The 72,089-nt window shown below is 36.4% G+C and overlaps 1 protein-coding gene across 2 annotated transcripts; it reads left to right on the plus strand.

The window, feature by feature from the left end:
• Positions 1-38,419: 38,419 nt before the first annotated feature.
• On the plus strand, positions 38,420-57,999 carry LOC143593115 (protein trichome birefringence-like 39). Of its 2 annotated transcripts, XM_077072843.1 has the most exons (5): positions 38,420-38,702; positions 38,935-39,109; positions 57,158-57,333; positions 57,450-57,608; positions 57,685-57,999. In XM_077072843.1, the coding sequence occupies exons 1-5, from the start codon at positions 38,440-38,442 to the stop codon at positions 57,695-57,697; spliced, it is 786 nt and encodes a 261-aa protein (XP_076928958.1). In that variant the 5' UTR covers positions 38,420-38,439; the 3' UTR covers positions 57,698-57,999. The 2 variants fall into 2 exon arrangements, with proteins under 2 accessions (XP_076928958.1, XP_076928957.1); XM_077072842.1 differs by lacking the exon at positions 57,685-57,999 and having other exon boundaries at positions 57,450-57,678.
• Positions 58,000-72,089: the final 14,090 nt, after the last annotated feature.

A 72,089-nucleotide genomic window follows, 5' to 3' on the forward strand; every position in this document is an offset into this window, starting at 1 on the left:
CCCTAACTATTTAGCTTAATTGCTAGTAGCATAGGGCAACTATTATCCAAGTACATTTGGTTGTTACCATATAGAAAGGTGTCTCAAACTATTTACTATGTGCATATCTAAATTGTTGCTATTATTTATTGTTCCATATACGAGTTGTGGATTTCATCTATTATTTACTTATTGTTCAAAACTATGAAAATTGCTCACCAACATTCGTGTTGACAAAGCTTATTTTATGCAATGTTACAGGTTTGATAATTGCTTGAACGAAGAATTGAGGAACGTAGCTTGTTTTGAGACCAATAAGAAATTAGTCGAATAAACAATATATATTTGTTTACTTGTATTCAATTTGTTTTGTACGAAGAAGATGTGTTATTTATTGATTCATGAAATTAATGAGTTGATTAAATATTGTCACTTAATAGTGTCATAGTGTTCTTGAGCAATCCGTTGTATCCCGGCATGTTCCGCCGCCTTTGGTTGGGGTCTGACAATTAGGGTTTGGGACGGGTTTGGGACGGGTTTGGGATTAACTTTGAAAATTTTCTTTGGTTTGGGACGGGTTTTGGGATTTGTAATATACCCGACTACTCGATAACATTAACCCATTTACCCGATTATATACCCAATATACCCAACATAACATTTTTTATGTTTATATATAGTATACTCTAAATATTTTAAATATATCATATGTTGAAAGTTGTTTATAACAATAATTTGAGACATTTTATTTTTATGGTAATCATTATTTGTGATCGATTAGTTATATTTTGTCAAAACCTGATAGAAACCCGATGGGTTTTTGGCCGAGTATACCCAACGGGTCTTTTGACAAAACCCGATGGGAAAACCCGAAACCCGACGGTTTGGGACGGACTTTCATAACAGGGTATGGGTTTGGGAATACCTAAACCTGACCCATTGCCATCCCTATTAATGGTCATAATTTTACCTCCTCCTCCTTCTTTATTATTATTATTATTATCAATTTTCTTTCATTTGTACTAAATGCTAAACTATTATAATATATTATTTTATATTTTATTTGTTTTACTGTTATGTAAGTTTGGATAGAAGCTAGGAGTCTTGCTAGAAACATGCTTTCTATTCTCAGGAGTAGAGTAAGATTTGCCTACATCACACTCTCTCAAATTTTTGTTATGTGGAATCTACTGTGTTTGGTTGTTCTTCTCGTTATATATATATATATATATATATATATATATATATATATATATATATATATATATATATATATAAAGCATGTTTAATATATTAATTATTCATAAATATTATATGAGCTTCTAACTTCTAAAATCAAACTCACATTATAATCGTAACATAGGATAAATGAAATGTCGAAGGAGGTACAACTGTATGTAAATACATATAATTACATCAAATGATTAAGAAGATTAATTAGACAGAAAGTGCAAGGATATAAACATCTACATATACTAATAAAAGAAAATAATTCTAAACGCATAATATTCTAAGAGTAATTCTCACTATTAAATTCACACTAAAATCACTTCTTTTCTATTGATAGAAAAGAAAAAAAAATCTTGGATCTAAATATATTATTAATTATAAATTCAACATAACGTATTAATTGGGAAATCTCCATTGATTGAATTATTAGTGCTATTAATTATATTCTAAACATACTTATTATAAAAAAATATTAATAATGACATGTCATAAATATATTTTCTTTAAATTGAAATGTATATATAAAAGAGTTTATGTTTAAAGAGTACATTAACATTCAATTTTTCGAGACATCTTCATATTGAAGAAGAACTATAATAATTTTTTTTTTTACAAATATTCAGTCTTAAAAATCATAGACAAATTTTTCATTTTTATATTTATTATAAGAATATTGTGATAGTTGAACAACAGTGTGTTTATATGGACAAAATGAAAGTTGTTCAAAAAGGAAAATCTAGTATCTCTTTTTTCTGTGGAGTGTTGAGTCAAGATTTGACCCAAAACTGACTACAAGGAAGATTGGAATCTTCTCAACCTCCTCAGATATTGATAAGTATGGAGTCGGGCACACCTAAGACATCCGAGCAAGGTTTTACTCAGCCGGGCATGATATTTTTGCCTATCGGGCAAGGTTATCTTCTTGAAATCTTCTTTAAAGGTTATCCGGGCAGGGTTCACACTTTAGTGTTTAACTAGGCAGGGTTCACTAGTTAGTGTATACTCGGTTAAGGTTCTCTATATCAAGCAAGTTTTTTCTTCATAGCCGAGTAATGTTTACTTCAGAGTAAGCTCTTGGCTAACCAAGCTCTTGAAGCCAAGTGATTGGAAGATCGGGCAAGGTATTCTTTAATAATATAGTGGTCTAGGTAAGCTTGATGTTTAATGAAATATCTCAAGTAACATCGGGCAGAGTTCAACTCAAGCAAGGTACAGTGATCCCAAGCACGCTTTGCTAATAAGCTTATTCCAAGCAAGGAGTTGATAGGACCAATGAAGAACAAGGTTGCTAGTAAGGTTATGTAGGGCAAAGTTTGATATAATCAATAAGATTGAGGTCTGCTTGGTGAGTATTTTCCTTTGGAAAGTAAAGCATACCCGGAAAACTGTTCCCGGGCACACTTCAAGGTTACCAAGTCTAACAAGGAAGGCAAAGCACAAAGTCTACTCGGAGAAGTTTACTTCTACAAAGCCTACCAGGAAAACTTGTTTTACACTTAGGATTATTTTGAATATGTAATTTGAATATGTACGATATATTTAGGGTTTCTAGAAGGAATGACAGATGTCCAGAGGTGTTAGGCCTATAAAAGGAATATTTAGGGCACACCTCTGGAGAGGACGGCTGAATACGATAATAGAAAGAATATTTGTCAAGTGACGCTCGTTCTTAGAATCGTACGGACAAACTTTCTCATCAAGAAACACTAGATAGATTATCATTTGTATGATTAACTTAATATAAATGGAAATCTTTTGAGTGAATCTTGTGTGCTAGTTAACCTTGTTTGATTACTCAGCGACCAAATCGTTTGTTATTGATTCCACATTTATCAAACGGTTTTCTTTCTAAATATAGCAACCCGTCATTAACTCTCTTGTCAACACATTGTTGTGTGAGTTATGACTTAATTTGTTAACGATCAACCTACAATCGGGGACCTGACAAGTGGTATCAGAGCTGGTCACTTCTATTTTAGTAAGAAATTATTGCTGATTGAAGATTTGAAGAACAATGACGTAAGCAAAGCACTGTTCCATTAAAGAGTGACGTCAGCTGCTCTGTTCTTCATTCAGTCCAGATCTACATCTTTCCGGTGTTTTCTCTTCCTTATTTCAATTAAAGTTTAAATCTTTACCTCTGATTCTTGTTGTATTCGCACCAGATTCATCAGATCTGAACACCTGTTTTCAGATCTGATTGTTTTTAAAACTTGTCTTTTACAAATCAACTGATTTTGATTTTCAAAATGTCTGGTTATGAAGAACAAGAAGTGTCTACTAATAAGATTCCTAGACTCTATGGATAGGAAAACTTCACAAAATGGAAGGTCTTATTTGAAGCAGCCGTTTGCTATAATGATGTGGATATGTGGAACTCAATCAAGATTGGTCTTCAAAACACTAATGATGGTGCTAATACTGCTACTGTAAGAGACAGAATGAGGAAAGTGGATGACAGGGCCTTAGCCATGATAAAACTAGGTCTGTCATGGGAAATATTGACCAAGGTTGCACATCACACCACAGCTAAGGCTATGTATGATGCAATCCTTGAAATGTTTGAGGGGAACACTGAACTGAAGAACATCAAAAAGCAGAGGCTCAAACAACAGTTAGAGAGATTTAAATACAAAGATGGAGAGAGATTGAAGTAAATTCTGGAAAGATTCTTAGCAATTGTGAATGAGCTAAGAACCACTAACTATGTCATGACTGATTTTGACTTGAATACCAAGCTGCTTAACTCAATGCCCAAGGAATGGTACACTGCTTGCAAGTTCATCCTACAAAAGCCCAACTTCAATGACTTAAAGGTGGATGATGTAGTGTGCTTCCTTCAGGCTGCAGAAATAGAAATGATTGAGAATGAAATGATAAAAGAAGAGAAGTCATGTTTCCAGGTCACTAATGCTCTCATTGCACCAACGGAAAACTTGACAACCAAAAATCAACAACAGATTCCTATCATTGAAGAACCAGTTGAGCATGGTGAGAATACACCTAAATCTTTTTTTGGTGGTAGTACAAGTCATCATGGAAACCAGCAAAGGTTCAATGTCCAACTTATGGATGATACTGATTATGCCTCAATGGCAAGTGGACATGTACCTTACACTGGTGGAGGAAGTGGCCAAGGAAGTGAAACACAGGCTTTGTTCTCTATGTTTACAGAATCATACAATGCTTTTGTAGCAAAAAATCTGATTCATACAAGTGTCATCCAGGATGACCTTGAACAGATAGATGCTGATGATTTGGAAGATATGAATTTGAAATGGCAAGCAGCCATGTTGGCTCTTAGAAGCAAAAGGCTACACAACAGGACTGGTAGATCACTCCTATCAGGGCCAAATGAAAGAATTGGATTTAACAAGTCAAAAGCCATTTGCTATAACTGTCAACAGCCTGGTCATTTTGCCAGAGAATGTAACATGCCAAGAAACTTCCAGATGAATCAATACCAAAACCAGTCAAGAAATCAGCAGCACCAATATCAACACAATCAGCAGAGAAACAACAATTCCAACAACTTCAATAACTACAATTCCAACTTCAACAACTTTCAACAGCCTGAAATGAATAATAATCATCAAATTGTGCCTCAGAATCAAAACTTTCATAGAAACAACAATCAACACCTTCAAACTTCAAACAACTCAGTCCCAACTAATCAAAACCAACCAGAAATCAAGGGAATGTGGCTGTCACCACACAGCATGAGGGTAGTTTTGACTGGAGCAATCATGAAGAAGACATTGTTTAGGATATCAAGAGGGCAAATGTGGCATTTATGGCATTGAATGAGAAAGAAGCTGGATCATCATCTCAGGTACACTCTGCTCCTACTATTGATTTGAATGAAATAATAAATGAATTGAAAACAAAAGTAGACAAGCTGGAAAGTGAGTGTTTTAGGAAACAAAGTATCATCAATGGATATGAGGCAAGTGAGTTGATAAGTGAAGAAAAGATTAAAAGTTTAGAAGAAGACTTCATAAGAGTTACAGAGCTCAGAAAAGATACACCACTGAGATTGATGGATTGAAGAAGATGATTGTTGAAGAAAAGGTGCATAACACAAAATTGCAAGTTGAGAATGAATTCTTGAAGAACTTGGTTTCCACTAGAAACATCTGTGGTATTCTAAACCAAGTAGATGAGAAAGACAAATACAAGGCAGTACCACCTCCATTCAACAACTTTATGCCAAAAGTTGATAAAGAGAAAAGAGATGCATATTTGCAACAATTCAGAGATGTTTTTCATGACAAAGAAGAATTTGTTGATTTGTACAAAAATGTTGAGGTGAATGCAGAAGGTGAGTTTGTGGTTAAGGAAGAAGTGAAAGAAGAAAAATCAGTTGGTGTGCAAGTCTCTGAAGATGACTTTGATTCTGATAATCTTAATCAAGATGATCTGAGTGAATTGAGTGATCAAATAACTGAAGAAGAGATCTAGGCTGCTGATTGAGGAAGAAGAGTGAAGAAACCTGAATCAATTGACAAACTTCCATTGTATCCACCAGTCACACCAGGAATGAAAAAGCAAAATGAGAGAATGAAAAGAGAACATGTGTCTTTTGACATTTGTGAAAGGAAGAAGATAAGTTACAATACAGTGAGGCCTCCAAGCAAAGCTGTGTTGGAAGGGATAAAGCAAAACAAGAAAAAGGTGAAAGAAACTATAGAAGTTGAAAACTTTATCCCTGTTTATCCAGTCTTTTATAGTCATGAGGTGCTTGATGTTGGAGAAATGGAAACCATGGAAGAGTATGAGAAAAGGAAGTCAAGATATAGAGAAAGTCAAAGATAAGGAGACTATGATTATGGAAAAGATTGTCTTTGTCAAAAGTAAACTTGAAAGACAAGACATCAAGATTGAGGAATTTGTTCCTTTTTCAATTGATTATGATAGTCTGAAGACTCAAAAGACACTTGGAGTCAAAGCACCCAAACCAAGTGAAAGATTCAAGAAACCAAATGAACATGAAAGATACAAGGGAAAGGTTTGGTGCAAGAAGTGTGATGAGTATGGTCATCACACAGACTCATGTAATGAGAGATTCAACTTCAAACCTTTTCATGTCCCAGATGAAACAAAGTATGGACAAGACTTTGTTTTATACAAGCAAAGGTATGATGCATACCTGGGTAAGGGGAAGGTGTGTGAAAAGGAAACAATGAGTGCAGATGAATTGAAATCAGCAAAGGAGACAAGGAAAGTAAATAAAAATGAGGTCAAGTCAAAGAAACTTGTAACTAAATCAGCAATAAAGAAGTGTCTCTCCTAAGAAGCCAGAAAAAGATATGAAAAAGAGTTTTCAACACTTCAGAAGTATTCCCAACAAAGACAAACAATCTATGAAGTCTGATGATTCTCAAGGATCATCAGGAAGTGACAAGACAAAGAATAGAGGTATCTTTCCTAGAAAGAAACCAACTGAACTCTCTGGTGATGAAAAGTATCTCTTAAAACATGGTTGTGAACCACAAGATTTTCTTTGGAAACCCAAGGTTGAAACCAAAGTGATAAAGACTGTTGATGTGAGAGATTTCTCAAATGAAAAAAATTATGTTGTGCAAGAAGCTAACAATGTATCTAATGAATTCAAGAATACAACTTCCTTTGTGAAAACTCCAAGAGAGTGTGATTATGAAACTGACAACTCAGAAAATATTGAAGTCACTCATGAAGATCCTGAGCCAACAACACTCACTTTCACTGTTGCCACTGAAATTGAAACTGATGAGCTGCAAGTTCAAATAGCTTGCACTTCATCACTCAACTAATCAAACTCTTTCTTTTGTACAGGAACAGTCCACTCCACTTAATGACATATGATACATGGACAGTGGATGTTCTAGGCACATGACTTGTGACAAGTGGTCACTTGTTAATTATGAAGAAAAGTTTGAAGGTCCTATGGCATTTGGAAGTGATGAAAATAGAGGAAAGATTGTTGGAAAGGGAATCTTAACAAATGGAAAGGTTTCATTTGATAATGTGTTTCATGTTGAAGGTCTACAGTACAATCTGCTAAGCATATCACAAATGTGTGATAAGGGATACAAAGTTGGTTTTGATGACTCACACTATTTCATCTTAAAACCTGAATTTGTGATCCCACTTGAAATGATTATGATGATGGCCCCAAGAAATGGCAACTTATATGAGTTAAATATGAAAGAAGCTATTTCAAGAGGAGGTACATGTTTTGTTTCCAAAGCCACTGAAAATGAGTCAAAATTGTGGCACAGGAAACTATGTCATGTGAATCTGAAGAACATGAACAGACTTGTCAAGAGTGAGCATATCATTGGCTTACCTACAAGAGAGTTCAAACTGGATGATCATTGCAGTTCATGCCAGAAAGGCAAGCAGCACAAATCCTCTCATAAGACAAAGATCATCAATTCAATTGATCAAGTACTTGACTTGCTTCACATGGATCTATTTGGTCCTGTGAGTGTGCCAAGCTGATGTGTGTGTGCGCGTGCGGTTAAAATATAAAAGGTTGGATATTTAGCTTTTGCACAAGATCGTGTTTTAAATTTATAAAAGTGATTTCTACAAAGACTAAACACACACAAAATAGGCAAGTGTACCTATCGTATATGTAGAATAGTATTAGTAAGAACCAAGTATCGATCCGTGGATACAAAGGTTTCTAATAACAAATCGTTGTTTTACTTCAATCGGAGGTTTTAATCATTTTGGGGTTGATTTTTAAATTTTTTTTATAAAATATAAATACTTATATATATAATATATAGGTGACCGAGAAAAGAGATTCAAAACGAGTTGTTCAATTATGGGAAGGTTACCATCTAAGATCAAGAATCCACTCCATTTTAACATTGATAATTAATATGTAGACATGTGATAAACTTGTCGTAGCAATATATGATAGATAGCTCCTTAAACCTTAAGTGAGCATCTTCGGCACTAAGGAGATGGTATACGCATTTTAAAGTCCACCCTTTCCTAATGTCATACCATCTCAATGATGTCGATTTGAGTTGACAAGTAGTTTCGTAAAGTAGAAAGATTAGGATTGACTTCGATTTCTCAAATACCAATTCTAACAACTTCGGGTGGTTGTAGTTCATCACACAACCTCCCCTTGGTTGATTTATATAGGTTATAATTACACATTCCGTTAACATATGGTTTCTTTAACTAATTTGATATCCTAAGCAAAGCCATTTTCGGATTACCAAGGTTTAGAAAAATACACCATAACTTATATCTCATCATTTCTAAGTACAATATAAGGATCCATGTTTCGATAATATATCAAAGTATTTCTATCTTTCAAGAACATGAATCGATCATGAACGATTGCCAAAGATATTGACAACCACCAACTTTGATTTAGTAATTTAAGATGGAGAAACATTTCTCATCAAAAGATAATTGTAATATAACCATGTACTTTACTAGACTACATCACATGTCTTGATTAATTATCAAGTAAAACAAAGCTTCTTCATAGATTTTAGATGGTAAAAGGAGTTTAGCTCATAATGAGCATAATGATAATCATTAATATGATTGATAATAACAAATACATGATTAAACTTGGAACAATTTAACCAATTGTAGATGAATCCTTCTTCTTAATGACGGTAATGATGGTTGATGATGATGATTAGTGGTGATGACCTCCAAACCTTCAAACTCTCCACTAGATCTTCAAAATGAGTGTTAATGTGTGTTTTTATAAGTGAAAACCGAAGAAAATTCTTTTCAAGGCACACTCTTCAAATGGCACAAGAGCCACTATTTATAGGCAATCTGGAGAGTGAGGCACGGCCCCGTGCTTGATGAGCACGCCCCCGTGCATTTTTATGACATGTGCCAGATTTGTTTTGTCTTTTCTGTGACGTGGCCACGGCCCCGTGGTTGGTAGGCACGGCCCCGTGATTTTTAGTGAAATGTGCTAAATTCTTCTTTGTCTTTTCTGTGTTCCCGTCCACGGCCCCGTGCATGATGAGCACGGCCCCGTGCATTTGCTTCCAGATTTTGTCTTTTCTTGTGTCAGAAGCATGGGGCGTGTTTCTTGAGGCATGGGGGCGTGTTTCTTTGTTTTCTTGTGTTTTCTTCTGTTTTTCTTCGTCGTTTTGCTTGTTTCTTCGTTTGAGGCTTGGTTTCACCTGAAATTATGTTTTATTATGATAAATAGTCTTTTATGCTATGTTATTGGATAGAAATTGCAGTTTTTAGAGATTATTTAATGCCGAAAATGTATTTATATGTACATCAAACATCCCCACACTTGAACATTGATTGTCCTCAAGCAATCCTCTTATAAATATCCTCAAAAAACAGCAAATTTAGATCATAGCTACCTCTTAAGTGAGCTTCAAGAAGACGAAACAAATTAACCAATCTTTATGTTAGTGATGAAAGAGAGAACTTTTGTTTTTATAAGTTTCCGTTTATGCAAAACGTCACGTTCTCACAATGTTCACTCACACTCGGTTTTATATCTGATCATACCTGTGATGTAAGTATGTGAACACTCTTAGCCAAAATGCAACCTGTTATAAATAAACATGTAACAAGTTCAAATCTCTACCTTTTCAAAGGGTTGCATAGATCAGAAGGTAAAAAGGGGTTTTGGTTTAGTGTGAGTCGGAATTGGTATTTTGTGGTGGTTCAAGGGTTAATGGTAAATACAACTTCCACTGTTTGTTGGGAGTTTTGAGATGTCTTCGATGGCTAGCTCCTTTTTTCTCCGAGAGTTTTTTTTTTAGATACCTAATGACTCTTTTAAGGTCAGATCGTCAAGACCAGTTTTATCGAGGATGTGGATCAATTCTTCCCCAATCCTGTTCTGAATATAACTTCCAACTCTAATGGATCGTTCTGCTTTGAGCCTAATAGCCCCCACCCTCATTAGTTCGGTATATTCATGCTGAGACTGAGTTTGACTTTTTCTACATCTTCCTTCGTGGGACCAGTTTCCGCAACCTAAACATCGTTCATATCTTTTTGCTCTTCTCTTCATTGCGTTTTTGGAAATTCCACAGAATGGTGGCCTTTATTCGTTTTGGCACCACTTTTTCCTCACCTCATTGCTAAAGAGAAAGATTCTCTCCCTAAGTTCTGGAGGCAACCTAGGTTTTGTGAAGTGTATGTAGCAAAGGAAATTGAAATCAAAAGAATGCATTTCCAGTTCTTTAGGGTCTGCCGGTAAAAGACCAGTGTTGTATTTTACCGGTGAAAATGGATAAAGTGATCGGTTTTTTTAGGTTTTGTAATTTTTTGTAATGGGTTTGATGGAATTGTGTAAATATTACCTTCTTCCTTATACAACTCTTCGTTCGGTCTTGAAATGAATGATTGCGACAAGTTCTAAATCACATGAAACATATGACTCACTCAAAGCTTCCGAAAAAAATATTTATACGGCATGAGGTTTATCTCACAGTAACGGAGGAATTGGGTATTAACGCCATATTTTGCATAAATTTATTCTCAATATTACAAAACTTTTTCTTACTTTTTCACTTTTAAATGATTGGTTATTTGCAAAAAAATTTCTTGAATTTCTTTTTAGGTTTAGAATAATCTTTGTCTGCTGAAAAGATATTTGTTTTAGAGAATTTTTATAATTAGTTGGACAAACAATTGGTCAAGTAATTCCCCTCCCCACAGTTGAATCTCACATTGTCCTCAATGTGACAAGATTCATGAAAATATAAAAATTCTAATTTATGGGTAAAAATGGAGAGTTACTTCCCACGGGTTAACGACAGAGCGTCCCCTGTTTTTCGTCTGTTTCCCTGTTTTTGTACCTGTATAAAATAAAACTGCAAACATCCACAAACAACCAAGCATAAACTACTGAAAATTGGGTATGGAATCATCCATCCCTTGCCCTTTCGGGCTAAATTAGTACCTAACATAATGTCTTTGGCACTCATGGCCATAATAGTATCCAAACCAACACAAACACAAATAAACAAGTACGACGAAAAGTAAATTGTTCAAACATAAATAATAATAAGTTCATAAAGTACTACCATCCCATACCCGTGCCCATGCCCACCTACCTGTGCCGTCAGTCATCAGTTACCCGTGTCTGGCTCAAACGGTCCCCACTGCCTGTCCATGCGATAGCCCAATCGTTCAATCTCTCGCCTCGTTGCTTCATACTCGGCTGCTCGTTGTGCATAGAAGGCAGCCATTTTCTCGTTGATCCTGTTAAATGAGGCGGTAGTGTTAGTTGAGAATTGATCGATTAGTCCATATATACCCTCCAAAGAGTATCGGCTATCATGTGATAAACTGGGGCCGGCCCCTGATGAAGATGGGCCTCCTGTCTGATGGTAGGTTCGGCGGCGGTGTTATCTGGGCGGTGATTGTCGTCTCTCATGCACATCCTGTATCATCATCTCTGACGGGTCTTCTGGGTCCCAAACCTGATTGTACTTGTCACAAAATCTCCACACCTGGGCAGATTTGTTGAACCATCTGCATGCTCTCACAGTAATCAAGGTTGTGAGCTATCGAGTCTGGGCTCGGGGTTCCTTCTATGTATGCACCATAGGCCCTATAGATGTTGTAGATCCAGGGACCACCAAAGATCGGGGTATTTCCTCGAGCAGTGGCATTTGACATGAAAAGCTTGCAGAATAGCATAGTGATATTGCATGGTATTTCATTTTTTATGCAATATAATGCCCAAAGGTCCTTTAGGTTAACAACCCCTTCGCTCTGTCCTCGAGCTGTGACGGTATGACTCAGCAAACGGTGGATGTACCTCATGAGCGGGTCACGCAGTGCTGTGCTTTTCGAAACGCTTGGTCTATACTTTGCTGTTCCATAACTTAATTGTTCCCAAGCATCGTCCCTTATGGCACCTGCTTCAGCTTCATCATCGTCATCCTAATCTATAAAAGTCGTTTTGGCCTCGAATCCCCTGTCTTGTTAAAAACTCGTCTCCACGGCCCTGTGACGATGTTTTGATAGTGCTCCCATTGGTTAACTAGTCTGAGGGTTTCTCCGCATGCATGGAAGTGAGCTTCAGGATATCTGTTATTGAGATAGTTTAATCTTTCATTTGCCAATCGGTCCTTAGTCTTCCGGTTTCCGAAGACTAGGAATGCATGAAACTCTTCCCCATACTCGGCCATCTGCAATTTAAAATTAAATTAGTCAAAACTCATAAAAAAAATTCCAATTTGCTGAAACAGAGAGCAAAGCACGGTGGCGTGATTTCAGAAGCACGGCCCCGTGCTGCTGCTTCTGGTTCAGTTTTCTTTGAAGTGTGCTTTTTGTTGACCACGACTCGTGTTGTTTTTGTGCACGGCTCATGTTTTTAATACTGATTTCTAACTTACTTAGACTCGAACCCTCGTTTATAACCGGTTATATCAATTGGGTTTAATGGTTTGTCGGGTATTTATCCTAACACCCAAAACCCGAATTGTTTGTTTCAATTAATCCCTAACCATCAAACAATCTACAATCTATTCATCATAATCAAGCATAATAACCGATACCCTTTTCAGGTTTTGACCCGATTTGGTCGATTTGAACAATTTTAGGGTTAATCTAAACCTAGAATGACGAATATGAGTAATGCAATTGTTAAATTAACATACCTAAGGTTTAGGATTGAAGATTAGATAAAGAAATTAGCAAAATAGTTGAAGGTCGGCGGTTTCTTGGTTCAGAACACAGTTAAAAATAGGGTTGGTGGTTGGAGAAAGTTATTTTGTTAAGTTAAAACTCGTAACTTGTAACACCCCGTAACCGCAGCGGAAACGTAAATGGGATGCAACAGACACGTCTGATATCAACAGCATTGCTTATAAAGAAAACACCACTACATTAATTTACATCATATTACATTGTTCCAAGTTTAGTTCCCGTCTAGGCGATAGCACATAAGTTTTACCAACATTACATTATCATATTTAATACAAAATGATCACTAAACTTCCACAAATAGCACGCATCATCAAGCATGTAGCACTTATTCCAGTTTGGGAGTACCTAGAAAGCATGTAAAGAAAACGGGTCAACTACGAATAGTTGGTGAGTTTCACTAATTTAAATAGACATTGACAATCATTATGATAAATCATATATTAGCGTTGTAATTATGCTGAGCCCACAAGCGAAACCTCTGTCTGGGGACACTGTTAACCCAGTACAGTACCCATTCTGGGGGCAATGTTAACCCAGAAACACGTCTAGGGACATCTGGGGACACTGTTAACCCAGTATAATACTCATTCCGGGGGCAATGTTAACCCAGAAACACTTCTAGGGACACCTGGGGACACTGTTAACCCAGTACTGTACTCATTCCGTACGATTCCCATACAATCAGATATTCATAAATACACGCAAATCCATGTGTTCAGTATGTATTTAAACATTTCAATAATAACATGCTTTCCGCCCCGGGAAAATATTAAAAAACAATTCAGAAAAAAGGGGCTCGTGAAACTCACCTTATCGTAGGCAATTGGGTATCACAGTACGTGAGCTATTAATCCGGATCTGTAATACGATCCCTAAATTCGTTACTATACATTCACTATTTATATAATTTTAATCGTGTTAACCGGTACATCTGGGAACACTGTTAACCCAGTACTGTACCCGTTCCGGGGGCAATGTTAACCCAGAAACACTTCTCAGGACTCAGATTGTGATATCGTTTAGAGTTCACTAGTCAAAATTACTACTAGTCGTTTTTCCGTTTTGCGTGCCTAGCACGGTTATCCGTTTTTACGTTTCAAAAATGAGTTTGGTCACACACAACCCGAAAATAGTTGTTGTCTGATAATTTAAGTAAAGTTGTGAATTTAGAGCTCGGTTTAGTCGCCCCGGTTGGCCGCGGGACCCGTTTCCGTCTTTAGCGTACCGGAAACTGTTAAAATTACTCAAATCATCCGAATTATTTTCGGATGATTTATTTTTACTTGTTTAACTTAGTTATATGAAAATAATCCATTCTTAGGGTTTTTATACACCAGTCAGCTCGCTTATGCAAACTTTACCGGTCTACGCGTTTTAAGCTTTAAAAGTTTGTTTTTATCTTCTTTTTAGCACAAATAAATATCCGTTTAATCTCGGATCTTGAAATTTTGAACAAATCACTTTTTGACAGTGGGGATTTTTATATTTAAAATTTATTTATCTATTTTTAAACACCATTTAAACACTAAATATGTCGTAAATACCAAACGATCTTAGAAAAATCCCAAATTTTTCCTGAATGACCCCTGCCATCCACATAGTCCCCTGTAATTTTTCCAGAATCAAAATCTCATTTTACATGCCATTTTCACTAAAACCGAGCTAGAAAACTCTAGAACTCGTTTAACCGAAAAGCCTACTTAGACTTTTCCAACTGACCTCAAATTTTGTGTGTGACTTATACATGTTATAAAAAGCTTATCTGAAATTTTCCAGAATTTTTTTGCATGATATTTAACTATTTTTCACCATTTTTGGCCAAAACCGAGCATTAAATTCACCAAATATTCATCCTTTGTCCAAAAATTACCAAAAATTCACAGAACTCATATTTTCATATATCTAACACCTCTGTAAAATTTCATGACCTAACTCTAAACGAGTCACAATCTGTCCAAAACTTAATCATCACACAAAAACCGAACTACCTTGTGTTTCTAGCTTCAAATCGCAAGGATCTCGCTTCTAGCCTTTGCTATCAACTAGATACAACACCTACAAGCACAATAACACCACACCAAGCAAGTTACACCCACAATCAAGCCATTTCTTTCATGGTTTCGGTTATGATATAAAAACAAAGATTTAACCGTAAAAATTCGTTTTTGGTTCGTTTAACCCCTTTCTTGGACCAAGATCCCTTGTATAACTCGTATACATCACTTGATCAAGCAAGAATCGGTTCCATCTCGGGTTTTCACCCTTTTTCACTTGGAAACCTCATTTTCTTGCAAGAACACTCAAGAAACGAAGATAACACGTACATAACACGATCTTTACCTCGATGTTCTTGCTACAAAACTCGGTTTTTAGTTTATGATCTTGAGAGAGGATGAAGATTTGTTGAATGTTGTGTTAAAAAAAGAAAACAAAGCATAAGGGGCATGCCCCTTATTCCGATCGGACTAAAGGAGAGGTGGGGTGGGACCCACCTTTCCATTCTAAGCCACACATTTGGATTTCCACAATCCGGATAACGTTTTGAATAATCTGGTTCAGTTCGTTTTTTGGTTAAATGTTTAATTCGGCTTAAAACGAGGCTAAAACGGTCGTTTTTCGGCTTAAAAATGAAATTTATATAAAACCAATTTATAAAACTTTAAAAACTTAAACCATGGCATTTATTATCTTAGAACATCATATTATTAATAATCGCGCATCTTTTTCGGCTTGATCGATCGTCTCTTGCTTGGTTTGGTATTAAAGGTTTCGTTTAACGTACCGACGTACCATTAATTGAAATTTCTTTTTCTGTGCTTTAATTCACTTATCCCGAAGCTTTAACACTTTGTAAACATCACTAAATATTATGTATCTCGTCTATAATGTATCCCCGATTCGTTCGGGCTTCAATAACCGTTAATCGGTTAATCGTACTTCCAATACGATTAACTGTATAATCGAGTATAATCTGTAATGTGAATCATACATACTCGTATAAATGCATTATAATTCATATATTCATTATCAAATAACACATAAATAGTATATACCGGCTAGGGTATACCTGAATTTGCCGGAATCGTTACATAACTGCCCTGACACCAAAAACACGGCCCCGTGCTTTTGGAAGCACGGTACCGTGCTGCTTAGTGCAGACAATACTGTTTTGTTTATTTTGTTTGTCGAGATTGGTTTGTTTTTACTGGGTTTTTATTTTCTAGTTATTTTAACATGGTAATTAGAAGTCCTAGATTTCATTAAAACATAAAATTAAAGACATAATTTAAAGATAGATAAAACGAAAAGTACAACAACAACTCTCGATCCTAACACATAGTACTAGCGGGAACAACTTAAACACGAAACAGAGTCGGAACATCAACGGACACCACCCCCGAACAAGTCCTGGATGTGTGGTGGTTCTTGTTTGGCTTCCAAAAGTTCGTCAAGCTTTTTGTTGAGCGTGACGAGTTCTCGATTGAGAAAGTTAAGTTCGGAAGTCACATCTTTGTGGTGGCCATCCACAACATGGAAGTTCTCGAACCTAAGCAGGTCGACTTTGTTGATCAGCTCGACTACTCGAGCCTCGGTTTGCATGTTGCTCTCAACTTGGTCTCTTACGATGCATTGGAGTCTCATGATTAGTTCCTCAGGGAAGGAAGATTCATGTTGTTTCCCCTTCTTCACTGGTTTCCATTCAACCCGTTATCCTTCCATTTAGTTAGTTTTTGTTTGGTGTGAATGGAATAGTGAATTTATGCATGCATTATATAGAGACTGGAAAGTTGAACACGGCACCGTGTTTATGGGAGCACGGCCCCGTGCTTAGAAGAATAAATGTTTCTGAGTCAGAGAATTGTACAGAGTCAGCGCGTATCATGCTGAAGATTCTATGTGACCACGGCCTCGTGCTTAGAAAAGCACGGCCCGTGCTTTTTGTCACAGTGTATTTCTTTTTTAGTTCTCAACATGATTCACGATCCGGAATTTTTAGAATGACGTTTATTGTAATAATTTGGAAGTTTGGTCATCTAAAGATTACTTTTCATTAAAGAAATATCCTAGAACAGTTACGGGATAAGCCCGGGTTTCCTAAGAAAAGAAAATAATCGGGTTAAGCCCAAAGTCCTAACATATTGTGCTTAATGCACTTTTTAACATATAACAACATAAAATTAAGTTTCCTAGAGCTCTCCGAAAGGCGCTCCTCCTCCGAATGGTCCTGGTGGTGGAAAATACGTGAAACCGAGAACTTGAAACTGGAGTTGCTCGTTGATGTCTCGGAGTTCCATTTTCATGTTTTCCACTGATTCGTTGAGTTGCACGAGACGCATCTCCGCGAGGATATTCATTTCGGTGAGTTCTCTCACGAGTTCTTAAAGTTTCAATAGAAGCTCGGTTTTGTAAACATGGCAGGCATCGTTTCTCGGATGTCGGGAAACTGGAATTGCTTCATTCATCTCTGTTGGCATGCTGAATTATCAGAGGTTTTGGTTTTGGTTTGTGCAAGGAATGCAATGACACAAGGTGCCTTTTATAACCAAACAGGAAACCGAGCACGGAACCGTGCTTATGGAAGCACGCCCCCGTGTTTTTACTCTGACAATTCTGTTACAAACCAGTCTGACTGAGATTTTTGCAGCGCAGATGTCGGCCCGCATTTTTAGGCACGGAACCGTGCTTTAAAGAGCACGCCCCTGTGGTTTTATATATATATATATATATATATATATATATTTGGTAAAAATATTAACAAGGCCTACTTTTGTGAAGGTCTTGGCCAGACCTTGTTTCCTCAATTTCTTATTTTAAAAAGTTTGGAGGGTTAGTACCTCCAAAACTTCTTTAAGTGGACCGTCGATGTATGGTTTTAATCGATGTCCATTGACTTTGAAATTTTGGCCGTTTGAACTAGAAATTTCGATGGTTCCATAGTCAAAAACTATTTCAACTACGTATGGACCTGTCCATCGGGATTTCAGTTTTCCTGGGAAAAGACGTAAACGAGCGTTGTATAACAGTACACGATCGCCGGCTTGAAATTTCTTGTTTCCTTTCAAATGAGCGTCGTGTATTCGTTTAGTCTTTTCTTTGTAGGATCAAAAATTTTCGTAGGCCATTGTTCTCAGTTCCTCGAGCTCACGAATTTGATCTTCCCGGTTTGCTCCGGCGGACGTTAGATCAAAGTTCATTGCTCTGAGAGCCCAATAAGCTTTGTGTTTTAATTCCACTAGTAGATGACATGCCTTCCCGTAAACGAGCTTGAAGGGTGTCGTTCCTATGGGAGTTTTGTAGGCCGTCCTGAGGGCCCACAATGCGTCATCTAACTTTTCTGCCCAATTTTTGCGATTCATCCCCACACTTCTTTCCACAATCCTCTTAATTCCTCGGTTTGAGACCTTCACCTGCCCACTGGTCTGCGGGTGATATGGTGTTGCTAGTCGGTGGTGAACCCCATACCGTGCTAAGACGTTGTCCATCAGAGTGTTACAGAAGTGAGTACCTCTATCGCTGATGAGGGCTTTTGGAGTACCGAATCTTGAGAATAACTTTTTCAGAAATCGTACAACTACTCGAGCATCGTTGGTGGGAAAAGCTTGTGCTTCTACCCATTTAGACACGTAGTCGACTGCTACAAGGATGTATTTATTTCCGAATGAGTTAGGAAATGGCCCCATGAAATCTATCCCCTATACATTAAAGATTTCACAAATTTGAATGCCTTTTTGAGCCATCTCATTTTTTGATGAGATGTTCCTGGCTTTTTGACAAGCATCGCATGCTTGGATCAAAGTATGTGTATTTTTGTATATAGTGGGCCAGAAAAATCCTGCATCAAACACTTTCCTGACGGTGGTGGCGGTACCGTGGTGTCCGCCTGTTAGTCCTTCATGGCAATGTTTGAGAATGTCTAAGGCCTCTTTTCCTGCTACGCACCTACAAATGATTTGATCCGCACCTATCCTAAACACGTATGGATCTTCCCAGAAGTAATACTTAAGATCGGAGAAGAATTTCTTCCGTTGTTGATGGGTAAGTCCTTTTCTGAGGATCATACAAGCTAAGTAATTGGCGAAGTCGGCATACCAAGGACTTTCCTCCTTTTCTTCTATCACTCCTTGAATGTGCATGAGAACCTCATGTGGGAAATTATCGTTGATAATTTCTTCTTGAAGCTCTTCGGGAGTTGGACATTCTAATCGTGAAAGATGGTCTGCGGCTACATTTTCTGCTCCCTTCTTGTCTTTAACTTCGAGTCAAATTCTTGGAGTAATAGGATCCATCGGATGAGTCTAGGGTTGGCATCTTGTTTGTTGAATAGGTATCGTATTGCGGCGTGATCGGTGTAAACTATGGTTTTGGAAAGAACTAGGTATGACCTAAATTTTTCAAAGGCAAACACTACTGCTAGTAACTCTTTTTCAGTTGTGGTATAATTCTCCTGTGCATCGTTAAGGGTTTTACTGGCATAGTAAATTGGGTGAAAGTGTTTTTCTTTGCGTTGTCCGAGTACGGCTCCAACTACAAAGTCACTTGCATCGCACATGATTTCGAATGGAAGGGTCTAGTCGGGTGTGGTCATGATTGGTGCGTTGACAAGTTTGTCTTTCAGTGTATTAAATGACTCAACACATTCCTCAGAGAAGACGAATGGTGCGTCTTTCTCTAGAAGTTTGGTCATAGGTCTTGAGATTTTAGAGAAGTCTTTTATGAAGCGGCGGTAGAAACCGGGGTGACCTAGAAAACTTCTAATGGCTTTGACTGAAGTTGGTGGTGGAAGTTTGGATACGGTTTCTACTTTGGCCCTATCAACTTCTAGTCCGTTTTGAGAAATCTTGTGACCTAGAACAATGTCTTCCTTTACTATAAAGTGGCATTTTTCCCAGTTGAGCACTAGATTTACTTCTTCACACCTAGCTAGCATTTTGTCTATGTTTTTCAGACAATGATCGAAGGAGTCTCCAAAGACTGAGAAGTCGTCCATGAAAACTTCCATAGAGTTTTCGATCATTTCATGAAAGATGGCCACCATGCAGCGTTGGAAGGTGGCTGGAGAATTACATAAACCAAATGGCATTCTTCGGTAAGCAAAGGTTTCGTATGGACATGTAAAAGTAGTTTTCTCCTGATCATCAGGAGCAATGGGAATCTGAAAGTATCCGGAAAATCCATCAAGAAAACAGTAGAACATTTTTCCAGATAATCGTTTGAGCATTTGATCTATGAAAGGAAGTGGAAAATGATCTTTTCTTGTGGCATCATTAAGCTTCCGGTAATCGATGCAAACTCGCCAGCCTGTGATGGTCCTTATTGGTATTAGTTCGTCCTTCTCGTTCATTACGACTGTCATTCCTCCCTTCTTGGGTACTACCTGAACGGGACTAACCCAAGGTGAATCCGAGATCGGGTAGATTAATCTGGCGTCAAGCAGTCTGATTACTTCCTTCTTCACCGCATCTTGCAGGTTGGGGATGAGACGTCTTTGATGTTGGACCACGGGTTTGTATTCTTCCTCCATGAGGATTTTGTGGGTACAAAACGAAGGACTGATGCCCTTGACATCCATGATCTTCCATGCGATAGCCTTCTTATGGTTTTTGAGAACCTTAAGAAGTTCGTCTTTCTCTTCTTTAGAAAGGTGAGATGAAATAATTACTAGGAGTTGAGAATCTTTCTCTAGAAAGGCATATTCGAGATGTTTTGGCAGTTCTTTTAACTCTAAGGCTGGTGGTTCTTGGATTGATGGTTTTGATTTTTCATTGTTGTCAATGATTTCGTATATCGTTTCTGATTCTTCGTGGTAGTTGTTATTGAAATTTTCATTTTCTAAAATCGGTTTGTTTAGTGTTTTGTCTAAGACTTGTGTTTCTAGGGGAGTATTGATGGAGGAATCTCGCATATAGCAACTTACGATGGAGTCTATGATATCAACACAGTATAAGGTGTTATCGTGTTATTGCGGATATTGCATAGCCTATGTCAAAAGTGATTGCCTCGTCATTGACCTTAAGAGTGAGTTTGCCGGTGCAAACATCAATGATAGCCTTTGTGGTGGCTAGAAAGGGTCTTCCCAAAATTACAGGTACACTTTTGTCTTCCTCCATGTCTAGAATCACAAAATCTACTGGGAAAACGAACTTGTCAATTTTGACAAGCATGTTTTCAACAATGCCCCAAGGATATTTAACGGATCGGTCAGCTAACTGAATGCTCATGCGGGTGGGATTTGGTTCTCCTATCCCTAGTTTTGCAAAAACCGCATAAGGCATCAAATTAATACTAGCTCCTAGGTCAGCCAGGGCATTGCTAACAGGTAAATTTCCTATGAGACAAGGGATAGTAAAGCTCCCTGTATCGGTCATCTTTGTCGGTAGCTTGCTTTGGAGGACAGCTGAACATTCTTCACTTAGGGTGACATGCGAGAGTTCCTCCAGCTTCCTTTTGTTTGTCAGCACTTCTTTGAGAAACTTGGCGTATTTTGGCATTTTAGCGATAGCTTCGACTAAAGGGATGTTGATATGGAGTTGCTTAAAGAGTTCTAGAAACTTCCCATACTTGGCTTCCAATCGCTCCTGCTTCAGTCTTCCAGGGTATGGAATAGGCGGAACATAGGTTCGGACTGGTTCCTTAGGCTGTACTGTGTTTGTTGGGGTCATCCTTTCCTGCGTTTCATCATGAGACTTTTTCTCCAAAGTTAGTGGAACAACAGTGGTTGTACCATTCCTGAGTGTGACGGCGTTAGCTGTCGCATTCGGGTTGGTGATTGTATTGCTTGGAAGAGTGCCAGGTGGTCTTTCGGATAATTGTCGGGCAATTTGTCCGATTTGGGTTTCTAGGTTCTGAAGTGATTTGGGTTTCTAGGTCCGATTTGGGTTTTTAGGTTGGAAGGGTTGATTCATAGGTCTCTTTTCGAATTCGGATAAAGGTTGAGTGTTACCTCCGTCTTTCCAGCTGAAATTCGGGTGGTTTCTCCATCCTGGATTGTAATTATTGCTGAAAGCGTTGTTCTGTCGAGCGATGAAATCGACTTCTTCCATGGCCATAATGACTTGTTTACAGTCACTCGTCTTATGACTTCCTCCACAAGTGTCACAGGTGAGTCTAGTTTTTGATAGTTCGGCTTGAAGTTGTTCGAATTTTTTAGAAAGAGCTTCAAGTTGTGCTGTGACAAGAGTGTTGGAGTCAACGTGGTGTATTCCTTTATAAGTAGGCGTAGATCTTGGTGGGTTATAAGCGAAACTCTTCTGTGCAGCTTTCTCCAGGACTTCAAATGCTTCGTTAGGTGATTTGGATCCCAGGTCTCCACCAGCGATCTGGTCAATGGCCTATTTGTTTTGACTGGATTGTGCGTCAAAGAAAGTTTGGACTTGTAACCATACGCTCAGTCCAAGATGTGGGCACCTTCTCAGAAAACTTTTGTATCTTTCCCATGCTGTGTGTAGCGATTCATCATCATCGGTCCGGAATCTGGTAATGCTGGCTCGGTATTTGGCAGTTTTGTCAGGCGGAAAATATTTGAGGAGAAACTGTTCAACCATCTGGTCCCAAGTGGTGATGGAACCAGAGGAAATAGATTCTATCCATTCTAAGGCTTGGCCCCTTAGAGAGAAAGGAAAGAGTTTAAGTTTGATTTGATAGTCTGAACAGTTTTGAATTTTAAAAGTTTCGCAGATTCGTAGAAATCGAGATATGTGAGAAAGAGGATTTTCGTCGAGGAGACCATGAAATCGAACTGAATTTTCTACCATATGAATGGTTCTAGATTTGATTTCGAAATTTTCGGTGATTTCGGGTGGAGCCACTCCATTGCCATAGCCTTCGAGAGATGGCTTGGCATACTGGCTCATGTTCGGCTCATTGTTATGGGCCGCCATCATTTCTTTGGTTTGATTTTCTCCTGATGCGGTGGTGTCTACTGATTCATCTTTGATTGCTTCTGCGGTTTCTGTAGTCCTTTTACGAGTTTGTCGATGAAAGAGTCGTTCCGGTTCAGAAATTGGAAAAACAAGCTCACGCTCAAAAGTAGAGGACATACATGAGGCTAAATCAAAATTACACTAAAGTAAAAGTTAGTTAAAGTTAATCTAAAGGTTAGTCTAAGTTAAACTACGAGTTAGGCTAAGCTATTTTAAACTATCTAAGGTCTAAGTTAATTAAGCTAAAGTAAAGTAAGGTAACTAAAGGTAAAAAGTAGGCTAGCCGTAAAATTATATAGTTTAATATTTAGTAAAAATTTAAAGATAAAATAAAATAGAAGTTAAAAATTTGTACAATTATAGAAAATGATTAAATTAAAACTTGGATCGTTTTTAGACACGTACCGTGTATCCCCGGCAACGGCGCCAAAAACTTTTGATGTGTGCGTGCGCGTGCGGTTAAAATATAAAAGGTTGGATATTTAGCTTTTGCACAAGATCGTGTTTTAAATTTATAAAAGTGATTTCTACAAAGACTAAACACACACAAAATAGGCAAGTGTACCTATCATATATGTAGAATAGTATTAGTAAGAACCAAGTATCGATCCGTGGATACAAAGGTTTCTAATAACAAATCGTTGTTTTACTTCAATCGGAGGTTTTAATCATTTTGGGGTTGATTTTTAAATTTTTTTTATAAAATATAAATACTTATATATATAATATATAGGTGACCGAGAAAAGAGATTCAAAACGAGTTGTTCAATTATGGGAAGGTTACCATCTAAGATCAAGAATCCACTCCATTTTAACATTGATAATTAATATGTAGACATGTGATAAACTTGTCGTAGCAATATATGATAGATAGCTCCTTAAACCTTAAGTGAGCATCTTCGGCACTAAGGAGATGGTATACGCATTTTAAAGTCCACCCTTTCTTAATGTCATACCATCTCAATGATGTCGATTTGAGTTGACAAGTAGTTTCGTAAAGTAGAAAGATTAGGATTGACTTCGATTTCTCAAATACCAATTCTAACAACTTCGGGTGGTTGTAGTTCATCACACAACCTCCCCTTGGTTGATTTATATAGGTTATAATTACACATTCCGTTAACATATGGTTTCTTTAACTAATTTGATATCCTAAGCAAAGCCATTTTCGGATTACCAAGGTTTAGAAAAATACACCATAACTTATATCTCATCATTTCTAAGTACAATATAAGGATCCATGTTTCGATAATGTATCAAAGTATTTCTATCTTTCAAGAACATGAATCGATCATGAACGATTGCCAAAGATATTGACAACCACCAACTTTGATTTAGTAATTTAAGATGGAGAAACATTTCTCATCAAAAGATAATTGTAATATAACCATGTACTTTACTAGACTACATCACATGTCTTGATTAATTATCAAGTAAAACAAAGCTTCTTCATAGATTTTAGATGGTAAAAGGAGTTTAGCTCATAATGAGCATAATGATAATCATTAATATGATTGATAATAACAAATACATGATTAAACTTGGAACAATTTAACCAATTGTAGATGAATCCTTCTTCTTAATGACGGTAATGATGGTTGATGATGATGATTAGTGGTGATGACCTCCAAACCTTCAAACTCTCCACTAGATCTTCAAAATGAGTGTTAATGTGTGTTTTTATAAGTGAAAACCGAAGAAAATTCTTTTCAAGGCACACTCTTCAAATGGCACAAGAGCCACTATTTATAGGCAATCTGGAGAGTGAGGCACGGCCCCGTGCTTGATGAGCACGCCCCCGTGCATTTTTATGACATGTGCCAGATTTGTTTTGTCTTTTCTGTGACGTGGCCACGGCCCCGTGGTTGGTAGGCACGGCCCCGTGATTTTTAGTGAAATGTGCTAAATTCTTCTTTGTCTTTTCTGTGTTCCCGTCCACGGCCCCGTGCATGATGAGCACGGCCCCGTGCATTTGCTTCCAGATTTTGTCTTTTCTTGTGTCAGAAGCATGGGGCGTGTTTCTTGAGGCATGGGGGCGTGTTTCTTTGTTTTCTTGTGTTTTCTTCTGTTTTTCTTCGTCTTTTTGCTTGTTTCTTCGTTTGAGGCTTGGTTTCACCTGAAATTATGTTTTATTATGATAAGTAGTCTTTTATGCTATATTATTGGATAGAAATTACAGTTTTTAGAGATTATTTGATGCCGAAAAGATGTATATTTATATGTACATCACAAGCATAAGAAAGAAAAGATATTGCCTGGTGATCATTGATGATTACTCAATATACACTTGGGTTTATTTCCTAAGTGCAAAGGATGAGACTGCAGAATTGAAAAAGGGCTGTGTGACAATGATTGAGAACAAACTGAATAAGAAAGTGAAGACAATGAGAAGTGACAATGGTACAGAGTTCAAGAATGGAGTCATGGAAGAATTCTGCATAGAAAAGGGAATATTTCAGCAATTCTCAGCTCCTAGATCTCCTGAACAAAATGGTGTTGCAGAAAGAAGAAACAAGACACTTATTGAAGCTACAAGAACCATGATAGCAGATACAAATCTACCAGTTACATTTTGGGCTGAAGCCATTAATACTGCCTGCTATGTTCAGAACAGGGTACTTCTCAACAAAAGGCATAACAAGACACCATATGAAATTTTCTATAATAGAAAGCCTTATATAAAGTTTTTCAAGCCCTTTGGATGCAAATGTTTTCTTCTAAACACCAGGGATTATTTGAACAAGTTTCAAACAAAATCCTTGGATTGCTTCTTTGTTGGTTATTCTACACACTCAAAATCATACAGAGTATATGTGAAAGAACATATATAAGTGTAATTGAATCATCTGACATTGTCTTTAATAAAAATCAGTTCAACACAATTGATGGTGCAGCATGGCTGTTTGATCATGAGAAACTAATAAGGTCTTTCAAGATTTATCCTGAAGATTTGATGATTCTTTCTACAAGACCAGTATGATTGAAAAGAAAAGTGGAAAAACATTGGACTTGGAGAAGTTATGGAAGAAGGTTGATAATAAATAAGAGGAATATACATTTGTAAATGGTCCCTCAAGTGATACTATTGAACAAGATCATGCATATGTTCATCAAGACAATCAGGAAGTGCAAAATGATCAAGTTCAGAATGAGGAGAACCCAAGCAACCAAACTAATGAAGAGGAAGCTGTATCAATAGCAAGATTTCAACATTTGTTTGAAAGAATGAATATAGGAAACAATGGTGCATCTACCGCAAGACAGTACAATAAAGAAGCACCGGAATTTCATGATGCTGAAACAGAATTGATCATTTAAGAACCAGAACTCAATAAATCAAATATTGACACAAATATGTCTGCATATATGATAGTTCAAACCCCCTATGTTGAAAAGAATCATCCCTCTGAAAACATCATTGGTGATCTACATGAAAGAGTTACAAGAAGCCACTCTGAAATTGCAAACACCTGTTTGTCTCCTGCTTTCTATCCCAAATTGAACCAAAGAACATTGTTCAAGCTCTAAAAGACAACAGTTGGGTGGAGGCAATGCAGGAGGAATTGGCACAGTTCAGAGATCTACATGTTTGGGATCTGGTTGATAGGCCAAGAAACAGGTTAGCAATTGGCAAAAAATGGGTTTTCAGAAACAAAAGGGATGACAGAGGTTTGGTGATTAAGAACAAAGCTAGACTTGTGGCACTGGCATGCCTTCAAGAAGAAGGAATACACTTTGAGGAAGTCTTTGCACCAGTTGCAAGACTTGAGGCAATCAAGATCTTTCTTGCGTATACTGCCTCAAAGAACATTACGGTGTTCCAGCTTGATGTCAAGTCTGCATTCCTAAATGGAAAGATTGATGAAGAGGTGTATGTTTCTCAACCTCCAGGTTTTGAGGATCCATTGTATCCAAACAGGGTGTATAAGCTAAATAAAGCCCTATATGGATTGCATCAGGCTCCTAGAGCATGGTATGATGAGCTGTCAAATCATCTTCTTGAAAATGGTTTCACAAGGGGAGCCATTGACAAGACTCTCTTCTATAAAAGAAAGGGATCAGAATTACTGTTGTTACAAGTCTATGTAGATGATATCATCTTTGGTTCAACAAATGAACAAATGTGTATGGAATTTGAAGGAGTAGTGAAATCCAAATACAGCATGAGCTCTATAGGAGAAATGAACTTCTTTCTGGGATTGCAAGTTCAACAGAAAGCTAATGGGATTTTCATTCACCAAACTAAATATGTGCAGGACATTTTGGATAAGTTCAAATGTCAAGAGTTCAAAACAGCTTCAACTCCAATGGACACAAAAGAAAAGATGATAGCTGATGAAAAGGGGGAGCCTGTGGATGAGCATGAATATAGAGCCATAATTGGATCCCTGATGTACCTAACTGCTACAAGACATGACATTATGTATGCTGTGTGTGTCTGTGCAAGGTTCCAATCAAGTCCAAAAGTCTCCCACATGAATGTTGTTAAAAGAATTTTTAGATACTTGAAGGGAAGACCAGACTTAGAGATTTGGTATCCAAAGAACCAATCTTTTGACGTTATTGCCTACACAGACAGTGATTATGATGGCTGCAACATGAGCAGGAAGTCAACTTCAGGTGGATGTCAATTTTTGGGAGACTGGCTGGTGTCATGGCAATGCAAGAAGCAGACTACTGTGTCCATATCAACTGCAGAAGCTGAATACATTGCTGCATCTGCTTGTTGTGGCCAAGTTCTCTGGATTCAGAACCAAATGCTGGATTATGGTTTGAATTTTATGAACACTCCTATTTTTATTGATAATATTGCTACATATTTTACTGTTAAAAAAATCCAGTTCAACATTCAAAGACTAAGCATATTGAAATCAGACATCACTTCATCAGAGATTGCAATGAAAAAGGTTTAATTGAGATGAAAAGAGTTAAGACAAGTGACAACTTGGCTGGCCTATTCACCAAGCCACTTGACAGAACCAGATTCAACTTTCTTTTGAAAGCTATGGGGATGATCAACTCAGATGAGGTCTGATTGAGGATATGTGCTTAGTGTGTGTCTCTATGTGCTAATTGATCATTTTTTTATTGAGGTCACACGCATTGAATGTTGGTTTAATATGTTTGAATATGTTAATTGCTTTGTGTTAACTGATATGTGTTATGTGATTATCTGTGCAACTTAGGTATCATTGATGCTTATGTTTGATTGTCAATTAACTGTTTTTGATGTTATGATAAGTAATGTTTTATAGTGTCAAATTTTAACATTTGCTTGTCTGATGTCATGCTGATATGCTTGTTTATGTGTTTTATCTGATTATTTGTTGTTATTAGAATAGGCTAGACTTTGAATATTAGTCATGTCTGCTTGTTTTGATGATGTTACTCATGATTAAGATTTGAATATATTACAACTGTTTATGTCAAAATGTGTTTTTATGTCAAAATTAAATGATTAAATGAATTTTCCAATGAATTTTGCATTATTACAAAAGTTTTGATCACAACATGAGCAAGTTGTTAATGGTGTAGAGATATGATAATATTATTCAGTTCAAGCTTTATAGAAGCTTAAAAGAACGATTTTTCAATGAAAAGTCTTTTTCAATGAAAAGCCTCAAGTAGTTATTCTTGCTGAAAATTATGTCATGTGCCCAATTGGAAGGACAAACACATGTATGTTTGGTCCTATAATCTGCATAGATTTAAAGGATATCCATTAACCAGAAAACTGTAAGCACTTGGGGCAATAATAACTTGTTTTCTGTTCATTCACTTAAAATCATGTCAATAACTCTGACTTTGAAAGGACATAGATTCACATGTATGTTTGGTCCTGTTGACCACTTGTGGTCAAACAGGATAGCCATTCACCAGTCAAATAAGAGATATTGGGGTGTTTGAACTTAAAACTTTTTAATTATGGGAAATGATAGTACATTGACTACTTAGCCAATCATATGGATTTAATAGGCCAAAAGGGCACTTAGTACAGTCATTAACATGTGCGGTTGCTTTCTCATGATGTGTAAAATCTAAGGTGATATAAACATAAAGAAAATGCAATATCTTATATGGAGTTACATTGATGTCTATGCATGTTTCTAAATATATCTTTCCAAATGATAGGCAGAAAAGTGATTATCCAGTCATACACAAGCCTGTTGGTATTTGGTCTCCAAAATGAAATGTTTAATTTAAAAAGAATGACACAGAACAACAGTGAACAGCATACTTTCAAATATTTTATCAACCAAAAGTTGATTAATGTTCACAAAACATTTTGAAAGAAAATGCAAGCATGAGGGTTAATTCTAGAACTACAGGGGTGGAGGCAATCTTATAAGTCCTTTAAACATCCTGAATGAAAGGCCTTTAAATCCGAATTGCGTGGCATGTAAGTCCAATGTTCCACCTCACATGTGTTTATAAATTTGAAAAGAAAAATCTCAAAATTTTCTACAAAACTTGTTCTGTCATTAAAAGTTTTGACCAAATCCAGGGGGTCAAAGTCAAATTGGGGTGATCTGGAGAAAGCCAAATATGCCTTGAGAATAGATGAGGAGCATCATAAAACATCATGTGTTATCCATTAAGAATCATGCATATTAATTGAAACTTAATCATATCACCAAAGAGATGAAATTCATGATAAGTCTAGACCTGCTGTTGACCTGTCTATGTTGTCATAATAATGCTGAGAATGAAGTATTGAGAAAGCTACTTAGTCAATATGATCCCATTATTGAGATCTTTTTAGCAAAAGAAAGAAATTGTTTTGAAAGGAACAAAGACTGAAATTTGATCTCTAAATGCACCATTTGCTCTTAAACAATGATCTTTAAAGGAAAAATACAGTTAAAAATATTGGTTTAAGTCAAAAGTGTTGCATTTTGACTAAAAGGGTTGAATACGTATTTTCGGGCAAGGTTTGATGTTTTCAAACCTTCCCGGGCACAAACTGGTTGAATATGTATTTTCGTGTAAGGTTTGATGTTTTATAACCTTTCCGAGCAAGCTTAGTCACTTTGGACTAAGTTTATGATTTTCGGGCATGCTTTAAGGTGTTTACACTTACCGGGTAGAGTACACTTAATGTACTACATTCCCGAGCAAGCTTGAAGTCTTTGAATATGTGACCAAGCAAGCCTTCAACACGATATTTCTTGTTCCGGGCAAGCTTTGAATACTAACTGCTGCGTAATGTACCAAGCAAGCTTTGGAAATCTTAGACCATAACACACTTATGTGTTTTTATGTTTAATTTTGTTCCGGGCATGCTATGTGTTATTTGTGATTATGATTTCTTTGAAATTACAATTGTTTCTGGGCAGACTTTGTCTTCCAGGCACGTTTTATATTCCGGGTACATTTTTTGTTCCCCAATATACTTGGTAATTTCAAAATTTAGCTTTCCGGTTACACTGTCTGCTAGATCTCCTTTTTCGGGCATACCTTGTACTCTAGGAAGGTTTTTCGGGTATTCTTTGAATAGAAAGACTGTTCGGGCACACTTTGTACTCTTATGAAGGTTGCTCGGACACACCTTGTAGTATGCTTGATTGGATATGTTTCTTATTCTGATAGGGTGTATGCTAGTTTAAGCTTTTAATTTAAAATTGAGAAATGCATATGGGTATCTTAAATGATTCCTAGCAAGATTGCTTATTTGATAGTTTTATACTTGATTATCTATCTTGTGATTGAGTTCTCAAGAAATCTGGTATTTCGAGTAAGCTTTCTTCATTATAACTTGACGTTAAATTACTTAACTTAACCAAGAAAGGTTTGTAAGTGGAGGGTACCGGGCAAACTTTGTCAACTTCATAATGAAATATACCGGGCAAAGTTTGACGTTTTCATTTTATCGGGTAAGGTTTTAAATGGATAAGGTTATTATGTTTGACAGCTAATAACTCACTACACGACAAATGCATTTAAAACCCACTTTCAAAAGGTATATAAGAGGGAGTTAGAGATATTTTTGAACATTATTTTTCCCTCTCTCTCTCTCCTTCCACTGCAACTGCTTACTCTTAAAGAAACCTAAACCGACTTATTGCATTCGTTTTATCCAAACCCTAACTTTAACCAGCCCTCTAATTCCGACTCGGTAAGCAACAATAATGTGTTTTCCTATCACTATTAGACAATAATGGGCTTTGATTATGTATCTATTTGCTAACACTCTGTTTTTGTGTTTAGGTTATAAACTTGTCGAAGAACAGGTTCTTGATGATTTTTCTCTCTTTCTTCTTCAGTTTTATACCTTGAAATTAGTTAAAGTAATGAACTTTATGACTAATTTCACTTTGAATATGTTTGATTGTGTTTGTTTTCAGATATGGCGGACAATGATCAACCAATGTATCCCTTTGAACAGAAAAACAATATGTGCGCCATGTTGCAGATTACTCCGGACAATGAGGAGGTGGCGATGATGATAACGTGGTTGTTGAGATAAAATGTTCGTTTTTCCTTCACCGAGTGCCCAGTCATTTATAGAAATCATTCACTGGATTTATGGCACTCAGCAACACTGTACGATGATGTTAATGGTCGAAGGATTGAAGCCACAGTGGTAAGAAAAGAAATTCAGATCACGGAACAAATGATCAGAAGATGCTTGCAATTACACGATGACGACCACAATCATATCAACTTCAATACTGATCACCTGCTGAGGATTTTTGAACAAAATATGGGATACCAGGGGACAGTACATGATGGGCAATTTCAGAAGGGAATGTTCCCTTTGATATACAGATTTCTGAGTCATCGTGTGATTCAAGGATTTGCTCCAAGGAAGGGATCATATACTCTGATGAGTCGTGACTTAGCAAATGCAACTGTTGTCATCATTTATGATCTATCATTCAACTTTCAAAGATGATTTTCGAAAGAATGGTAGGAAATCTGAAAAAGGATGAAAAGGACAGATTTCTGCAATATCACAGGTTTCTACAGATAATTTTCAATAGGGAATTGCGTGATTTACCCACAATAGGCACTACTCATATTCTGCAGAATCCCAACACATTTAAACGAATTAAAAATCCGGGAAGTGCCAACAGATTTAATCCAAACATTCCGTTTGAGATTTTGCCATGGCTGTTGAACCATGACTTGGATATTATGCCAGTACCTGAGCTGAGCTTAGAGGAAGATGAGGTTTATGGAGGAGAAGAAGAAGAAGATGATGAAGATGATGATGATGGAGATGAAGGAGGGGATGGAAGAGAAATGATTGTTGATGTACAGGATCAGGGGGAGAACCAACCTATACCATCACCACCACAATTACCACTACCTATTGACCAACCTATACCATCACCACCACATTCACCATTACCCATCCTTAACCAATCACCACATATATCACCACAACCACAATTACCACTATCTCCAACCCAAACCTTAACCCAAAACCAAAATAAAACATCCACTCAAATATCCCCACCACCAACCAACAGGCCAATCCAAACTGATACATTTATTCCAAGCCCACTCCACACCCAATCACCACCACAAACATTTCCAACAACCCAGCCTACACCATTCCATACCCAAAACACACCTCAAACCCAAACCCCACCTGAATCATCTACCCCACTCACACTGACCATCAATCCAACACTCACTCAAACCACTACTCAAGACCAATCTGAACCTAATCCTTTCTCTACATCACCACAATTAACTCCTACTGCTGAAAACATTTTATTCCAAAGAAACCTTGATTTAATATTGGAAAATGCTAAGCTAAGAGAGAGAAATGAAGAGGTGACTAAGGAGAATGTGTTGTTATTAGACAAGTTGGCCCGGGCTATGATGAAAATTCAATCCCTGGAGCAGGAGGTTGAGAAGACCTCAGCTGCCCCAAAACAGGGGGAGAATGTAATTGTGCCAACTGTTGCTAATGTTGAGGATGTAGTGATGAAGGATGCAAGAATGAATGTTGATGGCTTAACAAGTATTCTGAATGTGATGATGAGGAGGAGAGTGATGAAAGAATGTGGAGGATGATGAGTATGAGGCTGATAAATCTGATGTAGGAGAAGAAAATTACAATGTTAATGATGAGATCATGAATGTTGTGTGGAGAGATGAAGATAAAGAGGAGGTGAGAGGAGAAGAGACCATGGATGCTGAAATTGAAAAATTAATGAAGAGAATGTGGCCACTGAAGAATTGACTGATGTTATAAATGAAGAATTGACTGATGTAATCATTGATGAAAATGCTGCTACTGAGGAACTTACACACACTGAACCAGAAACTGATCAACAAGCAAGTTCCAAGAGAGTAGAGCATGACCCAGAACTAGAAACACTTGAAAAAGAAATAGATGATCATGAACAGTCTGAAGACGAAGATGATGTAAGGAGGAGATTGGAGAAAGGTAAGGCAAAGGTGTTTGAAGAAGAGCATGTTAAGGCAAATCCTGAGAAAGAAATTTTATTCAAAGAAGATGAAGAAGCTGCTGCTGAAGCAAGGAGAAAGTTGGAGAATGTTGTAAGAGAAATAAGAGATAGGGAAATCCTAGCCCAAACTTTGACTCCTGAGGAGATAGCAGTACAAGAAGAATTGATCAGTCAAGCCAATGTTGCAAAAATGATTAATGAAGAAGAGGCTGATGATCAAGATGTAATTGAAGCTTTGATTAAGTTAAAAAGAGTTGAGGAAGCTGACAACTCTTTGGCCATGGTGGTTAGCATGTTTCAACCTCAAAGTCAACCACAAAAGGAATCAACTGAAACAGTTAAACCAACCAGTGTGAATATGGATTTGAATTTGGAAGAAGAAATTGGAGAATCTATTGCCTCAATGGCTGCAAAGAAATGGGCTCAACAGATTGAAGATGACATTAGATAGAACCCAGATGAATGGGAGTGTGTAGGTGATCCCAAGTATGGAAAGAAATACTCAAGAAAAAGGGACAGACCAGAATCATTCAAACCAGCTGAAAGAGCTGAGTCTGCAAAGAAAGGAAGATGGGATGATAAGAATAAATACTTTGTAGAGACTCCTGATGATGAGGCAAGTCCAATAAGGGCAATACCTTTGCAAACTTTAAAGCCTGATGAATATATGCAAGGAGTGCCCAATGTACCAATCCCTGAAGAGCCAACTCCTAATGAACCAAAAATAGATGCTGTTAATGATACAACTGAGGAGGAGGATGACTCTGATGAAACTGATGATGACAATAATGATGATCAGGGAAAGGATGCTGAAGCTGCTAATGTTATCTCCCCACAAGTTACAGTGACTGATAAACATAGGGCAAACATTGAGCAAAGCCTTTTGGATGCTAAAAGGAAAAACCCTTTGATTGTGAAACTGAGAAGGTATGGCATAAGCTTTGAAAGCTTAGCTGACTTTAATGATGATGAACTAGAGAAAAGATTGAAAAAACAGAGAAATACAATTGAGAAGTTGATACAACAAAAGAACAGGGATGCCCAGAAATACAGAGACTATTTGAGAACTCATGGGTATTCTGACAAAGATTTATCTCACTTGAAGATTGACAACTTAAAAGTGGCATATGAAAGCAAAAGGGAAGAGGTAAAAGAAAATTTTGTTAAAGAGAATGAAGATGCTGAAAAGCTTGAAGCCTTGAAAGAAAGATTTGGAGGAAAGTGTGGATACTTGCTGGAGAAAGGTATGAAACCTGGAATGGTTGAAGGATTCGATAAGGCCTCAGTTGATACAATTTTCAACAAAATGAGCAGAAAAGAAAAACTCAAAAGGCTACAACCAGAGCCACTTGATGAACAGTCAAAAGCTGAACAAGAGCCTGTCAAGAAGAAGAGAAGATTGACAACTTTGAGGAAGAAACAAGAGGCTGAATAAGAAAAATCAGTAGAGGCAACTTCTGTTGAAACCCCAATCCCAGAGGAATTAAATCCTGAACAAGAAGATGAACCTATAATGCCTTGGGAAAATGAAGAAATGATTAAAATTTTGAGGGGTATAATGATAAACCAGAGGGGAATGGATGAATCCACGTTTGATGCCTTAGAAAAGGAAGACTTGAAATAACTTTTCTACATACAAAAGGCAGAGTGGGAAAAAGTTCTGAGTGAAGGAGAGAACCCTAGAAGCTTTGTTGATGGAAGCTTTGTACCTGCATGATTGTCAAACAATCCTGGGATAGAGAAAATGATGATTATTCTTCATAAAGAAGCAGGACAAAACCTTACTGATCTTGCCAACCTTCAACCTGAAATGGTAGAATTAATTTTTATCAAAACTTTCAAGTTGGGGCCCAGCAAACCTAAGAAGTCTATTCCATTCAGACCCCCAATCTCAAGAAGACATCAACAAGTAGGTAGAAGAGAATCTAGTAGAACTGGATCACAAAGAACAACAAGACCACAATCCAATGTGGATCTTCCCAGAGATCTCTACTATGATTCTGTCTCTGAATCTCTGAAAGTGATTATGGAAAGCAGACAGCTGAGAGACATAGTCATTAGAAGTGATTTTGCTGAATTCACTGAAGAGCAGTTAGAAAGATTGGCTACACTTGATTTGTATGATTATAGAGACAGAAGTAAGTTGGCAGGAAGATAGCAAAATGATCTATCTAAATTCCTGAGAGATGAAGCTGACAGGGGATTCCTACTTTTGAAAGAAAAGAAGAGTTGGAAAATGATTCAACTTGACAAGACAAGAAGGATTGCAAAGATGAAAAAGATGGCCAATTCTGAATTGTACTACCAGATGAGGGTCAAAAATGAGAATCTTGTGTCAAATATGAATACCTGCATCAGCTTTAAAAGAAGAATGAGATATCCCAATTATACAGTGCAGAGGAATGGCATCATTACAATAATTGAATACAAAGAAGGTAATGGTCATTATGTACTGAGAAATTCTGATGGGCTTATTTTGGGGATAATCAAAAGAGATGATGACCTGACCTGCCTGCACAATGAAATTTGGCAGACATAAAGGATTTACACATACCTGAGAGTAACCCTCATCACCAGATTCTTTCTGTTTTCAAGCAAAGAGTTGCATCAGTGATAGTCAACAGAAGGCAAGCTGCCTACAACGCAAGAAAAAGACAAGATCTTTAGAATAGGCTTTATTTTGTAATGTCTTTGGACAGCTTTTGAATATGTAATCATTTGTTTATGTTATTTGAATATGTAATTTGACTTTAATTTGATGTGTATTTTAATCCTGTGTAAGTAACCATAGAGGTGTTTTGGGACAGCTGAGGTGTTCCAATCTAGGGGAGATTGTTGAGTCAAGATTTGACCCAAAACTAACTACAAGGAAGATTGGAATCTTCTCAACCTCCTCAGATATTGATAAGTATGGAGCCGGGCACACTTAAGACATCCGAGAAAGGTTTTACTTAGTCGGGCATGATATTTTGCCTATCGAGCAAGGTTATCTTCTTGAAGTCTTCTTTAGAGGTTATCCGGGCAGGGTTCACACTTTAGTGTTTAACCAGGCAGGGTTCACTAGTTAGTGTATACCCGGGCAAGGTTCTCTATATCAAGCAGGTTTGTTCTTCATAGCCGAGTAAGGTTTACTTCAGAGTAAGCTTTTGGCTAACCAAGCTCTTGAAGCCAAGTGATTGGAAGATCGGGCAAGGTATTCATTAATAAGCTTATTCCAAGCAAGGAGTTGATAGGACCAATGAAGAACAAGGTTGCTAGTAAGGTTATGTCGAGCAAAGTTTGATATAATCAAGAAGATTGAAGTCTGCTTGGTGAGTATTTCCAAGTAAAGCATACCCGGAAAACTGTTCCCAGTCACACTTCAAGGTTACCAAGTCTAACAAGGAAGGCAGAGCACAAAGTCTACTCGGAGAAGTTTACTTCTACAAAGCGTACCCGGGAGACTTGTTTTACACTTAGGATTATTTTGAATATGTAATTTGAATATGTACGATATATTTAGGGTTTCTAGAAGGAATGACAGCTGTCCAGAGGTGTTAGGCCTATAAAAGGAATATTTATGGCACACCTCTGGAGAGGACGGCTGAATAAGATAATAGAAAGAACATTTGTCAAGTGACGGCCGTTCTTAGAATCGTACGGACAAACTTTCTCATCAAGAAACCCTAGATAGATTATTTGTATGATTAACTTTATATAAATGGAAATATTTTGAGTGAATCTTGTGTGTTAGTTAACCTTGTTTGATTACTCAGCAACCAAATCGTTTGTTATTGATTCCGCCTTTATCAAACGATTTTCTTTCTAAATATAGCAACCCGTCATTAACTCTCTTGTCAACACATTGTTGTGTGAGTTATGACTTAATTTGTTAACGATCTACCTACAATCGGGGACCTGACATAGAGGTATGGATTGATAAACATTTTTGTGAAAGAATTTAGCTAAGACCATTCCTTTAGCAACCCAACCCAACCCAATATTTTAATAAAAAGCTAATTTCTCTCTCATCAACAAACACAACCCAACCTAATCTAAATTTTCACTCTCATTCACAACCCAACCTCAACCAACATTTTGTTTAATAAATATAATTTATAATTATTCAAAATATATAAAAGATAAAAGTTTAAATAATAAGTTTACAAAACAATATTATTATATTGGAAAGCTAATAAGAAAAAAAATACAACTTTTTAATAACCTCGTTTTTAATAAAATTTATATCGGTGCGTTCACAAAAAAAGCTGAAAAGACTATGTTTTTAGTTTTTTTTTAAACATAATTATTAAAAGTTATTAAAAAACAATATTGTAGTTAAAACTAATTAGTGTGAAAGAAAAAGGAAAAAGTAATTAAAAAGAGATCCATACAAATGTTGACATATGGCATTGCATGTGATTGAGAATGGTTTGCAAACTAGTTTGCACCGCCAACCCGTTTGCTTCAATTTCATTGTTTTTTAATTTTTTTTATTTCCAAATAGTGAAACAACCCACTCAAGGTTTGCTAATGGGAGTAGTCTAAATCTTTCACATCGAAAGGCCTTATTGTTTTAAATGTTGCTTGCAGTGGCATTGCTTTATTATTTTATACCGATGGTAGAACAACTCATTCTCGAATTAAAATTAAAATATATTTGATAATATAAAACAACTATATTTGTAATACATTTTTTACATAATATAAAGAGACTTAATTATCTTTTTTTTATAATATATTATTCATATAATTTATACATTAATTTATATCGTGTAATACAAAAGTTTCTAAAGCTAATTATTATATATATGAAACTCAAAAATGAAAATGATATATTTGAGAGGTTATAACAACCCGTTGTATTCGAAATCATTTCAGATTATTACTCAATGTGTTTGACTTATTTATTTAAAAATACTAATTACAAAATAAAATTTTGTAGCTAGTTATTATATAAATGAAACTCAAAAATGAAAATGATATATTTGAGAGGTTATAACAACCCGTTGGAATCGAAATCATTTCAGATTATTACTCAATATATTTGACTTATTTATTTAAAAATACTAATTACAAAATAAAATTTTGTATTTTAGTTATGATGATATTTTACAAATAAAAATGATAGGTTTGATCTCTTTCCTCTTCTCTTTTTCCCCTTGTTGTCCCATTATATATACATAACCCCTCCCCCCCCTAGTACAACACCACCAATTTGGATCAGAAACCAAGAAATGGGAAATCTGGCTACCTCATTATTATACTTGTCATTGTTTTTGTTTTTTAATCAAATAAATGCCACATCTTTCCTAAATTCTTCAAAGGCTACCTTCGGCAATGTTTTCAGAGGCAAATGGGTTTATGATCCATCCTACCCTCTTTACAGCCCTTCCACTTGTCCTTTCATGGATCCTGAATTCGATTGCGTCAAGTACGGGCGACCGGATAGATCGTATCTCAAGTACAGGTGGCAGCCTTTCGGCTGCAATCTTCCCAGGTTCGGCCTTTTTTTTTTCCTTTTTACACTATTGTAAACAGGACAATCTTAAAACATGTAGACTGTCCTGATTACTATAATCAGTTTAAGGATAATTTTAAAACATGTACATTGTCATGCTTACGATGTAAAATATTTACCATGTAAAATGTTGATTTGATAATCGTAAAATATTTACAATGTAAAATGTTGATTTGATAATTTTGAAGTGTAAGTGAATTGGTGGTTATAGGTTTAATGGGGTAGAGTTGCTGAATAAATGGAGGGGAAAGAGGATAATGTTTGTGGGTGACTCACTGAGTTACAATATGTGGATTTCACTGAGTTGCATGATTCATTCATGGGTGCCTAATGCTAAGTATACACTTGTTAAGACAGGAAGTGTTCTTACTGATCTTATGTTTCAGGTTAGTTTTTATTTTTCTTTTTCTTTTTCTATTTGTTTTTATTTTTATATTTAATTTAGTATTTTACCTTATGGCCAATTATATCAACCTAGCTACTTCCATGTTTCTCTTTCTTATCGTTACGGTTTTCCTTTTACTTTAAATAAATAGTGGGATTATCTCACATTTTGATGTGGACATTTGATTGGTACAAGTTTGATTTAAAATGTACGTTGAAAAACATGTCAAAATTATATTCAAAAATCACGTAAAATTTACGTACATTGTTGTATCATAAGATTTCAAAATCTAATTAGTTAGATATAATAATTAACAACAATATGAAGTTTAATAAGTAAATATAATATTGAATTCACCGTTCTAAAAATTGTTTTGTCAAATAATACATATATATTAATGTTAAATTCCGAGATCTTAACGTTTTCGTTATGACTTATACAATATTTTTTTTATTTAAAACTAAAGGAAATAAAATACGAACATGATTAAAAGAAACAAAAACATAGCATCCAAATCTACAGGGACTAAAAAAGTCAAAATAAACTTCTATAAAACGCAAGCATTATAAAATGAAACAAAAAGTATTCTAGCTAAAACTGTATGGAGTATATAAGGAGTAAATATGTCAACATTAAACTCCCACGGTAACAAATAGGTTTGCTATTATATATTAATATAATGTCTCTAATTATAATAATATCAAAGTAAAAATATTAAAAATAAAATTTGAATAATAATTGTTTAATATATTTTAGGTTTGATTATAACATAAGATAGCAAATGTGTGTTTAAATATATATATAATTTATAAGTTGGTTGTGGCTCAATGGTAGAGCACTCACTTTATAAGTGAGAGGTAGGGGATCAAACCTCACTACCACCAACTTATATGGGAGATATGAGGGATGACCCTGGTTTGTCAGGGTTCGAGTCCTGATCTCACCCGGTTTTACCGGCTCCTCGGTGTCGTGCCGTTTGGCGAGCATGGGGTCGGGTTTTATCCGGTGAATCCCTCAACAGGTGGACCGCTAGGGGCTCCGTCCGTCCGGACTAGTGGCCGGCTCGGGCTACCTTTAGCCAATGGGGGCCGCGTACGGGGTACCCGGCGTTACTTAGTTGGCCGTTCAAATATATATATATATATATATATATATATATATATATATATATATATAATTTATTTGAATAATGATAGCAGGAAATTGGTGCGTGACTTTAATGTTTTTTTTTTTTTGAATGTTTAAGCTTGCCTCCTACTATTTACAATAAACCGCCATTGCCAGGGATCGAACCCTGGACCTCTAACCCAAAGGCCTAAGCCTTTACCATCCCACCAAAGTGGAGATGGCGCGTGACTTTAATGTGCCTTTGCCTACGTAATTGCAAAAGCCAAAAGCGAATGTCTCTTTCCGCATTCATGATCTCCTGCAACGCTACTTGTAATTTGTGCATCAGTTGTAGTACTTCATAATTACTCACTTATATTCCATATCCAAAAATCCAACATTATACTAAAACATATTACATTTTTCTTCTATTTTTAATTAAATAATATTTTCTTTTTATTTTTATCATTACTATTTCTCTTTCATTCACTCACAACCACTTTTAAAATATACTCGGTATTAAAAAATTATATAGAGTGAACAATTACTTTTTAAATATACAGAAAAATCATCACGTTTTTTAAAATATAAAACTTTTCACTCAAAACACCTTAAATCACTCTCTAAATTATAAAAACACACCTCACATAAATAGGGGATCGGATGAGAACGCTCATAGACCAACAAAAATGAGAAATGTTAAAGTCATATTTAATTGACATGTGTTAAGTAGATATCAAAGAAAATATAGTATAAAAGTAATAATGCATATTTTCACTCTTCACAAACAAGTCACACATTAATTTCTCATTATTTTAAAACGATTATAACTTTTTCATATGATATTTTTTTTTAAAATCACCATAGTAACAAACGTATTTTTACCTTTACTGTGAGTATAATTTTTATATAAAAAAATAAACAAAAATTACATCATTGTGTTTTTTCCTTATCATTTTGTCTTTTATCATTATTATGTCTTTCTGTTTATCATCGTGTTTTTTTCGTCATTGTGTCTTTCAACTCATTATTGTGTTTTTTTAATACTAATAACACCATTGTGTAATAACAATATGTAAATATAATGATAAAATAACAACAAATTATCTAATACCTAACACATAATGATAACTACATATTACACAATAACCTAAAACGTATAACACAATGATGATACATATATCATAATGACCTGAAAGGTAAGATACAATGGTTAATACATATAACATAATTATCTGAAACTTAAAACATGATGGAAATCACATGTTACACGATGACTTGAACGTAATACACAATGAGCATATTACTATTTTTCTCAAATTAAGTTAATGGCACATGTTAATACCGAACAAAAGACAATAAACGTATTGCACAATGACTACGACACAATGATAAGGGGAAAGACAAATGATGAGCACAAAGACACAATGACGAATAAAAAAACACAATGATATAATCTTTGTTTTAATTCTTATTTTTAATATGAGCACTAATTGAAAAACACACTGACTAAAATCTAAACACAATACATAGAAAACTCAATTAAAAAAACGATGAACAAACAATAGCACAAAATAAAAAAGATCCACTAAATTTTTCTATTTTTATGTAACAACATGATATTCGTATTAAAGATAAAAACGCTTGTTATTTGGTGAATTTAACTTTTTCTAAAAAAATATGAAAAAGTTATAGACGTATTAAAATGATGGATTGACACGTGTCTTGCATGTAGAGAGAGAAAGTCATTAGGCTATGTGTAGTAGATGGACTATTAAATGGGGCGACTTGTGACATATGGTGTCAAGTCAGCAAATTAGAGGTTTTTGTTTTAGGGTGTAATGGTGTTGTAGCCCCATATATATATATAATATATATATATATATATATATATACACATAAGGGTTAAAATAAAAATAAAGAGTTTCATAGGAATAGTAAGAGTCAATAGATTTTTGACATGTGGCATTACAAATTATGATGAAATAACAATTCTATGAAATTATGTCGGCTACAATGGTGAAAGAGTAATTTCTAGGAAACTATTTCGGTTTTTGGTAATTTTAAATCTCAACCATTGATTAACATGATCCAATGGCTATGATTTATTTCTAGTCTTCCTAGAAAACTACTTTTTTATAGGATAACCCTCCCATGTGTGTGTGTGTGTCGTATAGGGGTGGGTTAACGTACAATAATGGGGTATCGTACATTACGTATGCGACCTTCCAGAGCGTTAGATTAAAAAACACGCGGTGGCAGTTTCGTAAATAACCCAACAGATTTTGCGATCAAATTCATCGATTACAAATCGATTCTGATCCAAATTCGGAACTCGTCGCTCTGTCTCATCCAATTTCTAAACTATAATCACAGGTTAAAGTATGAAATTTCAAAAGTCAAAAAACCAAAATTGAAATAAATGTCGTTTAATATCAATGATTTTCAAATTGATTAACAAATGATGATTTAATCAATGGAATTGATGTGTAAGAGGCTTTAGAATCATGACTCGATTATGAAATAGCATAATAATACATTCAGTTGAGCTCTGATTAAAGGTTCATATTTAACGTTCTGCACAAACTTTAAACGTTTTGAACAAAAAGTCCAAAAAAAAAGTTTAGAAGTTCATAACTTCTAATGTGTGTTCGTTTCACAGAATTCGTGGGAATTCAAAGGAATTTGAATTAAAATCCCATGGCATGGCCTGGCGTGTTCGTTTCATTGGAATTGAAATCTTAATTTCATTTTGGTGTGTTTGGTTCAAAGAATTGGAATTAGAATTCAATTCCTTCAAATTCCTTTAAATAGAGGGATTTCAAATCCTTCCAAAATGTGTAGGAATTCAAGTAAATTCATTGGAATCTTATCTCGAGTTTTTTTTTGTTTTTTAACGAGTGTAACGAATAAAACATTTTAGCTTTTTTAGATTTTTTGTTTTTAATTTATATTTTGAGTTATGAATTTTTTATTATTATTTTTGAATATTTTTTTGAGGAGTTTTTGATTTTAATAGAAAAAACATAAAAAAGGAAAAAAAATAATAAAAAAAATCATAACGCAAAATATATATATAAAACAAAAATCTAAAAAAACTAAAATGTTTTCGCCGTTATAAAAAAAAACCTCTTTGATTCCTGTTAATTTGTCAAACGAACACATTAAGAATGTATTTGGATTTCAATTCCCCTCAATTCCAATTCATATTAAAATATTCAGATTCCAAATCCAAATCCTTCAAATTTCAATCCTATGCAAATTCCAATTCCAGTTGCTTTTCATTCTATGAAACGGATGCACCCTTAAAGTTTTTGAACTGAAGTTCTTAGTATTGAATACCTAGAAAACACAAATCTTATACGTTCAACACGATTAAACGAACAGAGTCATCAATCAAAACTAGAAAATGCCACTAAATTAATACGTTCAAAAATTAGAAGTTCTAGATGTTCAAAAAGTTTAGAAGTTCTGAACTTTTAAACTTTTGTACTAAATAAGCCTCTGAATGTTTAAACGATAAATGGCTTAGATATGTTAAAATTAGGTTTTAGATGAATTACCCTAAAACAAAATTGAACCTTCATTATTGTTCGTTATGTTCAATTGCTCGATTAGTCCAATTCTGAATCTTCAATTAGTCCGATTCCATGAACTAGAACAAGGATGGAGAGCACCGTTCCATTTTCAATTTAAATTTGATTATGTTTCTAATCTTGGTCTGCAATTTATGAGTCAATGTATAATCGTGGTTGATGAGCGAAGGATTTAATTAGGGACGAAATCGGACATGAACAAATTTACAATCTTGCCACCACGTGTTTCCACAAATCGACGTTTGAGACACTTGCGTACCTATTGTACGATTAGGAATTATTATATTGGATCCTTTATATATATATATTATATGTGTGTGGTGGAATTATAATAAGAAGTGAATTGTGTCTAAGAAGTGTAAGAAGTGATTTGTTGCGTTAGATATGTTGATCTGACGGTGGATATGGAAAATGTGTTTATTGTGTGTTGTGTTTTATTAAATATAATGGTGAAAACACAATTATTAGGAAAAATATATTTCTTATTATAACCTTGCTCTCTCTCTCTCTTTATATATATATATATACTAGTTAATGCCCGCGCGATGCGGCGGTGGTGGTAATGTGTACCGTGGTACTCGATTTCCCTTAGTTTATTAATCGTCTCATTGTAAATTGTATAGTACGTTGGTTACCTTTCTTATACGTATCATTGTTGTGATCTAGTTATAATATGAGCCTTACAGTTCTTAATTAGAAAATAACGAACATATCGCGCTTGATATATTATATTGTACATCTAAATCGTTTTCATTTAAACCACATAACTTTCACCCACATTTCTTAACGCATAAATTTAAATATTAAAAACACACATATATTATGTGTTCTTGGATGGAAACGACGAACAAAAGAGAAAGTTTAGATTATGAATAGAGGTTTTTGATGGTTTTAAATTATTATTTATTTTACTTAATTCTATAGTTTTGAAAGTTTGGTTTACTAATGGTGTTTTGGACAAAATATTAAAAGAACTGACCCAGAAACGATGTTGAAAGACATCGAAGAAACTTTCAACACGCTCAGAAAGATAAACATGAAGCTCAACCCGAGCAAGTGTTCCTTTTGGATGGAAGAAGGGAAGTTCTTAGGAGTCATTGTTACTAAAGATGGCTTCAGAGCGAACCCTGAAAAGGTCGAAGCCATTATCAAAATGGAATCACCTACTACCATCAAGCAAGCTCAGACACTGAATGGACGCCTAGTCGCACTTAACCGCTTTTTGGCAAACCATGCGGATAGGTCGTTCCCATTCGTGTCAACATTGAGAAACTGTTTAAAAAAAACGCACTTCTGCTGGACACCAGAAGCGGAAGCAGCTTTTCAGGAAATTCGGTCACGCTTGATCGAACTCCCAACGCTCACAGCACCAGAAGTGGGGGAGGAATTAATCCTATACCTTTCCGCCACAGATAGAGCAACCGGGGCCGTCCTGCTAGTAGAGCGAAAAGGCATCCAGATGCCAATCTACTATGTTAGCCGTGTCCTAACAGACGTAGAAACCCGGTACTCTACCCTGGAAAAATTAGTCTTAGCACTTGTACAGGCTTCACGCAGGCTAAGACGATATTTCCAAGGTCACCCAATCACCATTCTCACCAACTTCAAACTCGCAAACGTTCTAGGCAAACCCGAATTGTCAGGACGCCTAGCCAAATGGGCAATAGAATTGGGAGAATACGCGATAAAGTACAAGCCGAGGCCAGCCATAAAAGGCTAGGTCTTGGCCGACTTTATTGCAGAAGTCCCCGCTTCGCGGAAGAAAGAGTGCCAGGAGGAGGCTCAACCATCTCCAGCACAGGACATCGATGATGTCTGGCGACTCTACACTGATGGAGCAGCCAGCAACGAAGGCTCAGGCGCAGGGTTAAAACTAACCAATCCAGTAGGCCAAGAATACACTTACGCTATTCGACTGGATTTTCCAAGTACAAATAACGAAGCGGAGTATGAAGCATTCTTGGCCGGGCTGAGAATTGCGCGTAAGATGGGAGTAAAAAACTTGGAAGCCCACGTGGATTCCATGTTAGTAGCCAACCAAATAAACGGGACGTACACGGCCGTGAACGACACAATGGCCCTGTACCTCGCACAAGCAAAAACCCTTATGCGCGACTTTAACGATTGTAAGGTCATACACGTCAAGCGTAGCGAAAACAAATCTGCGGATGCGTTAAGCAAGCTTGCATCATTAGCCTTCACCCACTTGGGAAAGGACATCCGCATTGAACTCCTTGGAGCACCATCAGTCCCGCACAAGGAAATCTGTGTCATCCAAACCGGCACAGAAACGTGGATGACACCAATAATAAATTACCTTGCGGCGGGTATACTACCAGAGTCAAAAACACAGGCAAGAAAAATACGCTGTAAAGCGCTGAACTATCAACTCATCCATGACATCCTTTACAGACGTAATTTTCTTGGCCCACTCCTAAGATGCGTGGACAACCAAGATGCTGGCTACCTCCTAAGGGAAGTGCACGAGGGCATCTGTGGAGTACACGCAGGTCCACGCGCTGTTGTAGCTAAGCTAAACAACGCGGGATACTTTTGGCCGGGGATGCATACGGATGCGCTGGCATACATCAGAAAGTGTAGGTCTTGCCAACTCTACGCACCCAACACGCATCGCCCGAAGAATGAACTTGTTCCAGTCACCTCTTCATGGCCATTTCAGAAGTGGGCCATCGATGTGACAGGCCCATTTCCCGCAGCAGCAGGGAACGTTCAGTTTCTAGTGGTCGCCATCGACTACTTCACCAAGTGGATAGAAGCAAAACCCTTAGCCCAAACAACCGCAAAACATATCAAAAAATTTATTTGGGAATTTATTATTTGTCGTTTTGGACTTCCCCAGAATTTGGTGAGCGATAACGGCACCAACTTTGCTGACAAGAAGCTACAAAAGTGGCTGGAAGAACTTCAAATCACCCACACCTTTACCTCAGTGGCGCACCCGCAGGGTAATGGTGAGGTGGAAAGAGCAAATAAGAGCATCGTCGACGGCATAAAGAAAAGACTCTTGGAACACAGATCCGGCTGGGTGGACGAAGTGAGCCAGTCCGTACGCTTCTGGAGGATCTTTTGTACTATACCTGCCAAGGTATGGACAAAATAGACAAAATCTGACCAAAGCAGCGACAGCTCACTGACAACAGTACGACGAGGAGCACGCTCTAGTACTTAATGTCACTATCAGCCGCTGCCTACTCACCAACCCTTGTCGTGGCACGTACATAGCCTGCAGTTGGTGGAAAAGGAATAGTACACGGCTGGCCATGTCACTATCAGCCGCTGCCTACCCACCAACTACCAGCATGGCACGTGCGTAGCCCACAGTTGGTAGAAAAGGAATATTATACAGCTGGCTGTACCTGCTTGGAAACCTACCTTCGGCTATAAATACTCCAACACCTTGGAACGGTATGATCATCTTATATCTTATATCATATCTTATACCATCATATATCTGCTCTAGCTATTTCTCTTAATATACACATATTCAGAGCAATCTAGTCTGATTCTCACGCCGGAGGGTGGTCACAAGGAGGTACCCCCCCCCCCCTTCTCAGTGACGAGCTCACGGTGTCTGTTTTGCAGGTCATCAGAAGAATAACCATCTTTGCCGGACCTAACCCTCGTGGGAAACATCTACTTAACCCCCAGATTATCCGTAATCTGACGGAGTCACTTAGTGTTTCTTCAGATTATGAATAGAGGTTTTTGATGTTTTTAAATTATTATTTATTTTACTTAATTCTATAGTTTTGAAAGTTTGGTTTACTAATGGTGTTTTGGACAAAATATCCATTTGAATGTTAAACAATGATGATGGTAATTGTAAGTATATTGTGCCGGTTATATAAATAAATTGTGTTCGATTGATTTGAGCTTCAGATGAATTATAATCACTAACTTGGCATATAAAAATACTTACATTATAGTTGAACTTAATATCTTTCAATATTATTGCCATTAGTTTAAAGTAATCACATTTTCGAAATATACAAACGGTTATCTAATTTAATCAATACCAACAAAACTTAGTCTAATTTCATATAACCACGAAAGTTTAATCAAAGCCATACAGGATGGTACTCAAACTTCCATATATCGTATATAATATATATTATGTAGCACTTAGTATATTATCAATTTAACTTATTTGGATGAGAAGGATTATTACTTTTCTTTTTCATCTTAGTTTAACTTGTGTGGGTCGGAAGATGGTTTCTAAAAACCAGTTATTTAAATGTACCATTTTACCTTTGGCCAGCTGTTACCACAAAAGCCTATTTACCTGTGATATACCATCATTTTATCTTAAAATAAGGTTATAATAATTTAATTTAATTTTTTTATCTTTTTAAAACTTATTTTTTTCCCATAGAAATTTAATGTACCATTTTACCTTTGGCCAGCTGTTACCACAAAGGCCTGCCTGGATAAATTCGGAGAGCATGCGGTTCATTGCAAGGAGATGCCTGGGTTCAAATACCGACATGATTGGGTGCGGGACGTTCTTTGGGACATCTTAAGGCGAGCTGGGATATCAGCTAAAAAGGAAGCCCCCGTAAACTTCCTTACAGACCCCACGGAAGGGAGATCCACTCTACGACCGGCAGATTTGCTCGTCTTTGGTTGGGCTGGGGGAAAACACGCTTGTGTTGACCTCACAGGGGTATCTCCCTTAGCTGGTTTGAGGGATAATGGGTTTGTAGCTGGGCAAGCAATAAAAAGGGCTGAAACGAAGAAGGTGGAGAAACATGCTAAAGCCTGCGAAGAGAACCAACATGTTTTTGTCCCTCTGGCTTTTGATACATTTGGCTCCTTGGCACCGGAAGCTATCCGTTTTCTAACCAGGGTCCAAAAGGTTGTGCATAGTAATGTGTCGACTCCAAAGGGGCAGGGGTATGTCTTTAGCAGGTTAGGGTTTGCAATTCAGAAAGGGGTGGCGGCGCAGCTTGTTGCCCGCCTACCTGCTATATTGATGTAATATCTATGTTTCATCAGTAGAAATAAAATATATAGAAATTTACAAGTTTGTTCAATTAATAGCAAAGATAAGAAAAGAAATATCAAGTATGACGTCGTCTTCTTAATATTTGTTATACTTATAGTATAATAATTTTAGTCTACTTAATATTTTATAGTATAATAATTTTAATGTTAAGCATGTTATATATTATAATAGTTTAAAATGAAATCATATATTTCAAAGGATAAAACTGAAAAAAAAAGAATTAAATAAAAAGAAGCAATCTGGTTATGTAGCTGCAGTCAAAAAGTTTCTAACAAAAAAGAGTTTTAATATTATAAATGTTTTACGTTTCTAAATAATATATAAATCAAAGCCACATTAAAAAGTAGAAAACTACTCATTTTTGGGAAAATCACCCAAACATCCAAACACTTTCATTTACAAGTCCAAAATCCAAGTTTCTACCCCTCTCCTAGAATATACAACCCCATTACGCTGCAAAATTATGAGTTTAAAATTGAAACATCAAGATATTGACGATGCCTCAGCCATCGCGGGTTTGAAACTGAAACACCTTCTAAAACCCTTACCGAAGGGATCGACACTGTTTCGTACGAAACACGTGATCATCAAGTAGATCAGGTAAGGTCTGAAGTTCGGGTCACCCGGTTCACCATTATGCTCGCTCTTACGCCAGTTCTTATCGGCCCTTATTGGTGTCATTGCTGTTGAGAGAGGGAACATGTGTGTTTTGACAGTATGTTAAAGTTTGAATGAGTTTGGTGTGAAGTGTGGATATGGAGAGTTTGTTTATGTAGGTGGCTAGAGGGTGTTCTCATTGGTGTGGTGAATGACGCGGATCCAGAATCTTGGCCGTTGATTTGAGTAGTTGTATTGGACGGTGGTGACTGTGTGAGGGAACTGAAAAGTTAAAAGTGTTACTTTTATGCTGTGAGGGTTGTAACATAAGCTGATATTGTTGTAAAACTCTTATTTTTATGAGTTTTTTTGTGAAAAGACTATCTTGCCCATCCTATATGCATTTTAATATAGTATATATATCACACACATATTTATATAATAATATTAAATCAAAACCCACCGGGAGATAAACTCTCGTCGCCTCGCCCCTTGTCGCCCCTTTTATCGCCCCCCGATGCGGTGTTCCAACCCCTTCACGCCCTTCGTCGCCCCTAATCCTCGCTCACTACGCATAGCCTTATAACTGAGTTATTACTTTCATGTTTTTCTCAGCCAACTATTTTCTTAAATTAACATTCAACATTCAAATATAAAATTAATAGTTTATATTTCTTTTTACATTTCTCATTTGTGTTGTAATTTATAATTGAACCTTATCCCATATTACTACCTTTTTGGAAATATTTCAACCAGTATATTAATTTATTCACAAAGTTTCGGATTTAATACTATATATAAATATATAATTCATCTATCTTAAATATATTTTCTCTTAAACCATCAGATTGCTTTATTTGCAAATGGTGATTTCTTATGTATTTGACCCGAATTCACGGGTATAGGTGTCATCAAACCCAGATAGTCATTAAACGGGTTATAGCATATTATTATATTAAAAATTAATCTTACCATATATTTAATATGAAAATCCTATAAAATAGGGATATACTAAAAATTAATATCCTATTTTTTTTTAAATACTATTTATAATTATGAAACAATTTTATAGTAAAAAAAAATAAGCGGATCATGGGTCTCATCAAACCCAGATAGCTTTTAAACGGGTTATAACATCTCATTTATTTGTGAAACTCTTTTATTATCAAACCCTATGTATATTATTAATTTCTTTACGATAAATAAAATTAAAATTATATAAATATTAGAAATGTAAAATGTAAAACAAACCCCGTTATCAAACCATAATTTAATTTGTCAATGTGAATTTAGCTAGATGATTCGTTTTTCTTTTAAGTTTAATTTAAATGAATAGTTTCACAAAATACCATCTAAATTATAAGAAATGAACATAAACGAATAAATATAAAAATTAAGTAGATAATTCATTCAACATTTTTTAAAAAAATGAACATAAGTCAACATAAATTAATAAAAAACAAGTTCAACTATATTATTAACTTCTTACAATAAATAAACTAAAATTCAAAAAACTGCATTCACAATATTAGAAACAAAAAATTTAAACAATCTTGTAATACGGTGGATAAAAACTAGTAATATATATAAACGAAACCATAAAAATCCTATCACGACGTGGTCGGTCATTTTTGTAGAGTCACCAGATTTGTTTGAGTTTTAAATGGAGGCTTCTCATGCATTTGACCCGAATTTACGGGTATGGGTCTCATCAAACCCAGATATTTCTTAAACGGGTTATAACATCTCATTAAATTAAAAACTAATCTCACCAAATATTTGTTATAAAAATCATATAAAGTAGGGATATACTAAAAAATAATATATGTTTTATATAAAAAAGATATATATTATTTATAATTAAAAAACCAATTTTATAGTAAAAAAGTAAACAGGTTTTGGGTCTCATCAAACCCACATAGCTTTTAAACCAAGTTATAACATCTTATTTATTTGTGAAATAATTTATCAGAAAACCTTAAGTATATTATTAACTTTCATACAATAAAAAAAATTCAAAAAATAAATAAATATTATAAACAAATATTATGAACAGCCTCCGTAATACGAGGGATAAAAAGTAGCATATATATATATATAAACACATATTTTTATGTATGTATATCTTAATTTATATTTTTAATTTAAAATATACGTGCTTGCATAATTGTTTAATTTTGGATTGAAAATTTAACACTCTTAACATCTAGAATTTTTGATAATTTGTATTAATTTATGATGTAATAATAAATATAAATTAATGGGCACACTTTATTTAATTAATTTGTATTACTTTATGTTGAAATAATACATAGAAATTAACGGGTAAACTTTATTTTCCAACGCATACAGCCTCTTTATTGTTGAAGTTTATTTTGCCAGCTGGTTAAACTTTTAACCCTCGCGTCCTTTTGGAGCCACAAAACTTCTAAAGTTTTTGCTAATATAAAGCAAGAAAAAAACATTCAATTTTAATTTTTCTATTTTTATTAACTGAAATCAAATATTTATACTTCCTCCGTCCCATTTTAAATGTTATAAGACTCAAAACACACAAATTAAGAAATGTTTGATCATTTTATTATATGAGTTGTAAAATGACAATAATGTCCTTTAAATTATTATGGCTAAAAACATTTTTCTTTCTTGGCTAAAAAATCCACTATATGTAATAATAAGGACACAATTGAAAATTGAATTATATGTATAAAATTGATATTTAAATTAGGAGAATAAAAAGTTAAAAAATAAATATTTAAAATGGAACAGAGATAGTAAAATTTATAGTATATTTTATTTGACTAATACTTTTTGAGGTATTTAGAGTTGTCTTCCAATAAAGGTACCACTAATTAAGTGTGTGGTATTAATTTATTCAAGTTAAAAGTACATCATGGCGGTTGTTCATCATTTGCTCCTTGATTTGCTGCTTAAGTTTCCAATCATCTTTATGTTTTCTTTTCCTTTTAAATATTATTTTTAGATAATTAAATAAGTATTATTTTATTCAAGTTAAAAGCACATCATGGCGGTTGTTCATCATTTGCTCCTTGATTTGCTGCTTAAGTTTTCACTTTGTCGTCTCTGTTCGCCCTTTTAATCGTCACATTAGGCTGAGGGGTGTGGAGCGCTAGAAAGGGCGCAAGAGGCCAGACCCTCGCGCCCCGGGGCGCGAGCACCACACCACCGAGGCGCGAGAGGGGCGCGAGAGGGGCGCGAGAGCGGAAAACGAGGCAGGCGCCAGGCCAGTAGCGGCTGGGAATGGGCGTAAAGGTGTCTTGGGTTCCGTAAATAGAGCCGTTGGGCTCTTTGTTTATTAAAAAAAAAAATTTCTAATCTCATTAACCTCAAAGTTACCTATCAATCTCACACCTCTCACTACAATCTTCGCCTGGCACGATCTCAATCGTGTGAGCTGCGATGTCGGTGCCGATATCGTCGTCTGTATCGACGACGAATTTGAACGAATTGGCGGTTTCTTCGACGGACACGTCGGCGTCGGAGTAGAACGGGAGTTCGAGGACTTTGGCGAAGATGTGTGGGAGCCGCCGGAGCTTCTTTTGACGGCCGGCAGCGGCGGTGGTGGTGTCGTAGCGGAGTGTGAGGTTGCGGGTTGGTGGAGTTGGGTGGACTTTCATGGTTGGATGGAAGTGAAACGAAACCCTAGGTTAGGGTTTGGTAATTGGGGGTGGATGGATGGATAGATTCAGTGAGGTGGTGTTGACAGTAGACAGAAGAAAATATTATGTGTGTTAAAAGATAAAGGCTATGGTATAAAAACAAACGGTACCAAAGTTTATTTTTTTTAATACATTTATAAGAAAATAAAAAAAAAAAACCGCTCGCGCCCCCTCTCGCGCCCCTCCACACCATGGCCCGGGGCGCTATCACCACTACCAACACCCATCTTATCAAGTTTCTCTCTCTGCCACACGTCACAATATTATTGGCTGGCGCCCCCACTCACGCCCCCTCTCGCGCCCCCCACACCCCTCAGCCTTACGTTTGGCCTAAATATCATTTCTAAATAATTAAATAATAGACTATAAATGACTTTATAGTTCAACTATTAGTAATTTAGGAAATAATTTGTGTTAGTGTTGCTAAATAGAAAATATTTTTTTCACTAACACTCTCTACTGTACAATTAAATTAATACATTATACTTTTAACGAGCAAAAACCAGAACTCTCACTTTTCGAAATTACTTGGGTTAGTATGAAAGAGCAAATTAGAAATAAATAATCCTACATTTTATATACTGGTCGATAATAATCTTACATTTGAAAATCATTATCAACGCTCCAACCTTTCAACTATCACCGTCTCAATAGACCTCCGATAAAACAAATACTTGACGTTGTTAAGTTTTTTCCCCGAGTTTAAATCAATGTTTTAGACTTTCGATCAGAAAAAAGATACGAGCGCACCGAGGTAAAACTCATCTCGAAACAACGATTCAAATGACTTGATTTTTGTTAATTGGGAATTCAAACACCTGAATTGAAACACCGTCTCGTCGTTTTGATCACCGTTTCAAGATAAGTTTTACATTAGTCGACTCGCATCCTTCTTACGATCAAAAACCCTAAAACATCGATTAAAAACGTAACGGCGTTAAGTGTTTTTTAAAGGTGAAGTTATTATCTGACAGTATACAAAAGGTGAGATTATTTATTTCTAATTTATAATATAAAAAATAACTGATATTTGCTATCTTATTTTGTATTTAAGTTAATGAATACAATTTTATAAAATTGTCTTAATATGTGAAAAACTAACTAAAAACGTCTTTTACTTGGACAACAATTAGATATGTAAACGACGTTCTAAACTTATAGTTTACGTGACTCTCACTTAATCCTTTTATTTGGTGTGCAATATTCTCTCGAAGCAATTTTGCTACTATTTTATATGCAAATTTGTATAATCTTTTATTATATAAGAATTTCGTTATTTAATCAAATCTTAACATATTTAATGTGTCCAATTTATTATTTTATATAACTTTTACAAGTTCGTACGTTTTAAAATATTTTAGGAATTTAATTTACTAAATTTAGGTTATAGAACTTTCTCATGAAACATACTTAATACCTTTTTTTATGGTAAACATAATTTCAAACTTGTATTTATTTCAGTAAACTTTTTCATAATTTCACTATATAAGAAATTATAAGATATAACAATGAATCTAAATCACGTGAGTTGCATGTGGGAGTGGGATAACCTCACGAGAGGAAATGTCGAGCAATAATAGATACTAGGGTATAGGTCGGTATTATACATGGGTAGAAAAACATGTTAACAAATATAATAAATTTAAACAATAAATTAAATCAACACAAAACTTCTTCGACTTTCGGATCAAAACGTTAACCATTTACATGTCTAGACATTAAAAGTTTAAAGTTACAATAAGTTAGTGTACACCAAACCACCAAAAAACATCAACAAGAGACCTAAACATGTTTTTTTATATTAAAGCACCATCATCTTATTCCAATATTCTAACAAAAGAAACTCATTTTACTTCACCACCTGAAAATTTAAAAGAACGGTATCATCCAAATTAAATATACAATTAAATTAATAACATGTTTAATAATGAAAGCTCGTGTTACACACGGACGAAAGTTATAATAAAAGTAAAAAAATATTACATGTAATACTTAAATTGAGTTATATTATATAGTGATTTTTATTTATGACTTTTATAATAAGTTTTTGATATATTTATACACTATTAATTATAAATTATAATTTGCAAACTAAACCTTGGTGTTAGATTTATTTTAAAACAAAACATTCATACCGATATTATTATACATTTTATATGTATAAAAATGATTTTTAGAACAAAATGTTGTCACATATTAAAGAATGTCTTTCTATAACGTTGGAAGAATTAGGGACGAAGATTCCAACAATAATGTAACATTTTAATATCTTTCAATGGTCGGTAACCTGTGTATCATACGCGTGAAAATTATATATAAATATATAAAGCGACAATAATAATAATAATAATAATAATAATGAATTGATAGTGTAATATTTAAAAGAACAAATTATTTTACATTCATTAGAAGGTATTACATTGTTGTTTTCATTCAACATGGTAAAGCTTTCTACTTCCATTGTAATATGCTTTCAATAAAGTTATAAAAGAGTCAAGTTAAATAATAATTTAAAATATAAAAAACATAATTAAGGATTTAGAAACTTACATTGCAGAAGATTTGAATAGAAGAAGAGTCGTATGATTATGGAGAATGCTTATGTGTGTGGAGATTATATAGTAAGATGTGGAAACAGTTATGTTTGTTAAAATTTATATGTTTAGAAACATTCTAATTAAAAACATTATTGTACACATTATATATTTATTATAAAGCCTATATATAAATTATAAATATAATATTCCGAATTGTATGTATATAACCTTCAAAAATAAACAAACAACTATAATGTGTCTTGTATAATAAGTTTAACAGTTTCCATCTATAAGGTTTTTAATAAATCAGTTTATAATTTCATAAATATACAGTGAATATTCCGGAATCATAAAATTAAAATCTTCGAAAATAAAGCAAAAAATAAATAACATAAATAACAACATAAATAATATTTCATTGATTATCGTTTTTATCGTCAAAGCTTTTAATATAATTTGAATTTCAAATTATATAAAAATTTATTATGTATATAAAAAAAATTACAAAAGATTAAAACTTCTAATTATAACTGATTACATTTAATTTACAGTCAAAAAATTAATTAGATTTGCAGTTATTATAAAAATTGATTAAAAAAATAAAATTCCAGAATATTAAAGGCCAATATTATATATGAATTAAATAATTTTAAAACAAATTTATTAAACAAATTATACTTAAAAAAGTGAAATCAAAGTTTCAGATTTAGGATACAAAAGAATCAGAAATTGGCCGGAAAAATAATCAGAAATAGGTAATTATTTGTGCAACATATGACGGGAAATTACCTTGTTCGGATTTAGGAAACAAAAGAATCAGAAAATTGGCCGGAAAAATAATCAGAAATACGTAATTTTTTGAGCAAAATATGATATGAAATTACCTTGAATATATTGACCGAAAAACAAATCGATATTCAATCTTGTCTGATCAACCATTAATTGAACGGACAAATCCTTATTGAATCGTCTCTGATGAACAGTCAATTGAACAGACACGACGGTATTGGAGAAATCCATAAACATTGAACTGAAGGAATATAAAGTAGATTAATCAATTGTTGTTAGATATTGCAGATGTCGGATATGAGCGGCAGAAAATTAGGGTTCAATATGTTTCTGAGGTTATTTGAGAGAATAATGAGTTCAGGAATTGGGTGTGGATTATGACTCTTTGGACTGGGTTTAATGTTTTGTAATTTATGTTAAATAAAATAAAAGATGAATATTTGGAAAAAATCAATATGGAAACATGGTGAGTTGGATGCATAAATGGACAACCTAGTTGATTGTCATGTGGACAATTGTAAGGCTTTAATAGTATTGTTAGAATCATTATTTGGCATTTTTCTTCACCCTCATCACGGAGTTAAGTAGCCCCAAATTAAAATTTCATCTACATTCGATTTTACTCGCAATCGTTTTTTAAACACATCAAGTTAAATTAAGACCTACTAACAAGTCATGTACTAATTAATGTTTAATGTATCTGTTATTTATCAACAGGATTACGGATTAAAATTATCGATATACCGTACAACAACTATTGTCGATGTAGTGAACGAAAATGGGAAACGAGTACTAAAACTAGACTCCATCCGCCAAGGAAGCATGTGGAAGGGAGCGGATGTGTTAGTTTTTAACTCGTGGCATTGGTGGACTTACACAGGGCGTGACCAACCGTAAGATCAATTTACCGTATTAAGATCCATAAAAAATTTATGTGTTATAGTGTACTCTATACTCGTTTTTTATTTGTTATTTTACGTATCTTATAGTATATATAACTGGAATGCAGATGGGATTACATAGGAGAAGGAGGAAAACTTTACAAAGACATGAATAGACTTGTGGCATATTATAAAGGAATGACGACGTGGTCAAGATGGGTCAGTCGTTTTGTTGACCCGTCAAAAACCAAAGTCTTCTTCCAAGGCATTTCCCCAGTCCATTATGAGTATGTTCTTTGCTTATCTCTTTCTAGAAATATAAATTTATATAGAAGATTAATCGTTGGTTTGTAAATCACATAGGGGTAGGGACTAGAATGAGGTATCAAAATCATGCAAGGGTGAAACTCAACCATATTTTGGTTTAAGGTATCCCGCGCGAACACCAATGGCATTGGTGGTAATAAATAAAGTCTTGGCCCGAGTAAAGAAACCGGTCTACTTACTTGACATCACCACACTTTCTCAATTTCGAAAAGATGCTCACCCAATGTACTATAGTGGCAACCACATTGGTCTAGACTGTAGCCATTGGTGTCTTCCGGGTTTGCCAGATACCTGGAACATACTTCTTTATGCAGCTCTATCTAGCTAAGTTGTCGAGACAATTGATTTTAGAATAGAGATCTTTGTATATGAACAAATGATACAAAGACTTCTGTGAACTAGCGTACCATGTTTACATAATACGAACATGGAATGTTTGTTAGGGATGTATGTGATTCGTTTGTTTGTTTACTTAAGATTCGTCATATGCGGTGTGTGATTTATTTCTAATTATTAGTCATAATCTTGATGGCTACATTAGTTTCCAATTTTTATAGTGTCTGATTCGTAATTGTAAGTGTAATAAAGAGAGAACACTGATGATTCATTTGTAATATCTTTGACATTTGATTGCATTTTGTTTTACGAAAAAGAATTAAGAGAACAATGTTCTTCATAAAATAAGCAAATGGTGTTCATATATTATATTTACTCCTTCTTTAAGGTTTAGTTTATTTTCATTATGCAATATCTAGAGGTAATGGATTTAAATCTATAGACTTTGAAGAGATAGGGTATTAGACCCATCCACAAAGACATAGAAAATACCCTATAATTGCAAATATCATTCTCGGGTAAACTACATTCACCTATGGATAAGCTATAGTTTCCCGCGGACTTACTCTATTCACCCACAAGAAATCCTCGTCGACCACAGATTCATCATTGGAGCTTCATGACAAGCTCATTGTCGCTACTAACAAGCAAAATGAGTTGTCACCTACAAAGGAGGCAAACAGTACATAATGGCTAGTACCCAGGCCACTCACAATCCAAGATTCCTTAAAAAACCAGGACAACATGAAGAGTCAATCAGTGGACACCTGCGTTGTACCCCCTAGGGGACCGCCGTCCTTATCTGCCAGCTATCACGACCAATAAGAAACCATGTACGTGCTCCCCCATAAGAATAGAATGTTCTACTTATTGTGACAACTCGTTTAATCCTTCTCCACCTTTCCGGCTATAAATACCATATCGGCGGTTAGTTACGAGAAGACCCCCTATTTCCCTTCTCGTAACAAGCTCACTGTGTTTTGTTTTGTGGGCTTGATCAGAATCTACTCCTAGAGATCAGATCTAACCATAACCCCCGGTTGAGACATTAGCTTGACCCATCTAAGTTGAATTAGTGTTTCTTCATTGGTGATACCCAAATTGGCTTATACAAGCTGAATCTTTTGTTTTGATCGAAATGAGCTCCAATCAGCCTCCTCTGTTCACACCTCCATCATTAACAAGAGCAGGACCCGCCACCGGCATTCCCAACCTCTACGACGAGGAGCGCCTGATTGAAGAACAAAATCAGCATAATGATGAGAACTACGTAGCCTTTGAGTGCCCACAACATCAAGATCCATCGTTCCACTTTAGATGTGCTCACACCCACCGTAGTTGTTTGGATTTAGATGTCAATATAAGCTTATGAACACAATTACACTTAATGAAAGAGTAAACAACTGAGCTAATCCTTTGAACGGATTACCATCACATTAATTGAATCCATACTTGAATTATGAACTAATTAGTATTATCAAAGAAAATAAGCATCTGAAATTTTAAATCTATTTAGAGGTTTCATATGGAAGAAATACTTTGCATTAATTATAATCAGATGATTACAATCTATTGCTCCCCCTTAACCTTAGTTCATTATTTACTTTTTTTCTGGTACAAGAGTACACTGATCAGATGAATTTTATGATGTGTAAAGTGTTAATTAAAAAGAGACTCTCTTATTTATTTTATACATGTGCAAAACTACTGATGAGCTAAGTGTGAAACCAACATCTAACAAATCAGTTACAAACTACTAATGAACTAATATAAACAACTGTCTATAAAAAAATCCTATACTAACTACTGATCTTTGTTGGAACAACTGATGTTTGTGTCATATGTTGTTAGTCTTCAGTTGTTTGGATCTTCAATAGTTTTATTCAGTAGTTGTTATGTCTTTAGTGCTTTCATGTCAACAGTTTATTTGAGCAAATGTTTGGAGCAGTAGTTTGATAAAAACCCATAATTTAGAACAACTGATGCTTGTATAAAGTTGTTTGGTTTTTGCCCATCAGTTCTTTGCTAGGTTTAGAAATCGCCCCCTGAACTGATGATGCCAAAACCATTTATTATGATGCTCCATTATATTATTTTGATAGTATTCTCTTTGCTGATTCTTTGATAAACTTTATAAATTCAGCACCCAAACTATCATATTCTTCCATCTTGTAATGGAAGGTCTACGAACAACCTTAACACATATTCTATCAACATTGGTACATCTTGTAGATCTACCCTTTTTGATAAGCCAGTGCCAAATTCTAAAGTTACAACAGAGATATTATTGAGTTTACTCAATTTGATAACTTTTGATTTTGATTGGCTCTGATCTGCAGTTGGTGGTGTAGTTGATGTTGTTAAAGATGATGAAGAAGGCATGAATTGCATATCAAAATCAAATCCCATATTGTCAGGACCGATCTATCAACCACAACAATTAGTCTTGTAACCAATAACAACGTGTCGACAAGACGGTTACGAGGTCTGCTCCAGTGAATATCCAGTGAACATTAAAGGCGGAATCAATAATATTCAAAGTGTTGCTAGATGAATAGAAATGAAACAAATACACAAAGTAACTCAAGATATTTTCATTAATATTATGAAGGATACACTGAAAATCGATTAAGGTTTCTAGGTGGAATTTTTGTATTTTTAAGCAGCTTTCCGTACAGAAATATTCTTTTACGAGAAAGTGTCAGCCGCCAAATCACAGTATTCGCTCTGTGTCCGTTGTCATAAACGTACCCTAAAGTTTTCTTAAATAGGCACACCTGACATCTTCTAGAAACCCTAATGATTGATACATAACATATTCAAACGTATTCTAAAATATTACAAATGTAAACAGGTCTTCGAGTAAGCTTGTAAGCTTTTATCCTTTTCGAGCGGACCTTGTAACCATAAAAACAAAAAAAGGTCTTTATCTTCTTGAGCTTCCAGCCTCCGGTTTTCTATCAAACTTGATTGCAGCTGCCTTCTGCTGGAATAAGGAGATCTCCCTATGGTGTGGATGTTGAGACGAAAGATTCCTTCTGACAATGTCTTCAAGATCTTCGACACGGAGATACTCCAGTTTAGTGTCTTGTTCAACGATGCCTAAGGCCAGCCCTTCTGAATTTATCAATATGACTGATTGAGTCTTCTGTTCATAGACTATCTTTGAAATTCTTCCGTTTTTCTGGACTTCACAATTCGGCCTTATCATCTGCTACTTCATCCTGATACACTCTTTCTTCGTGGCCAGAGGATTAGAGGATTTTCTTGATCGCTTGTAGGATAGCTCAGTCACCCTAATGCTACTCCTCCTCCTCTGCCTTCTTGTTCTTTCTGCTTCAGTGCACTCCAGCTTCCTTTTCTTGTTACGTAAAGGAAATCCATTTCTAGATTGTTCTTTTAAGAACCTAGAAAGTTCATTCCTTTGTTGTTCCGCAAACCTGTGTCCCGCACAACATTGATAACTCCTTTCTTTTTCTTAGGCATCAATTTATCTAGAAATTTATCCCCAGATCTCTTCTTTCTCCTTGTATATTTGACAAGATTTATCGACCATTATTTCTCATTTGATTTGATTTCTTTTTCAAGATTTTCAACAGTATTTTCTTTGGCCCTTTTAATCATTTCTTCTTGTATCCAAATCAGTTACGAACTGCTTATTAGGCTCTTCAGTCATATGTTCAACAGTGGGAATAGTTAATCCAGGTTCAGGAGTTTGTTCAAGGATTTGGGGCTGTTGAATATTTATATTACTAAGGCTAGCGCAATGTTTTCCTTTTCAGCCTGTTGAAATTTCAACAATCCCTCGATTACCTCTTGTTCCACCACCCCTTTCTCCTTACTCAGTTTCTTCTTTAGCTTAAATTTTTCCAACAAGATCCTTTTTTCCTCCATCTCCTTATCTGTTAGGTATCTGTTTAACATATCCTTTTGAATCCATTCTCCAACAATTTTGTCATGCCTTTTAATTCCCCCCTCTACTGATTCATCAACAAAAAGGAGTTCATCACTAGATTCTATTTTCTTTTGTTTCAAGGGTTGCAGCTGGCCCTCATGTTCAGCAACAGCCTTACCCTTGATCCTTCTCCTTTCATCTTCTACATCATCCAGTCTTGATGGACCAACTTCCCTCCCCGCAGTGTGTGGGAATTCATCAATTTCTCTCAATAAATCATCTTGTTCTTCATCAACTTCTTTCTTTTTTTCTACCACAATCAATGATTCAATGTTGTCAAAATTTCCATACAATATTTCAAGGTCAGAATCATTATGACTTTTATCATTATCATATCCAGTATTCACAACAACTAACTTTTCAGTCACATTCTCAACTACATTCTCCAAAATCATATCACCATTCACCTCATCTTCATCATTCATTTCCATCTCATCCTTATTCATATTCACATCATCATCAATGTTCATATCAACAACATTGTCTGTCTCAACCTCATCCTCATGTACATTCACATTCACATTCACTTCAGCCTCATTCTCATTCACACCAACAGTATTTTCAGTTTCATCAACAATCTCTTTAACCTTCTCACCTACATTATAGCCATGAACAACATTATCAGAGACATCGACCTCATAACCTTCATTATCTGCCTCATCTTTCCTACTCTCTTCTTCTTCCTCCTCACTCCCATATAAATTTCTAAGATTTTTCAAAACATCATCCTCCTCAACAGTCATACTAGAAACATGTAAATTCTCCCCCTGTTTTGGTGCATCTGAGGTCTTCTCAACCTCAGCTACCAGGGTTTGAATTTTTAGGAGAGCCTGTTGTAGGTTCCCTGGATGGATCTGCACGGGATATCTCGATCTACACAGGTGCGGAATCCCTGCGTAGGTTGTTACGAGCGTAGAACACGAATCAAACAAACACACGATACGAATAAACGAACACACGTTATATTATAACCGAAACACGTGATATAATCACTGAATACAGACTCAATACTCTCTGGTTCTCACGTCTCTCGACTCACACACGTCTGTATACGATTACCTTAAAAAAACACTAAACAAGCCGTGACCTAGCGTATAAATACACGACAACTTCGCCTTATATGTTCAGGCGAAGTTGTTGCTAACTTCGCTTGACTAACAAGTTCGCCTGATAAGCGAACTTGTCAGTAACTTCGCTTAAACATAAACAAAACACAATTAACATTACAGACTGGATTACAGACACTAGACTATGAACTACTGACATTATGCACCAACAGACTCCCCCTTGGCAGTAGCTTCATATCTTTATCTTTAAGCACTTGTCTTGTAATCTTCATGCATGCACTCCCTCTCTTACACAGACCGTGACTACTCGCTGATATTTCTTCGCTTCGCCTTTCCAAGCAGGAATATAGAATATCTTCTTCTCGTTTAACACCTGCAGATCAGCTTTAGATAAATTAACAAGATGCATCGGATCATACACTCTTAGCACTTCTTGTTCGTCTTCGTCTTCCATCACGGCTTCAGCAGTCTGGCAATCCACATACCACCATTTCAGATCTTTCAGCACATCTTGAGGCATAGTCTTCATTGGAACCTCTTTCAAACACCGAATCGGCTTATATTTCATCACCATCCAAGGTTTGCCATCTGCTCTCATTCCTCTTTCAGTATCTTCAACTAATTTCCCTTTCTGTGGTTTTAACAACTCAAACTTTTTCTCTTTAATACTTTCTTTCCATACTATCTTCCCAATAACTCTGGCCATATTATCATCACTTCTATTAATCAACCCCAGTCTGGCCAAATCCTTTACCTCACACTCAGGTAAGGTATTTAGAGATCTCAATGTCCTCTTAAAGTATTGGATCCCATCATATCTTTTCACCACGAACACTTTTAGCTGTTCATCATATAACCAACAGATAATGCCTTTCTTTGACTCAGCGTACCCTTTAATATTATAACTTTTCTTGAACATTGTAGGTACCACTGGCTTCTTCGTTTTGATAAACCAATGAGCATAGCCTTCCTTCCATCTAGGCTGCTCCTCCCATTCTGTATCATCAACTACTGTATCTTCACATACATTCGACTTCTCAACGGTTGGAAGCTCGTGTTCAACATTCTCTTCTACAATTTCACCTTCTTCAACATCATCTTCTATCACTATCTGTGCACCAATCTTCTCAATTTCTTCTAATGGCAGCACATCATCATCACACACATCATCAACATCTAACATATCATCATCCAACTCCTTCAAGGCATCGATCACATCATCTCCCATTTCCTCGTCATCTACCATCACCACCTCATCACCACCAGAACCGCCAGCTGCACCTGCAGACTCCCCCTGAGCTGTGGTTGTCCCAAGAGCTTGAGTAGTTCTTGGCAACTCACCACCTGCACCTTTCGATGCATTGGGATCATCATCTCTGTCATTCTTCTTCTTTGTCCTGAGCTCGTCGCCTTTATAGCTCGTCTCCCCCTGAGATGCCAAGAACTCCTTCATAGCATCTATAATTTTTCCATGTTCAACCAGGAGGGACGACTGTAGTTGATTTTCTGCTACTAGGCGCTGAATAGCCTGGGTCTGGATAAGATATATCCTAGATTGCTCTGCCACGACCCGCTCTAGTGCAGCTATTCTTTCCGAGTCTGATAGGGTTGCATCGAAATCGAACCTCATGTGAGATATGGCTTGAGTATACTGAGGAGGGATTTCGAATGAAACCAGGACATCAGAAGTAGCTGTGGACGTAACCGCAGGTGGTATCGTGACTGACAACCCTGCAGTGTGAACCACTGTCGACTCAATAACCTGTGCAACAACCTCCGACGGAGTAAGCGTTGGAGGCGGCAACGATACAATATCTGGAGTCGTCAGCTGGAGTGTGATGGATGGGAGGCCAACAGATGATGATGTAGCCACCATGGGAACGTCCGTGGCGCTTGGCCTTGTGACCTGTAATGGTGTAGGGACAATTGACATACCGAACAGTGCGGGCGGAGCGAAACTTATGACTCTAGAGCTCTCACCAGCTCCCCTACCTGCACCTGTCCTGTCCCTTCTTGAACGTCTGATCAACTTATGAATGTCTTCTTCTTCTTCTGACTCACTGTCGTCATCTGTCCTCTTTCTCTTCCCATACGTCCTCTCTTGAGTCACCATCATACATCTTGCCTCATCCATTACATCATCAAAATATGAGCCATCCACCGTCGTAGCTGCTCTAGTAACATTTACTCCCGTACTCTATGGAACCGAGACCTGTATATTTTCTTGAAGATCAACTCGGTCCATGTCAAAAAATCCTTGGCTGCCAAAAGCAGCGTCAAGGTCTACCTCTTCTTCAGCTGACACAACAGGCGCAGCAGGTACCGCTTGAGGTGCTCCCGCCTGTTGTGTTTGAGGATCTCTAAACTCGTCCCCATTAGCAGGAACATACTCCGGGTTGATTAAATACCCAAACAGTGGAGTATGCCTAGGACGCAGTTCAGGCTTGCTTCTAGCACTCGAAGGTCTACATTGAGCAAAGATACGCTTGTTCACACTCTCCACGTATCTGATAGGGCGACGTTGAGGCAACGTGGGAGCAACATGATTCAAGATCATTTGGAGAAATCTTGGATACATGATGAATCTCTCACGCCCCATCGCCCTTCGCTGTCGATCAATCTCATAGAAGACCATCTGACTCAAGCTGTAACGCTTGTTATAAGTCAGAGCAGTCATCACCGACTGCAAGGTCGCGCCCATCCCGTCAGTGCCCGCCTTCCTCCCTGACATGCAGACAATCATTACGTGCATGAGGAAGCGCCACTGATCGAGCAAGAAACCTTTCCTTCTTTGTGTATCCCCCAAAGGACCAGAATATCCCATTCGTAGAAATACTCCATCACGGAACGGAGCAACAAACTCTGTCGGGTCGTCCCTCGTCTCCTCTCCGAATTGCAAAGCCACCCAGATTTGTTCAGACGAGAACTGAACATCCTGACCATTTACCGTTGCACGCATCACCGGGGGGTCGACGCGGCAGTCATATTCCACCGTCTGCCAGAAATCCTCAATGTTGGGCAAGGAAATCGGCAGAGTTGTCGTAATGGCGTGGAATATTCGCGAGCGTAGCAGGAATGTGATGATTTCGCGGAAATCATCTACTCCACTCGCGTCTGGGTCAAGTGTGATATACATGTTATGACCCGGAAAGAATTGTCTCTCATTATCTCCTCCATCATCTCCTCCAGCACCTCCAGCACCTGCTACTGCAGCCATATCTGCAACAAACAGATCAAGTTAGATGACCGTCAAGGCAAACCACAAGTTCGCCTGTTACCATGAGCGAAGTTGTGATTATTCTGTATAGGCGAAGTTAAAGGTGGGGCGAAGTTGGTAAACAACTTCGCTTCAACTGTAACTTCGTCTATTAACTTTTAAGTAAAAGGTCCAGGCGAAGTTAATGATAACTTCGCCTAACCACAACATCGCTTCATATACTGTTGCATAATTCATTATCAGGCGAAGTTAAACCTTAGGCGAAGTTACGGATAACTTCGCTTAACCTATAAGTTCGCCTGAATATGAATCGGCGACAGTAAGCAGATTCAAACTCGGAAATCTGATGTTTCATGGTTAGTTTGACGATTTAGGGGTCCGAAACACATGATTTTAAGGTTATTTAGACGATCAAACTGATTAGAACCACGTAAAACAATTTTTGAAAAATCCGATTGAACGGTCCGACGGTCCGAGGTCCATAACCGGGTCGAAACGACCACTGATTAACATCGAAGAACAAGGATTATACGATATAATGACAACACACACCTTGAAATCGAAACGGAAACTGGATAAATATGCACAAGGATCGAAAAAAAACGATAAGTTCGCTTGATTAATCGAGAGAATAAGTTCGCCGAATTTCAGAAAATAATGAACTGTTTGACCTTAAGTATTCTTTATATAGGGGCGGAGTTACACAGGCGAAATTGTGGATAACTTCGCCTAGGGCGAAGTTATTCACAAGTTTGCCGATTTTACAAAATAAACCCCTATAGTTTGAACATTTTGCAATTAAGTTTTAAAAACTTCCCTTTAAGAATTAAATGACACGATCAAGTCCAAGTAACCAGTTATAAAATCATAAACTACCTAAGTACGAAAAACTTTTAAAAATTAAAGTACAAGGGATCAAATTTCAGTCTTGACAGGGACTACTACGTTTTAGAAAAGATCCGAACAGAAATCATACTAATTACGTGACTGTCACATAGATCTGTGTTTAGCTGTATTATGACATAAAGAAACAGGTTGTAGGCAGGTAAATAACTTAAGATGGTTTTCATCGTTTCTGTGATACGAGTTAAGTTCAATTAAGCTCAAAAATTAAGTGGGCAACAACTCAGAGATTATGATGCCTCCTATCTATTCTCAAAGCGTATTTGGCTTTCCCCAAGTCACCCCGAATTGACTTCGACCCGTAGTGTCTGATTAAGTTGTAAGTATTCTTCGATCTTTAGACTCTGCTTCCCGTTCTCTTTCTTACATCATGATTGACATTTCAAGTTAAAGAATGTCTCAATGACTTATAATTTTTTTTTTTTTTTTTTATCAAACACATAGAGAACAACTGCAAGTCCCGAATCTGGATCACTGCAGTCTCTTGACACGCTTTCTTCACGGGAATCAGAACACTAACAGGCTCGTGTATGACTGGGTAATCGCTTTTCTGCCTATCATTCGGAAAGATATATATGAAGACATGCAGAACACTTAAGAAGTTTCCACATAAAATCGAGTAGATTTAGTTAGTATCACTTCTACTTTTACGCACCATAAAAAGCTACCATGACATACAATGACTGTTCTAAAGCCTTTTAAGCCTAATAACTTCACTAGTTAAGCACACAGAATCAGTAAATCTATCATTTTCCAAGGTTGGATCAATTTTCTGTTAAAACATAGTAACAGAACTTCTTACGAAGTAGTAGACTTGAAAAATAATTTCATTTCCCTAAAAAAATTTTTTGACTTCAATCGCCCCGATCAGTTCAAAGTCTTCAGGTAAATGGTTATCCTGAGGATCCAATGGATCCGCTGGACCGACCACATACAAGTATGTGTCCTTCTAACTAAGTATGAACGACTAATTTTCAGCGAAAGAATAAAAACACATCATAAACCGCCCCGGTCACATTCAGTCATCTGGTTAATGGCAACCCTCAAATTCTACAAGTAGAAAATGAGGACCAAACATATCCGAGGATATGTCCTTCAAACTGAGGTAACCGACATAATTTTAAGCGATAGTGACATTTTTTTATATATATATGCACAAAAAGCATGGTTACTCGGGATTGATCATCCCATTCAACTCAACAAGGTTTTGAAATCTTGATTTGTCAAACGCTTTAGTATATAAATCAGCGAAATTATCAAGCGTATCCACCTTTTCAAGCACAATCAGTTTCTTCTCAGCACAATCCCGTATAAAATGATGACGTATGTCAATATGTTTAGTTTTACTGTGCTTTACGGGATTATTAGTTACTGAGATCGCAGCAGTGTTATCAATACAAATTGGAGTAAGTGAGAAATTCAGACCATAGTCGCGTAACTGTTGTTGAATCCACAGAATCTGGGAGCAGCAGTTGGATGCTGCCATGTATTCTGCCTCACATGTTGAAATGGCGACTGACGTCTGCTTCTTGCATTGCCAGGACACTAATCTGCCTCCTAGAAACTGACATCCTCCAGTAGTTGACTTTCGACTCTGATTGCACCCTCCATAATCAGAATCTGTGTAAGCTACCAACTCCAAGTCTCCTCCCTTCGCGTACCACAACCCCAGCTTAGGTTTGCCTTTGAGATATCGCAAGATCCTCTTCACACCCTTCATGTGAGATTCCTTTGGGTTTGCCTGAAAACGAGCACAAAGACAAACTGCAAACATAATATCAGGCCTAGAAGCAGTTAAGTACATTAAAGAACCTATAATAGCCCGATACTGAGTTGGGTCCACATCTGCGTCATTGTCTGTCTCAGCACCCAATTTATGGTTGACGTAGATTGGAGTATCGAATGGAGTGCTGTCCTCCATCTTGAAGCGTTTGAGCACATCATGGACATACTTGGTCTGATGAATGAACATCCCATCCTTCTTCTGATCAACCTGCAATCCTAAAAAGAAAGTTAGTTCACCCATAGCACTCATTTCAAACCTTTTCTTCATGACGGCCTCAAACTCCTGACACATGGAGACTTTTGATGCAGCAAAGATAATGTCATCCACGTAGACTTGCATCAGCAGGAAGTCGCTTCCTTCTCTCTTGAAGAACAACGTGCTATCTATCTTCCCTCTTTCAAACCCATTTTCAAGCAAGTAATCTGATAAGGTTGAGTACCAGGCACGAGGTGCCTGATGTAGTCCATACAACGCCTTGCTTAACTTGTACACGTGGTCTGGAAAGTCTGGGTCAGGAAAACCCGGAGGTTGCTCAACGTACACAACCTCATCAACTTTCCCATTTAGGAACGCACTTTTCACGTCTAACTGAAATACCTTCATCTTCTTATAAGCAGCAAATGCCAAAAACAATCTAATGGCTTCCAATCTTGCCACAGGAGCGAACACTTCATTATAATCAATCCCCTCTTGTTGATTAAAACCTTTAACGACTAGCCTCGCCTTGTTTCTTATAATAATCCCTTTCTCATCTCTCTTGCACTTAAAAACCCATTTTGTGCCTATCGCATGCACATTCTTTGGTTTTTCAACCAAAGTCCAAACTTCCATTTTCTTGAATTGAGCCAGCTCTTCTTGCATGGCTTCGACCCACGAGCTGTCCTTTAGAGCCATTTGATAATTCTTTGGTTCAATCTGGCTGATAAAGCAGGTGTACAAGCATTCGTTGATTATGCCTGTCTCCTTAATGCTTGTGTAAACACAGGTGTGCTCATTCAAGCTACGTCTTGTTTGTACACCGGAGGACACATCACCAATCACATTCTCCAAAGGGTGATCTTTATGAATTCTCGTGGTCGGAACCGAACCGACGTGCAAATTGTCTTCCAAGTTAGAAGAGAGCTCGTCAATGGTTGTTCCTTGCTGAGAGTGAAACGGATTGAAAAATTCTTCTTCAGGAGAGGCAGCAGGGGTATCGATAGCATTTGATGAGGAAGGTTGACATTTATCAAACAGCTGTCTTTGCACTAGATTTTCTTCCTCATCAAGGATCATCTTCGTAGCAACTCTTTCTTCTACTTCTGCACTATCCAAATAAGGTATGTTAAAAGACTTAAAAAGTCTATCATAGTCGAAAAACTCAGCAGGTCCGTTGCTTGGTTTTGGCGGTTTGTAACTTGTGATATCGGTGTTACACACCACCTCAACCTTGCCGGTCGATGTATTAAAGACACGTATGTTGGGAGTCCCAACAACATAACCGACTAAGATTCCTTCATCGGCTACTTCACCAAATTTAGAATTTGTCTTTAAAATCGAACAAGGGGACCCGAATGCTTCAAGACCACTCAAGTTGGGCTTCCTCCCATGCATAAGCTCATAACACGTTTTATTAAGTCTTTTAACAGTCAAGACTCTATTCAGGATATAACAGGCTGTAGCAACAGCTTCAGCCCAGAACACCACAGGAAGCTTCGAATCAACCAGCATAGTTCTGGCTCCTTCAATTAACGTTCTATTCTTCCTCTCAGCCACTCCATTCTGTTGCGGAGTATACGGAGCGCTGTACTGGTGCTCAATCCCTTTCTGAAGGCAGAAGATCTCCATTTCATAATTCTTGAACTCCGTTCCATTGTCACTCCTGATGAACTTAACCCTTTTATCCATAACGTTCTCAACTTTGGTAATCAAATTCTTCACCATCTGAGCCGTTTCATCTTTTGATTTCAGGAAATATACCCACGAATATCGTGAGTAATCATCAGTGATCACCAAGCAATAAGAAGTACCTCCTAGACTTTTTGCATTCACGGGACCGAAGAGATCCATGTGAAGCAATTCTAGAGTACTGACAATAGAATTGACCTTCTTGGTGTGATGGGATTTCTTGTGCTGCTTTCCCTTCTTGCACGCTAGACATTTGTCTTCAAAGTTGAAACTTTTCAAGGGAACGCCCAGCACAAGTCCATTCTTGACAATGTGGTTCATCTTCCGAAGATGAATGTGCCCCATTCTCCTATGCCACAATTCGGATTCCGATTCGCTCGCTTTTGTCATAAGGCATGATTCTTTGGTGGCCATTTCAGTCGACCTCATATCCATAATATACGTATTCCTCTCACGTGGAGCCTTCATCACAATCCACTCCTCTGGTATCTGAAAACCAGGATGCAACACAATCGCCTCATTCTTTGTAAAATGTACGGTGTACTCCTTATCACAGATCTGCGACACACTCAGCAGATTGTGCTTCAATTCTTCGACAAAGTTTACTTTCTCTAGAGTCATCTTTCCATTAGACACCGTTCCCATTCCTGTAATCTTGCCTCCACTTTCTCCAGCAAAGCTCACTCTCCCTCCTTGAACAGGTTTCAAATCGTGTAACAAGATTTTGTTACCCGTCATGTGCCGGGAACAGCCGCTATCCACAACCCAAAGATTATTGGCAGCCCTGTTCAACTGTTCCTGCACGATTAAAGCAAAAGATTAGAATCTAGGGACCCAAGACCAATTGGTCTTGGATCTATACATCCCGAACTTTGGCTTTCCAAAGTTAGTCTCTGTATAATTCCTGTAAGTCCTATTAGTATACCTCCTTGTAGATTGAGTGTGAGGCCTTCCAAACCTTTGTGAATTGAAAGAATTATAACTTACTGTTTGGTTATCAGCAGTGTGAAACTGAGATTGGTTTCTTTGAAAACCTGAATTAGTCTGATTTCTGAATTTTGAATGGTTTTCACTTTTACCAGTATTATAATTACCATTAGGCTTAGTCTCAGTTTTGGTATGCCTCACACCTCTGAATCGCTGCTTCAGAGGGCAATCTGCAACTAGGTGCCCTAATTGATTACACCTAAAACAACACCTATGCTCAACTTTCTTTTCAACAGTTGTTTTGGATGTCGAGGCTGTACTACCGCCCGTTCGTCTCACATATGGTGGGACATAAGGGTTTAG

Source organism: Bidens hawaiensis, unplaced genomic scaffold, assembly GCF_021521415.1.
Source record: "Bidens hawaiensis isolate Kalapana, Puna unplaced genomic scaffold, B.hawaiensis_p1.1 tig00041696_1, whole genome shotgun sequence".
NCBI lineage: Eukaryota > Viridiplantae > Streptophyta > Magnoliopsida > Asterales > Asteraceae > Bidens > Bidens hawaiensis.

What these genes read in the sequence shown, in the direction of transcription:
- LOC143593115 (XM_077072842.1), top strand. Translation starts at nt 38,440, where the DNA reads ATGGGAAATCTGGCTACCTCATTATTATACTTGTCATTGTTTTTGTTT. An exon ending in TTCGGCTGCAATCTTCCCAG is followed by an intron (nt 38,703 to 38,934) that starts GTTCGGCCTTTT and finishes TGGTGGTTATAG; the next exon opens with GTTTAATGGGGTAGAGTTGC. An exon ending in TACACAGGGCGTGACCAACC is followed by an intron (nt 57,334 to 57,449) that starts GTAAGATCAATT and finishes ACTGGAATGCAG; the next exon opens with ATGGGATTACATAGGAGAAG.